This window comes from Rhinatrema bivittatum, chromosome 12 (assembly GCF_901001135.1).
Source record: "Rhinatrema bivittatum chromosome 12, aRhiBiv1.1, whole genome shotgun sequence".
Lineage (NCBI taxonomy): Eukaryota > Metazoa > Chordata > Amphibia > Gymnophiona > Rhinatrematidae > Rhinatrema > Rhinatrema bivittatum.
Genome location: NC_042626.1, coordinates 70100754 through 70166654, shown reverse-complemented (window position 1 = coordinate 70166654; position 65901 = coordinate 70100754). Strand labels below are relative to the sequence as shown.

Sequence of the window (65901 nt, the reverse complement as noted above, 5' to 3'; positions counted from 1 at the left end):
AAACAATCTACAAGAGATCAAAAAAGAATTTAATCGTTTCCTGTGGCAGGGAAAAAAAGCCAGGCTCCTCTTGCATATTTTACAATCACCCCGGGCTAAGGGCGGTCTCACTTGTCCAAATCTCCGCCATTACAATCTTGCTTGCATGCTCTACATCATCAAAGACTGGATACATGGCTCTTCCCTATTCTCTCCTTATAATCTCTCTCTTACAATGCCCAGCGAAAGTCATTCCTTCTTTCCCAGCTTCGTTTTTCATTCTTTCATCTTGTCGAAAAGTCTAGGCCCTCTTCTGCAAGAAGGTAAGACTCAATTCTACTATTACGGCCCTTATAGAGAGATTTGTGACAAATCCAATTTTCCTCCAGGCTTATCACTGGGGGCATTTCAACACTGGCACAGAAATGGTCTTACACAATTGTATCAACTTTTTTTGGCCAAATCGAATACATTAGTCAGTTTTCTAGAGCTACAAAAAACATTTCAACTCCCTCGTTAAGATTTTTATGCATCCTTACAACAAATTTGCCATTATATTAACTCGCTCTTGGTTGCTAACCCCAATCTAGGACAATACGACAGCTTAGAGACATTCTTCCACTTCACCAAGAATCAGAAACCCTCTTGCGCCTCATTCACCAAGCATCTGAGAGAGTTACATGCTGGTCTAGATGGCCTGAAACACTTCTTACTTTACCAGATTTACAAAACTACTTATCTTACATCCCAAAAATTTCCAAAAATATGATATTTATTTATTTATTTGTTGATATACCGTCGTTCGGTTTCGCCATCAGATATTGCGTGAGTTGCAATATCGATTCATGTGGCAGATACATACCTCACAAGTCCTAGCACAAGTGCTGTTCCTCTCCAATCTGTGAGAAATGCAAGGAATCAATTAATGACTATTTTCATAGTTTTTGGGCTTGTCCACTCACCCATCCTTTTTTGGGACACAATAAGGCAGTTGTGCTGTAATATCCTTCTCAATTTACATTTTTGGTTATTTGGGCGCTGTACTCCTGCTTCCCAACCCTTGACTAAAAGTTTCAAGCTATTCTTAGACAGAGCCAGCCTCGCTGTGAAACAAACAATTCTGACCAGTTGGATTGGTCCATCCTCTCCTTCCCAGTCAGTTTGGGAAATGAAGATAATCAAGCTACTTACACTCAGGCCAATACAGAATGGTGCTCTTGGATGAGCGCACTGTTAACCCCCGTTTGGCCACGTGTTTTCGACAAGCTATTTTTACCCCTTATACAGTAAGGGGTAATAGCGCGTGGAAAATACGCAGCCAAACCCCCCTCCCCCCCGAAACTAATAGCGCTCATCACATGCAAATGCATGTTGATGAGCCTATTAGGTAGTCACCCGCAATACAGAAAGCTAATGTAACCCCAGTATTTAAAAACGGCTCCAAGGGCGATCTGGGAAACTACAGACCGGTTAGCCTGACCTCAGTGCCAGGAAAAATAGTGGAAAGTGTTCTAAATATCAAAATCACAGAACATATAGAAAGACATGGTTTAATGGAACAAAGTCAGCATGGCTTTACCCAAGGCAAGTCTTGCCTCACAAATCTGCTTCACTTTTTTGAAGGAGTTAATAAACGTGGATAAAGGTGAACCGGTAGATGTAGTGTACTTGGATTTTCAGAAGGTGTTTGACAAAGTTCCTCATGAGAGGCTTCTAGGAAAAGTAAAATAAGTCATGGGATAGGTGGCGATGTCCTTTCGTGGATTACAAACTGGCTAAAAGACAGGAAACAGAGAGTAGGATTAAATGGACAATTTTCTCAGAGGAAGGGAGTGGGCAGTGGAGTTCCTCAGGAATCTGTATTGAGACCCTTACTTTTCAATGTATTTATAAATGATCTGGAAAGAAATACGAGTAAGGTAATCAAATTTGCAGATGTTACAAAATTGTTCAGAGTAGTTAAATCACAAGCAGATTGTGATAAATTGCAGGAAGACCTTGTGAGACTGGAAAATTGGGCATCGAAATGGCAGATGAAATTTAATGTGGATAAGTGCAAGGTGATGCATATAGGGAAAAATAACCCATGCTATAATTACACAATGTTAGGTTCCATATTAGGTGCTACCACCCAAGAAAGAGATCTAGGCGTCATAGTGGATAACACATTGAAATCGGTTCAGTGTGCTGCGGCAGTCAAAAAAGCAAACAGAACTATTAGAAAGGGAATGGTGAATAAAACGGAAAATGTCATAATGCCTCTGTATCGCTCCATGGTGAGACCTCACCTTGAGCGCTGTGTACAGTTCTGGTCGCCGCATCTCAATAAAGATATAGTTGCGATGGAGAAGGTATAGAGAAGGGCAACCAAAATGATAAAGGGGAATGGAACAGCTCCCCTATGAGGAAAGACTAAAGAGGTTAGGACTTTTCAGCTTGGAGAAGAGACAGCTGAGGGGGGATATGATAGAGGTGTTTAAAATCATGAGAGGTCTAAAACGGGTAGATGTGAATCGGTTATTTACTCTTTCAGATAATAGAAAAACTAGGGGGCACTCCATGAAGTTAGCATGGGGCACATTTAAAACTAATCGGAGAAAGTTCTTTTTCACTCAACGCACAATTAAACTCTGGAATTTGTTGCCAGAGGATGTGGTTAGTGCAGTTAGTGTAGCTGGGTTTAAAAAAGGATTGGATAAGTTCTTGGAGGAGAAGTCCATTACCTGCTATTAATTAAGTTGGCTTAGAAAATAGTCCCTGCTATTACTAGCAACAATAGCATGGGACAGACTTAGTGTTTGGGCACTTGCCAGGTTCTTATGGCCTGGATTGGCCACTGTTGGAAACAGGATGCTGGGCTTGATGGACCCTTGGTCTGACCCAGTATGGCATGTTCTTATGTTCTTATTATCTCCCTCCAGAGACCAAAACAATTCTACTTCTATTCTAATTGTTTAACTCTACCCTTCAACCTATAACAGCTAGGAAATTGCTCTTCTACAACACCTAGTTTTGAAATGCCTCATCGTACGAGAATCTCTTAGACCCTAAAGCAATATAGGCATCATCCACAAGATTATCTTTCTCTCCATTCTTTTTTCTCTCTTGCTTTTCTTCCAGTCCCTAATAATATGTCTCATTACGCTTCCAGTACCTATTATCTACCTTCATTTAAACCAGCTCCGCACTTAGTGTTACACAAAGGGGGGTGAGAGGGTGGGATTAGTTTGGATTAGTTATGAGTTAGTTATGAACAGTTACGAAGAGCTAGGTAATTAGTCACTTCCTGTATACATGTTTATGCCCTGAATTGTTGCTTCTATGGTTCTACATTGTTTTATATGATAAAAAAAAATCTCAATAAAAATGACAAAACAAAAAAAAAGAAATTTCAGACCTATTTCAGTTAATTTGTAACCTATCATTCAAATCATTCATTGTACCTGAAGACTGGAAGATGACTGAAGCAACCCCGATATTGAAAAAGAGCTCCAGGGGTGATCTGGGATATTATAAGTTGGTGAGCCTGAGTTCAGTGCTGGGAAAAATCATGGAAACTGTTATAAAGAATAAAATTACAAAACATTTAGATAGACTTGGTTTAATGGGACACAGTCAGCATGGATTTACCCAAGGGAAGTCTTGACTCACAAAGCTACTTTTTTTTTTGAAGGGGTAAACATACATGTGGACAAAAGTGAATCGATAGATGTAGTGTATTTGGATTGCCAGAAGGCGTTCGACAAAGTTCCTCATAAGAGGCTTCTAAGGAAACTAAAAAGTCATGGGATAGAAGGCGATGTCCTTTTGTGGATTGCAGAGAGTAGGATTAAAGGGTCAGTTTTCACAGTGGAAAAATGTAAACAGTGGAGAGCCTCAGGGATCTGTCCTTGGACCGGTGCTTTTTAATATATTTATAAATGATCTGAAAAGGGGTATGACTAGTGAGGAGATCAAATTTGTGGATGACACAAAATTATGAGGAGTAGTTAAATCTCAAGCGGATTGTGATAAATTGCAGGAGGAAGATTGCGAGACTGGAAGATTGGTCATCCAAATGGCAGATGAAATTTAATGTGGACAAGTGCAAAGTGACACATATAGGGAAAAATAACCCATGCTGTAGTTACACAATGTTAAATTCTATCTTAGGAGTTACAACCCAGGAAAGAGATCTAGGTGTCATAGTGGATAATACTTTAAAATCGTCAGCTCAGTGTGCTGCGGCAGTCAAAAAAGCAAACAGAATGTTAGGAATTATTAAGAAGGGAATGGTTAATAAAATGATGGATGTCATAATGCCTCTGTATCTACATGGTGAGACCGCACCTTGAATACTGTGTACAGTTCTGGTCACCGCATCTTAAAAAGGATAGAGCTGCACTGGAAAAAGTGCAGAGAAGGGAACTAAAATTATAAGGGGCGTGGAACGGCTCCCCTATGAGGAAAGGCTAAATAAGTTAGGGCTGATCAGTTTGTAGAAGAGACGTCTGAGGGGGGAATATGTAGAGGTCTGCAAAATTATGAAATGACTTGAACAAGTTAATGTAAATCAGTTATTTACTCTCTCATATAAATTCTTTTTCACTCGGCGCATAGTTAAGTTCTGGAATTCATTGCCAGAGGATGTGGTTACAGCAGTTAGCGTAGCTGGGTTTTAAAAAGGTTTGGATAAGCTCATAAAGGAAAAATCCATAAACTGCTATTAATTATTAAGCAATAGTAACTTGAGAGTTATTTAATTTTGGGTACTTGCCAGGTTCTTATGGCCTGGATTGGTCACTGTTGGAAACAGGATGCTGGGCTTGCTGGACCCTTGGTCTGACCCAGCATGGCATGCTCTTATATTCTAAGATTAGACTAGGGTGTCTAACAGCCTTGCACCGGTCCTGCAGGTGTCTATTTCAAAATGATGCCAGCAGCCCCTCAGGACAGCGCCATTTTGTTGTATGGAGTCACCTCTGGGAGGGGGCGGGGATGCGTCGGCATTGGTACTGTCAAGCTGTGGCATCTGCTGCCAGAGGACGTGGTCAAGGCAAGGAGGAGAGCGGGGTATAAAGGAGGTTTGGACAGGTTCCTGGAGGAAGAGTCCTTAACACATTATTAGGCAGGGAGACTTGGGAAAGCCAATTCTATCCCTGGAGTAACAGGGATTAGATCTGCTTTATGGGACTTGCCGGGTTCTTGCAACCTGCACTGAACACTGTCGGAGATGCTGGGCTTCGTGCACCTTGGTCTGTTTATTTATTTAGATCAATGTTCATATGTAAAGCTCCCTGCTGAAATTGAAGCTGATTGCCAGTGTTAGGAGTTTCCATACATACTCCCTCTGTCTCCCATGCAGTCTCCTTCAAAATGTGCCCTCCCAGCTCTCCTCAGAATCCACATCAAATTAGGGCCTGGGATAACAAACCCATTGCTGGCCTGGCCCTGCATTAATCCCCCCCCCCTCCCCCGGGCCCTTCTCTGCGCTCAAGGACCTTATTTTCTTCAGCCTGCCGGATGTCTCTGCTTTATTTTCTCCTGGGGTGGGGAGCATGCCCAAGGTTTGCGTCAGTCCCAAAGCGGAATTAAGTGCCCCTGCCCGCACTAGTTTTATAATTAGAATGAGAGAGGGCCCCTTGTTTGCCTCCTCTGATTGCTAATGAAGATTATAATTGGTTTCTGATAAGGGGGGGGGGGGGGGGGGAAGCAAGGCCCTTTGAAGGCAAACAATAGCAGGTCTTAGCAGGGGCAAACAAAAAGGTCGCTTAACCCCCTCGGAAATTCTGCATTCTTGTATATTTAACAACACTTGGGAGCCCAGGCAATATCGCATGGTGCTTGAATTTGCTTTCATCTCCCGGGGAAAGGAAGCACTTTCATCGCTTCATCTTTGGGTCTGTAATTGTAAAAGCTGAGATGCCTAGCATGCAAAGATGCTCTACTGCTTCCCCTGAGCCACTTCTCCTGTTTATTTGCCTCTCAGGCTGTGGTGATCAAGGCCAGGAGAAGTTGGGAGGGTGGATCAGATACTGCCCCTAGAACCCCCTCTACCAGCAGAGCTGCCACCTGGCCTGGTTGCTGGAGGGAGATCTCAGGCCGGTCCTGCCTTTTTGACACCCACCCTATCTTCCTATTGCATTCTGATACCTGTAGTGCTGATGCTAAGCAGCTAAACAAACAAACAAAAAAAGCAGGAACTACACAACCCATCATGCACTAGGAGGGAAGTTTAAAGACCAGGACTGGACTGAAATCTCCCTCCAGGAACTGGGTTTTCCATGGTCTTCTCGCAGTGATGCCACTTCCTTTCTGCACAAATCCCCTTTGCCAGTCTGGCAGCACAACCAAAACCAGGTTCATTTCTTGTTAAAAGAACAGTCTGACGGTTTTTCCTTTTCAAAGTCTGCTCTTTTAAATCTAGGACAGGCTGTAAATGTAACTGGTACCTCACTTTTCTGGTACTTATACTGAAGCAGCCTTCAATAGCTTTGCTGGCACAAGCTGGGATTTGCTTTGACTTATTGGTTTCATTATCCTACCATTTGTAAAAAAAAAAACATAAAAGCAAGTGGGTCAATAATGGCAGGTGGGAAACAGTGTGAAGAACGGTGGCCCACTGGCCATTCTGGGCCAACTGGATCCAGTGATGGCAGGCTTAGGGCCTGGCACCATCCCATGTGTGGTTGGGACTCGCAAGGCAACTATGGAAAGATCCTGGGTAGGGAAGGATGCTGTAGGTTTTGTACCACGAATGAGAGTGGGCAGAGACTGGATGGGCCTCTCTCAGGTTGGAAGTCCCCGCAGTACAAATCATGCAGGGACTGGTGCCTTAATTAGAGAAGGCAGTAACATTCCCTGACTTACGATGCGCTGCACGTACAAATAAATCAGGGAACACTCAGGGTCCAGGTGCGTTTCCCTCAACTTCTACTTACAGACATAACAGAGAGCTTCCAGCTTACACACCATTAATATGCACAGGGAGAAGAACTCATGGTCCGTCCTCCAGGATCCCCTGATATCTAAAGGCCAGGAACACCTTCCACATGCCCCAGCATTCCTTTTGAATCCCCCCCCCTGACCAATTCAGATCCTCAGGGGCGGGGCCATACACCAGACTATCTGGCTTCCTCAGAGCCATTTTTTTTGTCCAAATTATATGAAGGCAATTCCAATTTAAAGCTCATCATGGGAATGGGAGACTCCTGCGAGAGTGAGGTGGAACGAGCAGGGCATCTGTACGAAGGATTAAAGTCAGCTGGAGCCTGCTCTGGGAATGGTTGCCTGTCCACAAGCACTGAGTTAGGTAACCATTCTCCTGGGCCTGCCAGCGCCCTTCTAATTTGTCCTACAATTAACAAGGAATCAAAACGCTGCTGTCCAATATCTTATGTCCATGGACATAGGTACAGGAACCTGGCGCAAAGGAGGGTTAGAGGGAGGCACCTCAAGGACAAAGGCTCACCCCAGTGAGCAAACCTTTCTTTTAAAATCTCTCCTCACCTCCACCCCCACATTCTGCCCTGCTAAGGTGCCGTGTCCACATCCTGCAGGAAGCTGAAGAGAAGTCTTCAGCAAGAAGGGTTGCACGTAATGCTGATCTGGGGCAGTGGGTTTTGATGGTGTTGTCACATATCCATCATGTAGGTCTCAGTGCTAGCATAGCAGAGGATGCAGCAGGGCAGGACTGAGGTGCATTGACAGAGCTGTGTGTGAGGGTCTCAGTACTGGAATAGCAGGGGTGCTGCAGGGCAGGAGTGAGGTGCATTGGAAGAGCTGTGTGTGAGGGTCTCAGTACTGGAATAGCAGGGAGTGTAGCAGGACAGGAGTGAGGTGCATTGGCAGAGCTGTGTGTGGGGGTCTCAGTACTGGAATAGCAGGGGTGCAGCAGGGCAGGAGTGAGGTGCATTGGCAGAGCTGTGAGTGAGGGTCTCAGTACTGGAATAGCAGGGAGTGTAGCAGGGCAGGAGTGAGGTGCATTGGCAGGGCTGTGTGTGGGGGGTCTCAGAATTGGAATAGCAGGGGGTGCAGCAGGGCAGGAGTGAGGTGCATTGGCAGAGCTGTAGGTGAGGGTCTCAGTACTGGAATAGCAGGGGTGCAGCAGGGCAGGAGTGAGGTGCATTGGCAGAGCTGTGAGTGAGGGTCTCAGTACTGGAATAGCAGGGAGTGTAGCAGGGCAGGAGTGAGGTGCATTGGCAGGGCTGTGTGTGGGGGTCTCAGAATTGGAATAGCAGGGGGTGCAGCAGGGCAGGAGTGAGGTGCATTGGCAGAGCTGTAGGTGAGGGTCTCAGTACTGGAATAGCAGGGGTGCAGCAGGGCAGGAGTGAGGTGCATTGGCAGAGCTGTGAGTGAGGGTCTCAGTACTGGAATAGCAGGGAGTGTAGCAGGGCAGGAGTGAGGTGCATTGGCAGAGCTGTGTGTGAGGGTCTCAATACTGGAATAGCAGGGGTGCAGCAGGGCAGGAGTGAGGTGCATTGGCAGGGCTGTATGTGGGGGTCTCAGTACTGGAATAGCAGAGGCAGCATTCCCGGGCACACAGGCCACATAGCTCATCAAAATTTTCCTGACATGAAATTATTTGATGGACATGGCATTTTTTTGAATCCTAATCTGCTGACAGTTGGTAACTTGCTGCAAACATCACAAATCGATGATGCTTTATCATTTACTATTCAGGGCAAATTTTCAGACTGTAAGTGAATCCGGTGGCTTTGTATGAAACTGCATATCTGGATCCCAGCTGTGTCCCGTGTGATTGGTTCAGGGTCCCAGCACCAGCACCATTCTCAGCTCTTCTGTGAGAAGCAGATTCTCATTAAGCCTGGTATGTCCAGGGACAATAACAACCTGCAACCAGGGCCCACATATCCTTAGCATTCAGGATGAGGCTTGGGCTTGGCCTTAGTCAACCAAAGCAGAAAATGTTCTCTTTTGTATAAGTGTACTCTGGCTTTTTAATTAAAGCTGCAATCTCTTTGACATTACAGAGCAAAGGCTGGGGCAGAGAACCTGCAGATTTGAGGATGTTTGTGATATCACAAGTATAGCATCTAATGCTCTTACAGACATATTCCTCCATCCCTTTAATGATGTCCTCTTCTGAGTCTCCTATATATTATATAGGATGTTTCCATGAGCCTCTGAGCAAATGCCAGTCGGAAAAGAGACGTAACAGAGCGAGACTGGGGCAGAGGTTAGACAGGCAGGTGCGGTGCCACATATTAGGTGAACTAGGCGGTTGCCTATGGCGCCAACCATTGGGGGGGGGGGGGGGCACCAAAGAGCAGCCGTGTGGGGCCGTGAACAGAGCCTATCCTGCTTGTGGCAAAGAGGAGCAGAGATCGGGAGGACTGCGAGTGGCGCACAGCCCAGAGAAGCACACGCTCAGCGGGCGCAAATGATGTAAGAGTCAGGGCTGAGACCAGGGGGCAGGGGGGGGGCGCACAAGGCATAAGGTTCGCCTAGGGCACCTAATACCCTCCCAGCGGCCCTGGAGACAGGGGCAGAGAGACGGACAAGCTGAGGGGGGGGGGGGGGGATAGACTGAGAAAGGCAGGGCCAGGCAGAGGGCGCGACATGGACAGAGAGATCACACTGCCCTGCCGCTGGATGCTGGGTTTTGTTGCCCTTCCTCCACACAAAATCTCCAGCCTAATTCTATAAGTCCTCAGAGGGTAGAAAAGAGGACGGGAAGAGAGAGTGTGGAAGATATTGTGGAGACCTTGTAAAGTGTGAAAACGAGGAGCCGCGCTGCCATTGCAGGACCTCCCTGTCTGAAGGCATCAGCCTGCCGGGAGCTGACGTGAGGCCTACGGGAAAGCTTCTGTGAGCCTCGCACTTCAGATGCACCTTAATGTCTATTTCATGATTGATTCACAGAGGCCCCTTCTACGACTGCTATAAAAGATTGTCATTTAAAAAGGTCAAAGAGAAATTAAACACAGCTTTCCGGCTTGTTTGTTTCTGATTTTTGGCAGGAAGGAAGGAAGAGCCTTCCACTGGATGGATGGATTGGTAGCTGGGTGAGTACATCTTGGTCAATCATGTGTAAAGCACTGAAAACCCACGTCATAGCTTTATCCGGAGTGCTGGGTTGTAGGTTTATTGTTACTCTAGTACTTATCAACAAGGGTGCTTCATCCACTGGAAGGTTCTAGGGCAAGGCTTCCCAGACCTGCCCCGGGGATCCCATAGTCAGACGGGGTTTCAGGATATTCGCAATAAGAACATAAAAATGTCCAAGCTGGGTCAGAACGAGGATCCATCAAGCCCAGCCTCCTGTTTCCAACAGTGGCCAATCTAGGTCACAAGTACCTGGCAGCAGGATCCCAAACAGGAAATAGATCCCAAATATGCACAAGATAAATCTGCATACGTTGGAGCTCCAGCACATGCAAATTTATCTCAATCATATTCATTGTGGCTGTTGGGCCCCTATGGCGGTTACTTTTGGAGTCGAAACCTTGGCCTGTCTATTCAATATTTTAATATCTATTCAATATTCTTACAAGGAGGGAGGGAGGAAATCTTCTTAAATTTGCCGTTTGTCTATGTGGGATGATTTTCATCAGAGCCCCATGCAGGCGTCACACTGATGCACATAAAGCTGGAATACAGCACAAACAGCTTAAGAGCAGATCTTCATCAGAGCCCCATGCAGGCGTCACACTGATGCACATACAGCAGGAATACAGCACAGACAGCTGAAGAGCAGATTTTCATCAAAACCTCATGCAGGCGTCACACCTATGCACATACAGCAGGAATACAGCACAGACAGCTGAAGAGCAGATTTTCATCAAAACCCCATGCAGGTGTCACACCTATGCACATACAGCAGGAATACAGCACAGACAGCTGAAGAGCAGATTTTCATCAGAACCCCATGCAGATGTCACACTGATGCACACACAGCAGGAATACAGCACAGACAGCTGAAGAGCACATTTTCATCAAAACCCCATGCAGGTGTCACACTGATGCACATACAGCAGGAATACAGCACAGACAGCTGAAGAGCAGATTTTCATCAGAACCCCATGCAGATGTCACACTGATGCACATACAGCAGGAATACAGCACAGACAGCTGAAGAGCAGATTTTCATCAAAACCCCATGCAGGTGTCACACCTATGCACATACAGCAGGAATACAGCACAGACAGCTGAAGAGCAGATTTTCATCAGAACCCCATGCAGGTGTCACACTGATGCACACACAGCAGGAATACAGCACAGACAGCTGAAGAGCAGATTTTCATCAGAACCCCATGCAGGTGTCACACCTATGCACATACAGCAGGAATACAGCACAGACAGCTGAAGAGCAGATTTTCATCAGAACCCCATGCAGATGTCACACTGATGCACACACAGCAGGAATACAGCACAGACAGCTGAAGAGCAGATTTTCATCAAAACCCCATGCAGGTGTCACACTGATGCACATACAGCAGGAATACAGCACAGACAGCTGAAGAGCAGATTTTCATCAGAACCCCATGCAGATGTCACACTGATGCACATACAGCAGGAATACAGCACAGACAGCTGAAGAGCAGATTTTCATCAAAACCCCATGCAGGTGTCACACCTATACACATACAGCAGGAATACAGCACAGACAGCTGAAGAGCAGATTTTCATCAGAACCCCATGCAGGTGTCACACTGATGCACACACAGCAGGAATACAGCACAGACAGCTGAAGAGCAGATTTTCATCAGAACCTCATGCAGGTGTCACACTGATGCACACACAGCAGGAATACAGCACAGACAGCTGAAGAGCAGATCTTCATCAGAACCTCATGCAGGTGTCACACTGATGCACACACAGCAGGAATACAGCACAGACAGCTGAAGAGCAGATCTTCATCAGAACCTCATGCAGGTGTCACACTGATGCACACACAGCAGGAATACAGCACAGACAGCTGAAGAGCAGATCTTCATCAGAACCTCATGCAGGTGTCACACTGATGCACACACAGCAGGAATACAGCACAGACAGCTGAAGAGCGAATTAGTCCTTGCACTGGTTCTTTTCAACATTTTCGTGAGTGACATATATCGGAAGGATTGTCGGGGTTGCTTTTTTGCCGATGATACAAAAATCTGCAACAGAATAGTCAGCAAGGAAAGTGTGGAAAACATGAGGAGGGATCTATTGAAGTTTGAGGAAGATCTAGGGTCTGTATAGAAGGTGAAATACTTTGAAGCATGATAGAAGAGTGGGATTGGGGTGGAGGAGGATTGTATCTGATGACCTTAAGGTGGTCAAACAAGTGGAGAAGGCAATGGTAAAAGCCAGAAAGATGTTTGGGTGCACAGGGAGAGGAATGGTCAGCAGAAAATGGGAGGTGATATTGCCCCTGTATAGGTCCCTGGTGAGACCTCACTTGGAATATTGTGTACAATTCTGGAGACCCCACCTTCAAAAGGATAGAAACAGGATGGAGTGGGTCCAGAGGGAGGCTGCTAAAATGGTCAGTGGTCTTCCTTCTAAAGCATAGGGGATAGACTTAAAGATCCTAGAGGCAGGGCCAGTGCCTCCCAATAGGCGAACTAGGCAGTCACCTAAAGCACCAGCCATTAGGGGGCGGCAAAGAGCAACCATGTGGGGCCGCAATGGAGCCCATCCCACTCACAGCCAAGAAGAGAAGAGACTCGCAGGCCGCGAACAGCACCCATCCTGCTCACGACCGAGAAATGCAGAGTCTGTCTTGGTGCACCACGAGCGGCCCCTTGTTTGTGTGTGTGTGTGTGTGTGTGTGTGTGTGAGAGAGAGAGAGAGTGAGAGGGATTGTGTACGTATGAGAGAGCAATAGTGTTAGTAAGAGAGAGGGAGGGTGCATGTGTGAATGAAAGATGGAACCTGTGTGTTTGTGTAAGAGGGGGGGGGGCCTGACTGAGTGAATGAGGTCAGGGCCGGGGATTAGACCGGGGGAGGGGGCGCAAAGCAAAAGGTTCGCCTAATAGCCTTGGACCGGCCCTGCCTAGAGGAAAGGCGAGATAGGGGAGATCTGATAGAGACATTCAAATATCTCAAAGGTTTCCGTGCATGGGAGGTGAGCCTCTTTCAGTGGAAAAGAAGCTCTAGATTGAGGATTTAGGGGAATGAGGAAGAAAGGGGCAGACTCCATGGACAAATTTTGGATTTTTCTGCCCCCGGGCACTCTTGGTGCTTTTACCTCCCACCTTTTGTAAGGCTCTGTTACAGGTAGCAGGGGGCTGTTATCTGCTGACAGATTCAGCAGAGCCGGGAAGCAGCAACTCTCAGCCATCCTGCTGCCCCTAAATGTTTGGCACCCTAGGCACAGACATAATGGCTGCCTATTGACAAATCCAGGGCTGGTGGACTCGGGAGTAATCTTAGGAAATATTTCTTTACAGAGAGAACTCTGGGAACCTTTTTTTAAAAAAAAAAAAAACCCATAGAAAATAATTTTTTTTATCAGTGGAAAAATTACTTTATCTATTTTTCTCCTGTTTGTTTTAAAGTTTTTTATCCACTTTTTTTGTTATAAGATTTAAATTGCCAGGAAAAATAAAATACAAATTGAAAACGAAGGTCCCTAAAAATTAAGAATAAAGGAAAGGAGAAATAGGGAGTCTCACTTTTAAAATCAACTTACAGGATTGCTGAACATTGCTCTCTAAATCTGATAGAGGCACATCTGTAACTAGCTCTGCATGCCCACTACTCTTATAGAACGCATTTATAGAAGGTCTAATAGTTTGCATTTACCAATACATGTAAAGATCCATCTCTGCATTACACACACTCATCCAGCTCAAGCCACACACCTATACTTATAAACTAGAAAGAACTGTGTGTGTGTGTGTGTGTGTGTGTGTGTGTATGTGTGTCTGAGTGTGTATGTGTGTGTGTTCTGAGTGTGTGTGTGTGTTTGTGAGAGTGTGTGTGTTCTGCGTGTGTGTGTATGTGAGCACGCGTCTTGCTATTTGTAGACACATGTATACTTGCATATAAAATTACTGATGCACAGATTTATAAACAGATGTCTGTTTAGCAGGTGAACCCTGCAGTAAACAGCTCCTATTAGATAAATTTGAGACAAGTGAAATAATGGCAGAAGGGATTGCCAACTTTTTTTTTTTTTTTTTGCTTCACTCACTCACTCTCCCTGAATCTGGGGCTCCCACTGGCCCATGCGTTCCTGGCACATCAGCCTTCAGGAGCCTCTGCTTTCACGTTTGTGACATCTAGGAGATGCAGACTTTGTTTTCTGCCTTTTAAATCACTTTTCTGTACATCTGGCTGCCATCAGTCTCTGCCTGCCCTGCTGTTGATGTGAGTAGTGGTGGTTGTTTGGTGGAGGGGGGGGGGTTAGTTATTAGATTCTCTCCCCTGGAAAATCTGGCTCAAACCATTTTTGGGGTTCAAGTGAAAAAGAGTTGGGTCTCAGCCTCTGAACCCCCTGCAGCCTGACAGGTCAACCAAAAGCATCTCCAGGCGGGAAGCTGGTGTGAGCGTTCAGCTGGTCCCCTCTTCCGACTTGAGAGGGAGGGGCTCTCTAGGTGGAGCTTGGCAAGCTGTCTCAGGGGCTATAAAGCCCAGGAGCTAGGAGCCATCCCACACTGCCTGCACCCTCCTTCCTCAGCGGCTGGCATCCCCGACCTCCTGCAGGTAAGAGGTTTCTCTGAGATGGTTGCAGGCTGAGGCTCTCACTCTCATCTTTTCTATCCAGAAATACACAATTTTTATTTTCTTTCCTGTATTACTTCTACAATTCTGACCTCTTCCTTCTCTGGAATAAGAAAAGTATGTAAATATTCGCCTTTGCAACTATTTTATTCTCTACTCTCATTATTCCATTTGCTGGCAAGAAAGGGGAAAGTGCAACACATCAATATACACTTTTTTTCTTTTTTTCTTTTTTTTGGGGGGGGGGTGTTAAGTAGACATTTGAATGTAGTTAGTTACTTAGTTACAAATGAGAGCTGTGCGCAATCGGGATGCTGCCCGCTTCTTCCTCCTCTGCTGACTTTTTATTTGCAAGCTTTGGTTACTGTGCTGTGAACCTGGATGAGGAAGCTTGGGCTGTGTTCTTTCTTGGAAGAGACGTCACTAGCGTCAGCTCCGGGAGGACACAGCACCCGCACACAACATAGACTGTATTTTGTTAAAACACATTAAGGGGATACCAACAAAAAGTTCCTTTCTCACAGCAGGCTGAAGAAGAGAGATTTAAACATCTTTGCACTTTGCAAGTTAAAAATTCCTCTTTCATTGCAGTTTCCTGCTTTTTGAAGTTGCAGTGGTCAAAATAAGGACTTAGCTGTTGGTTAGCTCTCATATGTCCTCTTTTAGTTTGCTCCCTTCCTGGTATATATTTGTTTTAAAACTAGGTTCACACTTGCTTGGAAGCAAACACACTCTTTCCAGACGCTGTGATTCTGCTCTGCAGCTGTCAGTGCTGTCTTCCTGCTTTATATGTATGAGTGTGACATATGATGAAGATCGGTGTTGTGGTTATGCTTAATGTGTAGCAGAATCTAATAATTCGGGGGGTGACCCACCTGTTCATTTATACTTCCAGCACAATGAGAAGCAGGGCTGGAGCCTGGTTGCAGGAGCCTTTGCTCGCAGCTACTCAGGGATTTTGTCCTGGCATTACAGGACCGCAGGGTACAGCAATGCCACTGAACCACCAGGCTGCTCCTAGTGCCCGGACCTTGTAACGGAGCTCTCTCTCCTTGCAGGCATGACCAGGACCGTGTGGCTCGGCTTCTTGATTGCCCTGTTAGCCGGGGCCGGGCTCTCCAGGCCCATGGGAGGGGTTCACAAGCCGGACACTGCCTCAGCACAAAGCCAGGCCAGCAGAAGTTTGTCATCCGAGCCAGCACGGCGAGACCTTCTAGGCTCACTGTCTCAGGACCAGATGCTCTTCATGTCCAGATTCCTGCCAGAGATCTATGCAGGTAGGCAGCCGATTCCCTCCCATGTACTGCCACGCTAATAGGATGGGCAAATGGTTTAGCTTACCGTCCCTGCTTACGGTCAGATAACTAATACTCTGATTAACTAGAAAGAGAAAACCCGGCAGCAAGCTGCAGAACTGTGCTTTCATTGCCTTGAAAGTTTGTATCCTAAAATATTCATTACCTTATCCAAGTACTGCAGGAGCCCCTGCACACACACACCTAACACCACCCCACCAGAGAACAGGTACAGCACGGACAGCTGCAGTGCAAGCTACACACACCCTCACCAGAAAACAGGTACAGCACAGGCAGCTGCAGTGCAAGCTACACACACACACTGTCCCACTAGAAAAGAGGCAGAGACTGAGCGGCAGTGGTACAGGCTACACATACATACACATACACACACACACACACACATATGTACACAGCCCCATCACAGAACAAGTACAACACAGGCAGCAGCAATGCAAGCTACACACACACACTGTCCCACTAGAGAAGAGGCAGAGACTGAGCAGCAGTAGTACAGGCTACACACACACATGCACAGAACACAGCCCCATCTCAGAACAGGTCGAACACACCAGTAGTGCTAGCTCTACACACACACACACACACCACAGGTACAGCACAGGCAGCAGCAATGCAAGCTACACACACACTGCACCACTAGAGAAGAGGCAGAGACTGAGCAGCAGTAGTACAGGCTACACTCACACTGTCCCAGCACAGAACAGGTACAACACAGCAACAGTGCTAGCTACACACACCACAGTACAGGTACAACAGAGGCAGCAGCAGTGAAAGCTACCTACACACACTCACCACAGAACAGGTACAACACAGGCAGCAGCAATGCAAGCTACACACACTCACCACAGAACCAGTACAACACAGGCAGCAACAGTGCAAGCTACACACACACACACACACCACACACACACTGCCTGAGCAGCAGTAGTACAGGCTGCACACACACACACAGACACTCACCACAGAACCAGTACAGCACAGGCAGCAGCAATGCAAGCTACACACACACACACACTGCACCACTAGAGAAGAGGCAGAGACTGAGCAGCAGTAGTACAGACTACACACTCACTGTCCCAGCACAGAACAGGTACAACACAGGCAGCAGCAATGCAAGCTACACACACTCACCACAGAACCAGTACAACACAGGCAGCAACAGTGCAAGCTACACACACACACACACACTGTCCTACTAGAGAAGAGGCAGAGACTGAGCAGCAGTAGTACAGGCTACACACACACATGCACAGAACACAGCCCCATCACAGAACAGGTCGAACACACCAGCAGTGCTAGCTACACACACACACACACACCACAGGTACAGCACAGGCAGCAGCAATGCAAGCTACACACACACACATACACACACTGCACCACTAGAGAAGAGGCAGAGACTGAGCAGTAGTAGTACAGGCTACACTCACACTGTCCCAGCACAGGAGCGAGACAGGAGGGGCAGGAACATTACAAGCTTCTCTTGTAGGTTGGATGAAATTCTCACAGCTTTGCTTCTTATTTTCCTCTCCCGCTCCCTGTTTCTAGAACTGTCTAATAAAGATGGGTATTGGCACGAGAACGGCGTCCACCCCATGCACGACCGGGACTATGCTGGCTGGATGGACTTTGGGCGCAGGAGCGTGGAGGACACAGCCTCGGACGCCTGAGGTCGCAGCTCATTTCTACCACTCGCCAGGTGCAAGTTAACCAAAGCTGTCCTGAAGAGAGGCCCTAGCCTCTTGGCATAAGCCCCACCTGGCTTTGCAAACAATTTACATAGAAAAAGTTTTTAACGTTACTGCATATTCCTGCAAATGAAAAAGAACCCTCATTTTTAAAGAGACCATCTCTTTTATTTTTCTTCTACTGTTTTAAAATAAATTATTATAATACTGCTGTGTCTGTTTCATGCCTGCTTTATTTATTTAAAATTATTTATTAATCACTTTCCAGATCAAACTTCCAAAGCAATTTACAACAAAATGAAAACAATCACAGATAAATAATAAATAATGTAAAAACAATAATACAATCAATAGCTCCTTAATTACCAGCTGCCATTATCTTGAGCTATGTAATCATTCCATTAGGACTTCAAAATTACAGAGAAGGCAAAATTCCTACTAACAGTATATGGACTGGAATCGCTAAAACCACAGTCTGATCCGAGTTTTCAGATTCTTACAGAACCTCAGAATATCCCTTTCTTCCTTTAAACTCAGAGGAAGGGAATTCCATAAAACTGGAATCCCTGCTGAGAATGACCTTTGTTTTGTAATTGTTTCTTACAAAACGTTTTGATGTTTGGTAACTCAAGGGAGTACTTTTTTTTGTCAAGCACAAATTCCTCCTTGCCTCCTACCATTTTTTTAAATTTTCCTTTTAAATGATGGGCACATGGGCCATTCGAGGACTCGAATGTAAGCATTAGGATTTTACATTTGCGTGGCCTGTGCGCCAGGAGTCAATGTGGGCCCAATAGTAACGGCCTAGCTGAAGATCTTCTAGGGCATCTGGGGCAAAATACACATGAAGGGAGATTGAATTAGCACAAACAGCTTGAAACCCATGTGAGCCAAAAAAGAAACTGTGACCATCACTGGTGGTGAATCAGCTGCAAGAGCCACCAGCAGGGACAGCCAGGCGTGAGGATTCTCCCCTTCTCCTCCCCCCTGTCCCAGGTCCTCAGCCAGCCGGGCCTGAATCCCCGCCCCCCAGCATCCCAGGTTACTGCCCCCAGCCAGCCAAAGGGGCCGACCTAATATGTCTTGCTTTAAAGCCGCGTGCTGAAATTCAGGGCAGTTTCTTAGCGCAGGCGCTAAAATATAAAAATTAAACTCCTGATGCAGTAAGGAAATGGTACACTAATGCAACGGGAGTTAAAAACGTGCCTACAAACCTGAGTTAAAATGCATGCTCAGCACAGGCTGATCGCACATTGTAACTCAGGTGACAGGGACAGGATTTGTGTGTATGAAAATGCTTTTGGCGCAGAAAACATTTTTCGTGTGCATTAATCTCGACTGCAGGTCCCGGCGCCAAACTCCAGCTTCTGCCTAGAGACTGACACAAACGCCAGAAACTTTACTCCACCTCAGCCCAGGAGTAACATCTCCAGCACTAAGAAACAGAAGGTTACCCAGTGTGGCTCTCTGCACTGTGAGATAATAGCCAAAGCCATCCTCATTAGCATGGGATTTCCATACAAGGGCACTAAACACTAAAAACACTCCTTGGTGCATCGAAAGCACAGTTTATGGCAAAAACTGTGCCCACGACTGTAGGTCCAGCTGTGCGCTTTGCTGAGCACAACATTACAGGGGTAAGGGGGAAGTGGATTCAAACAGCAACTAAGGAGGGTCCTGACTTTTATGGCCTGGGAAACAGAGAAGCATGGGAGTAACCTACACATAAGAACATAAGAAATTGCCATGCTGGGACAGACCAAGGGTCTATCAAGCCCGGCATCCTGTTTCCAACAGAGGCCAAAAACCAGGCCACAAGAACCTGGCAATTACCCAAACACTAAGAAGAACCCATGCTACTGATGCAATTAATAGCAGTGGCTATTCCCTAAGTATAATTGATTAATAGCCATTGATGGACTTCTCCTCCAAGAACTTATCCAAACCTTTTTTGAACCCAGCTACACTAACTGCACTAACCACATCCTCTGGCAACAAATTCCAGAGCTTTATTGTGCGTTGAGTGAAAAAGAATTTTCTCCGATTAGTCTTAAATGTGTTACTTGCTAACTTCATGGAATGCCCCCTAGTCCTTCTATTATTCGAAAGTGTAAATAACAGAGTCACATCTACTCGTTCAAGACCTCTCATGATCTTAAAGACCTCTATCATATCCCCCCTCAGCCGTCTCTTCTCCAAGCTGAACAGCCCTAACCTCTTCAGCCTTTCCTTATAGGGGAGCTGTTCCATCCCCTTTATCATTTTGGTCGCCCTTCTCTGTACCTTCTCCATCGCAACTATATCTTTTTTGAGATGCGGCGACCAGAATTGTACACAGTATTCAAGGTGCGGTCTCACCATGGAGCGATACAGAGGCATTATGACATTTTCCGTTCTATTAACCATTCCCTTCCTAATAATTCCTAACATTCTATTTGCTTTTTTGACTGCTGCAGCACACTTAGCCGACGATTTTAAAGTATTATCCACTATGATGCCTAGATCTTTTTCCTGGGTGGTAGCTCCTATCATGGAACCTAACATCGTGTAACTACAGCAAGGGTTATTTTTCTCTATGTGCATCACCTTGCACTTGTCCACATTAAATTTCATCTGCCATTTGGATGCCCAATCTTCCAGTCTTGCAAGGTCCTCCTGTAATGTATCACAGTCTGCCTGTGATTTAACTACTCTGAATAATTTTGTATCATCCGCAAATTTGATAACCTCACTCATCGTATTGCTTTCCAGATCATTTATATATATATTGAAAAGCACCGGTCCCAATACAGATCCCTGAGGCACTCCACTGTTTACCCTTTTCCACTGAGAATATTGACCATTTAATCCTACTCTCTGTTTCCTGTCTTTTAACCAGTTTGTAATCCACGAAAGGACATCGCCTCCTATCCCATGACTTTTTAGTTTTCGTAGAAGCCTCTCATGAGGGACTTTGTCAAACGCCTTCTGAAAATCCAAATACACTACATCTACCGGTTCACCTTTATCCACATGTTTATTAACCCCTTCAAAAAAATGAAGCAGACTTGTTAGGCAAGACTTCCCTTGGGTAAATCCATGTTGACTGTGTCCCATTAAATCATGTCTTTCTATATGCTCTACAATTTTGATCTTGAGAATAGTTTCCACTATTTTTCCTGGCACTGAAGTCAGGCACAGCACAAACTACCATAAGCTTACTGGGCAGACTGGATGGACCATTTGGTTCTTTTCTGCCATGATTTCTATGTTTCTATTACATCAGCCACAGAGTTACTGGAAATGGCACCGCACCCCCATTTTGGACTTCTTCCTGCACAAGGAATCTGTCGCACCTTCGTGGCTTAGAATGACTGCATGCCCCCCGTTGAGTCCCTGTTTCAAGACTGCAGCACACACATTGTACACCCAGGCAGCTGGCGTCTTCCATTCCCCCTGGCTTGCTCAGTTGCAAAGAAACAACCAAGCACCAGCTACCTCCTGCCTGCCCGGCCCTCATTCCCAAATTCTGTGATGTGTCACTCTGGCTGACCTGGCAACTCATGGCTCGTTAAAGACCTAGCCAGTATTTCAGTAGACAATGCAGGCTCCGCCCACACCTTTATTTATTTATTTATAACTTTAACATTACATAGCCAAGAATGACAATGGAAAGGCATTTTCTACATAGAAATACTACGTAGAAGAAAAAAAAGAAGAAAAACCAAAAGAAAATAAAGTAATATAACAAGTTCCTTAGTCCACAATATTGGGGGGGGGAGAGATATTAACTACTAAGGGAGTAAAAAAAAAAGAAAAGGCTTAACTTGCGAAAAGCGTCGATGATCCTTTTATTATTGAACGCCAGTTCTTAAGGAGCTAAAGTTAGAGACTTCTTTTGATCAAGGAAAAAATGAAGTTGTTCAGGAAGAAAAGAAATACCAGAAAAGGTTATAATACATTCGCATGGGTATCTAAGAAGAAAAGTTGCAACCAATGACAAAACTTCCAGATGCATAACAAGAAATAAGAACATGCCTATACTGGGTCAGACCAAGGGTCCATCAAGCCCAGCATCCTGTTTCCAACAGTGGCCAAAAACTAAGTCTATTCCATGTAACCATTGCTAATGGCAGTGGCTATTCTCTAAGGGGCAGATTTTTTAAAAATACGCGGGCACGAACAAAAGTACGCTGGATTTTATAAGATATGCGCGTAGCCGCGCGTATCTTATAAAATCCGGGGTCGGCGCGCGCACAGAGCCCAGCGCGAGCTGCATGTTCCCTCCGAGGCCGCTCCGATTTCGGAGCGGCCTCGGAGGGAACTTTTCTTCGCCCTCCCCCCCAACCTAACCCATCCCCCCGGCCCTATCTAAAACCCCCCCCCCCCCTTACCTTTGCTGGCAAAGTTACGCCTGCTGAAAGCAAGCGTAACTTTGCGTGCATCGCCGGCAGCCCCGCTCCGTCCTCCGGTCCCGGGGGGCTGGTCTGGAGGCCTTGACCATGCCCCGGGCCGGCGCCACGCCCCCGAAAAGCCGCGTCATTTCAGGAACACCCCCGAACACGCCCCCTCCCTCCCCTTTTCGAAAGCCCCGGGACTTACACGCGTCCCGGGGCTTTACGCGCACCGGCGGCCTAGGCAAAATAGGCGTGCCGGCGCATGAGAGCCCTGCGCGCATAAATCCGGAAGGATTTACGCGCGCGAGCCTTTTAAAATCCGCCCCTAAGTCTACTTAATTAATAGCAGGTAATGGACTTCTCCTCCAATAACTTATCCAATCCTTTTTTAAATCCAGCTACACTAACTGCACTAACCACATCCTCTGGCAACAAATTCCAGAGTTTAATTGTGCGCTGAGTGAAAAAGAACTTTCTCCGATTAGTTTTAAATGTGCCACATGCTAACTTCATGGAGTTCCCCCTAGTCCTTCTATTATCCGAAAGTGTAAATAACCGATTCGCATCTACCCGTTCAAGACCTCTCATGACTTTAAACATCTCTATCATATCCCCCCTCAGTCGTCTCTTCTCCAAGCTGAACAGTCCTAACCGCTTTAGTCTTTCCTCATAGGGGAGCTGTTCCATCCCCTTTATCATTTTGGTTGCCCTTCTCTGTACCTTCTCCATCGCAGTTATTTCTTTTTTGAGATGCCGCAATCAGAATTGTATTCAAGGTGCGGTCTCACCATGGAGCGATACAGCAGCATTATGACATTTTCCGTTTTATTCACCATTCCCTTTCTAATAATTCCCAACATTCTGTTTGCTTTTTTGACTGCTGCAGCACACTGAGCCGACGATTTAAATGTGTTATCCACTATGACGCCTAGATCTCTTTCTTGGGTGGTAGCTCTTAATATGGAACCTAACATCATGTAACTATAGCATGGGTTATTTTTCCCTATATGCATCGCCTTGCACTTATCCACATTAAATTTCATCTACCATTTGGATCCCAATTTTCTAGTCTCACAACGTCCTCCTGCAATTTATCACAATCTACTTGTGATTTAATTACTCTGAATAATTTTGTTTTATCTGCAAATTTGATTTCCTCACTCGTCATATTCCTTTCCCGATCATTTATAAATATATTGAAAAGCATGGGTCCCAGTACAGATCCCTGAGGCACTCCACTGCCCACTCCCTTCCACTGAGAGAATTGTCCATTTAATCCTACTCTCTGTTTCCTGTCTTTTAGCCAGTTTGTAATCCACGAAAGGGCACCGCCTCCTAACCCATGACTTTTTAGTTTTCCTAGAAGCCTCTCATGAGGAACTTTGTCAAACGCCTTCTGAAAATCCAAATACACTACATCTACCGGTTCACCTTGATCTACATGTTTATTAACCCCTTCAAAAAGTTGAAACAAATTTGTGAGGCAAGACTTGCCCTGGGTAAAGCCATGCTGACTTTGTTCCATTAAACTATGTCTTTCTATATGTTCTGTGATTTTGATCTTTAGAACACTTTCCACTATTTTTCCTGGCACTGAAGTCAGGCTAACCAGTCTGTAGTTTCCTGGGTCACCCATGGAGCCCTTTTTAAATATTGGGGTTACATTAGCCACCCTCCATTCTTCAGGTACAATGGATGATTTTAATGATGGTTTACAAAATTTAACTATTAGATCTGAAATTTCATATTTTTTAGTTCCTTTGGAACCCTGGGGTGTGTACCATCTGTTCTAAGTGATTTACTACTCTTCAGTTTGTCAATCAGGCCTACCACATCTTCTAGGTTCACCATGATTTGGTTCAGTCTATCTGAATCATTACCCATGAAAACCTTCTCCAGAACGGGTATCTCCCCTACATCCTCTTCAGTAAACACCAAAGCAAAGAAATCGTTTAATCTTTCTGCGATGGACTTATCTTCTCTAAGTGCCCCTTTAACCCCTCCATCATCTAATGGTCCAGCTGACTCCCTCACACAGGTTTTCTGCTTTGGATATATTTAAAAATGTTTTTACTGTGAGTTTTTGCCTCTATGGCCAACTTCTTTTTAAATTATCTCAGCCTGTCTTATCAACATCTTACATTTAACTTGCCAACGCTTATGCTTTATCCTAATTTCTTCTGCTGGATCCTTCTTCCAATTTTTGAATGAAGATCTTTTGGCTAAAATAAGCTCTTTCGCCTCACCTTTTAACCATGACAGTAATCATTTTGCCTTCCTTCCACCTTTCCTTCTTTCTTATGTAGATTTAGAAACTTCCGGATAAATCCAAATACATTGCCCAAAAAAAGGGTGAGCTTTATATAAGTAAAATTTCAAAATCATATTTAAATTCTGTTCAAAAACAAATGAAACACAAACAATATACCCGTGTTCACAATTAAATAATTCAATTTTTTTTTAAATTCATACCACACTCATTCATTCATCTAGACATTCTACAATGTTAAAATTTCACTAGACAAATCAGTTACATTTTAACTTACAACATACACAAATATTGCTAAATGAATTAAAGGATTGGATTAATTCAAGAGATGTCAATTTACAGTTTGAGTTCAAAGAGGATAAATATAGCGTATCTTTTTTGGACATGAAAGTCTACAAAGAAATGGAGAGATTATATACCACAATTTATAGAAAACAGACGGACAGGAATACGACCTTAGAATTTTCAAGCTTCCATCCTAAACAATTAAAAGAAAACATACCTATAGGGCAATTTTTGCGATTGAGACGCCTTTGCACAACAGTGGATGAGTATAGAGAAAGATCCCAGGAGATGACAGCAAGGTTTCTAGAACAGGGGTATACCAAAAAGGTTACCAAGAGAGCGTTTAAAAGAGCGTTATACGCCAATAGAGACAACTTACTGGTAACAAAAATAAAAGAGCCTTTAACTAGAGTGGTGTGTACACTCCCTTTTTCTCATTTGGGTTTTAATATCAAGTCCATTGTGAATCAATGTTGGTCAGTACTGCAGGACGAAGGGGTGTTTCGAGAATTACCAATCTTTGCATTTCGCAAGAATAGGTCTTTGAGAGATATATTAACCTCTTCGGCATTGCAAAGTCAGTGTGATGTTCAAGAGAATAGAGGACAGTTTGTATGTGAAGGATGTTTGGCGTGTCCATATGTACAACAGGTACAACATGTATATGTTCCATCTATTGGTGAAACATATTATTTACCTAGACATTTTAATTGTAAGTCAGCTCAGGTAATATATATGATCACTTGCCCTTGTGGGTTATTCTATATTGGGCAGACGAAAAGAGTAATTAAAGTTAGAATTTTGGAGCATATTAGTAACATCAGGATTAAAAAAGAAAAAGCGCCGTTGGTTAATCATTGGCTCAAGAAAGGACATAAGGTGGAAGATTTGAGATTTTGTGTTCTTTATCAATTGACATTGCAAAGAGGAGGAAATGTATCAAGGATTTTAACCCAAAAAGAACAGCGCTTTATATATAGATGGGGGACAGTAGAACCAGGGGGGTTGAACCATGAAATAGAATGGAGTATTTTTCTGTAAATGTGGAGAGATAGCGTTGAAAATGTTATCGGTGGAAAACGTTTTGACGATTTAATGACATGGGGATGTTACATGAAAAGTAGCTGTATCATGCTATTTGTAGTGGGGAGTGGTTAGATGATGTAATCACGCAGAGAGGTTTAAAAATGAATGAGGGCAGGAAGGGATTTGTGCGCAGTCGCGGCGTTGTTTCGCTAAGAGGAGATGTTTGAATTATGGCGGTTTCTGTGAAATGAAGTAAGTAGTACTTGTTCTGTGATGGGTGAAAAGGCATATAAGAATGTTTGTTTAAAGAATTGTGGTGTTTTAATTTCGTCATGTCTTTACAGAGAGAGGCTCGGTTAAAAAGAAAAAACTGTGGATATGAGTAGTGGTTGGATAAGAGCAGCTTGTGAATGTAGAACAGAACAATAAAGTTTTTCAGGTTGGTAAAATCGATGGGATAGTGTATTAGACAGAGTATTGTTGTGCAGCATGTTAATATTGTTTTTGTATTTGGATTTTATATAGAGGAAAAAGCTGGCATTAGTGGAATATACAGCCATTTAAGGGACGATGGAAACAGAGAAAGTTGAGTAAGGTATTGGAATGTAGGTGAGTGGGGTGATGATGGTAACAATGACTAGGGTGAATTTGGTGTAAGTTATTTAAATTTCATTAACAAATTTATATCTATTTGTGTAATAAGTGTGTGGTATGTGTTTTAATTTAAGGTCTCCTAAATACATTGTGAATGGGAAATGAATTTGAAGTGGGAGTTTTGAATTCAAGAAGATGTTATATGAAAATCGTTGGATGTGAGTTTGAGAACAAATCCCCTGAAGAAACCAACGGGTGAAACAGGAGCTTCCTCTCGGGATAATAAAATGTAATAAGAACTATCAATTTAAAAGCAGTTTAAAGAGAAGTATTAACTACATCTAAAAAGGCTTATTTAACTTATAGGGAATTGCTGTTAAATGAGGTGGAATAAGAACATTCACTAAATGAAAAGAAGGTTTATATTGTAATTAGGGATTGTTGCAATATTGGTGGAATGTTTACATTGTAATTAGGGATTAGGGATTGTTGCAATATTTGTGTATGTTGTAAGTTAAAATGTAACTGATTTGTCTAGTGAAATTTTAACATTGTAGAATGTCTAGATGAATGAATGAGTGTGGTATGAATGGTTTTGATGCAATAGGTATGGTTTATGTATTTTAAAAAAAGTGTTAAGAAATAAAAATTGAATTATTTAATTGTGAACACGGGTATATTGTTTGTGTATCGCTAGTGATAATACCTGTGGTAGACCCAGGATAGCCTAATAATATATACAAAAACAAATGAAACCAAGAGTCTCTCTTTCTTCAATCACTTCTTCAGAACTCTCCAAAATGGTAGCAGAAGAGAACAGGAAGGCTCATCTGCATACTGCTCCCTGCATCCCCCGGGAGAGGGCTCCAGAGATCACAGCGAGTGATACAGGGTTTGAACTCCACAGCCCCAGCTTTCAGAGACCCCTCACCCTTTGCAGTAGGCACGCAAATCTCAAACCCATCAAATCTTTGAGTGAAGATCAATTTAATGGTGGTTAAAGAGGATTGGCAAGTATGGCTTTGGGAAATCTTTGGACTTAAAAAGGTTTGGAGAATGGTGAAATAGTTGGATATATTCTTTAGAGTTTGTGTGTGTCTGAGATAATAAGCAAGCCAGAGGTAGTTAATTCTAGTGTCTGTCTTTTCCACCCACTCAACCCTTGATTTTTAGGCAGGACAAACTTGCTCATTAAAATTCAATCAGGCTCTTATCTAAATCCTACTATTGTACCAGTCCTTATTGAAAGTTTAATCATCCCCTTGTAGGACACTAGCTGATTAATTAGTAAATCCACCTGTAAATTTAAAGTACTCTAATTCCAACTCCCTTAGTATCCTAAACTTAACTAGGAACTCAACAAAATTAAGATGAAGGCAGCAGTCCAGCAGCAAGAGAGGGGCTTTCCAGTCTTTTGCACTGAGTGCCACATGTATGATTTGTTTATCCGCTGGTGAGAGATTGTATGTGTGCACCCAGTGCAAAGAGCTCCTAGCTCTCAGGGAACGAGTCTGATCTCTGGAGGCTACAGTGGCAAATTTAGAGGAGCTGAGGCAGACAGAAAGGTACATTGATGAGACCTTCAGGGACATAGTAGCCAAGTCCTAAATCCAGTCTGCAGCCCCAGTGCTGCCTTGGATCAGAAAGGTCTCCCAGTTGGAGAGCATCACTCTGGTGTAGCAGGAAGTGATCCTGTAGCAAGAACCTGCTCTCCAGATGATGTATTGTCCTCTCGCACTGAGGACAAGTCTCCCAGGTCTCCCAGGAGGGAAGGGTTAGGCCAGCCATCATAATTGGTGATTCAATTATTAGAAATGTAGATAGCTGGGTGGCTGGTGGACGTGAGGACTGACTGGTAACTTGCCTGCCTGGTACGAAGGTGGCTGACCTCACGCATCACCTAGATAGGATTATAGACGGTGCTGGGGAGGAGCTGGCTGTCGTACATGTGGGCACCAATGACACAAAAAAATGAGAGAGAGGCTCTGGAAGCCAAATTTAGGATTTTAGGTAGAAAGCTGAAATGTAGAACCTCCAGGGTGGCATTCTCTGAAATGCTTCCTGTTACACGTGCAGGTCCCCAGAGGCAGGCAGAGCTCCGTAGTCTCAATGCATGGAGGAGACGATCGTGTAGGGAAGAGGGATTCAGTTTTGAAAGAAAATGGGGAAACTTTTGGGGAAGGGGGAGACTTTTCTGAAAGGATGGGCTCAACCTTAACCAGAGTGGAACCAGGCTGCTGGCACTAACTTTTAAAAAGGAGATAGAGCAGATTTTAAAATAGAACAAAGGGGGGAAGCCAACATTCACTCAGCAGTGCAAGGTTCGGAGGAATGTATCCTTGAAGGATACTAATGAAACAGGAGAGTTAGGGCATCCTAACAGAGAGGTTCCAATAAAAGCAAACATAGTCCATGTGCCTATATGTAAAATATCGCCTGAACTAAAGATTTCCAAATTATCCCTATCAACTGAAAATCAGGTTGTTAATACAAACAAAAAACACACTTTGAAATGTCTGTATGCCAATGCCAGATGTCTAAGAAGTAAAATGGGAGAGTTAGAGTGTATAGCAGTTAATGAGATTGACATAATTGGCATCACAGAGACCTGGTGGAAGGAAGATAACCAATGGGACAGTGCTATATCAGGGTACAAATTATATCGCAATGGTAGGGAGGATCAAGTTGCTGGGGGTGTGGCACTTTATGTCCGGGAGGGTATAGAGTCCAACAGGATAAAGATCATACAAGAGACTATGCTCAGTAGAATCTATATGGGTAGAAATCCCATGTGTGTTGGGTAAGAGTATAGTGATAGGAGTATACTACCATCCATCTGGACAAAATGGTCAGACAGATGATGAAATGCTAAGAGAAATCAGGGAAGCTAACCAATTTGGCAGTGCAGTAATAATGGGAGATTTCAATTACCCCAATTGTTGCGATCCCCCCTGCTGCTGCGCTACAGGAGGTCTCTTACCTTCCTCCGGAGGCCGCTCTGAAGCCTGGGCCTCGCCTGTGTTCCATCCGGGACTTGCTCCAGGGCCTGAGAGGCCTAGCTGTGCCTGTGGCTTGCTTGCCAGCGTTTGGACTTCCTGTTTGGCGACGCCCTTCTCCTAGGGGCTGGCCCGCAGCTCTCCACCTGACTTATAGGACCAGCGGTGGGCGGTCCTGGCAAGCTCCTCCCAGGGAGTTGCCTTCTACCTCCAGTATTTAAGGACTTTCTGTTCACTTGCAAAGGGCCTCAGGATCGGGCTCTACAGTCGTCTGTAACTTTGCTGATCCAGGTCCCCCGGTTTCGCCTATGCCTTGATGGGTTCCTGTCCTGTGTCTCTGCCTAGGTGTTTGTTCCTGTGCCTGCCAGCCGTAAGGACTTTGGATGTGAGTATCCCAGCATCGGAGTTCCTGTTCGCCTGGAGTTTCCCTGCACCCTCCTTCTCAGTGTGGTCCGCGACCAGCCTTCCTGTCTGGGACAGGGTGGTCCGCGACTCAGTCCCACGGGTGGGCTGAGTAGGGCGCCCTGATGGACAGTGCCATGTTTCCGTCCAGCCTTGTCTACAGTGTCTGCTTCAGCCCTTGCCCGGATGTCTTCCTGTCTCTGCCTTGACCTTCGTCCTCATCTGGTTCCTGAGCCTTCTGTCCTGTTGGGCCCTGGAGTGGCCAACAGGAGGGATTCGTCCCACGGGCTCTTGAGCTTCTGCCAGCCGAGGGGGCTTCGGATGTGAGTATCCCAGCATCGGAGTTCCTGCTCGCCTGGACCTTTCCTGTGTCTCGCTTCAGCCCTTGTCCTGATGTCTCCGTCTTGCTTCAGCCTGCTTCTGCCCCGTCTGATGTCTTCTGTTTAAGGACTCTGTCTGCCCTCGCCTCTGTCCGGCCTGCTGCCCATTGCCGTTCCCTGCGGCAGGTCCGAAAGGGCCGGGAACAGTCGGAGGACCGTTCATTAGTCAACTTCCCCGTGTTGGCTACCATGGGCATGCAGTTCCGGCTGAGGGTCGGACTCCCTGCTTCTGTTCCTGCCTGCCTGGCTCACCATGCCTGCTCAGCTCACCTCCCACGGTGTGGCTTTGGGCTCCTCCCGGAGTCCTGCCGTGGCCCAAGGGCTCACCACCACCCGCTTATGATGACCGTGCCCGCGCGCACTCGTAACACCAATACTGACTGAGTAAATGTAACATCAGGACTTGCTAGAGAATTAAAGTTCCTGGATGTAATAAATGACTGCTTCATGGAGCAATTGGTTCAGGAACCAACAAGAGAGGGAGCTATTTTAGATTTAATTCTTAGTGGAATGCAGGATTTGGTGACAGAGGTAACAGTGGTGGAGCCACTTGGCAATAGTGATCATAACATGATCAAATTTAAACTAATAACTGGAAGGGGGACAATAAGTAAATCTGCAGCTCCAACACCAACCATGGAGAACACATATCACCCATCCTCCGTAATTTACACTGGCTCCCAGTGAATTACAGAATCCTTCATAAATCACTCACCTTAATTCACAAATCCATCTACAACCACTTGCATCTGGACCTGGAATTCCCTCTCAATCTACATACTTCTAACAGACCGACTAGAAAAATTCACAAAGGAACTCTACAGGCCCCACCTACAAAAGCCACACACCTTACCTCGACCAAAGATCGAGCCTTCTTGATAGCAGGCCCAGCTATCTGGAATAACATCACTTCTGACCTTAGACTGGAACCCAGCCTCCTAACATTTAGGAAAAAACTTAAAACCTGGCTTTTCCGCCAAGCCTTCTCAGATCACCTGGATACACATTAGACGACCGAACATCCTTCTTGAACAATGGATCTCCATAGTCCTTAACAAGATCCTCTCCCATCTCACCAATAGTTTATTCTTTTGTTTACAGCGTTCCTAGACCTTTATTTCTCCAGCAGTCTATGCTTCCAAGTTTTCTATCCTTGATGTATGTAACTTTGTTCTTCCGGTTAAATCTACTGTTTTTGTTATTGTTTCCCAATTCGATGTAAACCGATCTGATATGGTCTTTAACTATGAAGGTCGGTATAGAAAAGTGTAAAATAAATAAATAAATAAACAAACAAACTTTCAAAAGGGAAACTTTGATAAAATGAGGAAAATAGAAAAAAACTGAAAGGTGTAGCTGCAAAGGTTAAAAGTGTTGAACAGGCATGGACATTGTTTAAAAATACAATCCTAGACGTGCAGTCCAGGTGTATTCCACACATTAAGAAAGGTGGAAGGAAGGCAAAACAATTACCGGCATGGTTAAAAGGTGAGGTGAAAGAGGCTATTTTAGCCAAAAAAAATCCTTCAAAAATTGGAAAAAGGATCCATCTGAAGAAAATAGGATAAAGCATAAGCATTGTCAAGTTAAGTGTAAAACATTGATAAGACAGGCGAAGAGAGAATTTGAAATGAAGTTGGCTGTAGAGGCAAAAACTCATAATAAAAACTTTTTAAAATATATTCGAAGCAAGAAACCTGTGAGGGAGTCGGTTGGACCGTTAGATGACGGAGGGGTTAAAGGGGCTCTTAGGGAAGATAAGGCCATTGCAGAAAGACTAAATGAATTCTTTGCTTCTGCGCTTACTAATAAGAATGTTGGGGAGATACCAGTTCCGGAGATAGTTTTCAACTGTGACGAGGCAGACGAACTGAACCAAACCACTGTGAACCTGTAAGATGTAGTAGGCCAGATTGACAAACTAAAGAGTAGCAAATCACCTGGACTGGATGGAAGGCATCCTAGGGTACTGAAGGAACTAAAAAATGAAATTTCTAATATATTAGTTAAAATTTGTAACCTGTCATTAAAATCATCTATTGTACCTGAAGACTGGAGAGTTACCAATGTAACCCCAATATTTAAAAAGGGCTCCAGGGGCGATCCTGGAAACTATAGACCAGTGAGCCTGACTTCGGTGCCAGGAAAAATAGTGGAAACTATTCTAAAGATCAAAATTGTAGAGCATATAGAAAGACATGGTTTAATGGAACACAGACAACATGGATTTACTCAAGGGAAGTCTTGCCTAACAAATCTGCTTCATTTTTTTGAAGGGGTTAATAAAAATGTGGATAAAAATGTGTGAAAATCCAAATACACTACATCTACCAGTAGATGTAGTGTATTTGGATTTTCAGAAGGTGTTTGACAAAGTCTCTCATGAAAGGCTTCTAAGAAAACTAAAAATTCATGGGATAGGAGGCAATGTCCTTTTGTGGATTACAAACTGGCTAAAAGACAGGAAACAGAGAGTAGGATTAAATGGACAATTTTCTCAGTGGAAGGGAGAGGGCAGTGGAGTGTCTCAGGTATCTGTCTTGGGACCCTTTTCAATAGGACTTCAGAACTGTCCTCCAATCAACACTGTCCTCCAAAACGGACTATTGTAACACTCTCCTCTTAGGACTCCCGATCTCTGCCACCGAACCTCTACAGATGCTCCAGAACTCAGCAGCCAGAATCTTAACCAACACCAACCGGAGAACTCATATCACCCCTATACTTAGAAACCTACACTGGCTACCTATTAAATACAGAATCTTGCACAAAGCACTCACCATAATCCACAAATCCATCCACAATCAACTACCACTAGACCTTCAATTCCCTTTCAAACTATACACATCTGCAAGACCCATCAGAGAGGCACACAAAGGAACCCTTCAAGTCCCCCCAACTAAATCCACTCGCCTAACCTCTACCAAAGAACGAGCATTCTCCTCAGCGGGCCCCACCATCTGGAACAACCTGCCAACTGATCTAAGACTGGAACCCTGCCTGTTTACCTTCCGAAAAAAACTCAAGACTTGGCTTTTCCTCCAAGCCTACCCTTAAGTTCTAATACCTCAACAGTACCCTCGCTCAGTCCCAAACCAATCGGCTAAAATGCCCGGTCCAGCCACAACATAGACATACTTTCTCAGCCCCTAGTTTTTACTGTCCTTTATTTCCAGGCTACTCTAGCCCCCAAGTTCTTTGTAACTGCGCCTCGGCCTTCCTGTTATATGGTTATGTTCTTAGTTAATCCCTAAGTTCCATGTAAACCGGTCTGATATGAAGCTTGTCATGAAGTTCGGTATAGAAAAATGTTAAATAAATAAATAAAATAAATAAAATAAATATTTATAAATGATCTGGAAAGAAATACGACAAGTTAGGTAATCAAATTTGCAGATGATACAAAATTGTTCAGAGTAGTTAAATCACAAGCAGATTGTGATAAATTGCAGGAAGACCTTGTGAGACTGGAAAATTGGGCATCCAAATGGCAGATGAAATTTAATGTGGATAAGTGCAAGGTGATGCATATAGGGAAAAATAACCCATGCTATAATTACACAATGTTAGGTTCCATATTAGGAGAAAGAGATCCAGGCATCATAGTGGAGAACACATTGAAATCGTCGGCTCAGTATGCTGAGGCAGTCAAAAAAGCAAACAGTATGTCGGGAATTATTAGAAAGGAAATGGTGAATAAAACGGAAAATGTCATAATGCCTCTGTATCGCTCCATGGTGAGACCACACCATGAATACTGTGTACAATTCTGGTCGCCGCATCTCAAAAAAGATATAATTGTGATGGAGAAGGTACAGAGAAGGGCGACCAAAATGATAAAGGGAATGGAACAGCTCCCCTATGAGGAAAGACTAAAGAGGTTAGGACTTTTCAGCTTGGAGAAGAGAAGGCTGAGGGGGGATATGATAGAGGTGTTTAAAATCATGAAAGGTCTAGAATGGGTTAATGTGAATCAGTTATTTACTCTTTCAGATAATAGAAAGACTAGGGGGCACTCCATGAAGTTAGCATGGGGCACATTTAAAACTAATCGGAGAAAGTTCTTTTTCACTCAACGCAAAATTAAACTCTGGAATTTGTTGCCAGAGGATGTGGTTAGTGCAGTTAGTGTAGTTGTGTTTAAAAATGGATTGGATAAGTTCTTGGAGAAGTCCATTACCTGCTATTAATTAAGTTGACTTAGAAAATAGCCACTGCTATTACTAGCAACAGTAACATGGGATAGACTTAGTTTTTGGGTACTTGCCAGGTACTTATATGGCCTGGATTGGCCACTGTTGGCCCAAACCCACCCCAACCTTTCAAATTCAATTAACTACAACCCCCTCAAAACTTGCCGAAAATCCCTGGTGGTCCAGCGGGGGTCCCGGGAGCAATCTCCCCCTCTCGGGCCATCGGCTGCCACTAATCAAAATGGCGCCGTGGCCCATTGCCCTTACCATGTGACAGGGGCTATCGGTGCCATTGGCCGTCCTCTGTCACATGGTAGGAGCAATGTACGGCAGACACCATCTTAAAAAATGGCACAAGTCCATCCCAGGAAAGGTGGATAGTGGAGTGCCCCAGGCATCTGTTTTGGGACCACTGCTTTTTAATATATTTATAAATGACCTGGAAATGGGAACAACAAATGAGGTGATCAAATTTGCTGATGACCCACAATTATTGAAAGCTGTTAAATCACAAGAGGATTGGGAGAAATTGCAAGAGGACATTGCAAAACTGGGAGCCTGGACATGCAAATGGCAAGTGAAATTTAATGTAGACAAGTGCAAAGTGATGCACATAGGGAAGAGTAACTCAAATTATAGCTACAAAATGCAAGGTTTCACATTAGGAGTCACCTCTCAGAAAAAGGATCTAAGCGTCATCATTGATAATACATTGAAATCTTCTGCTCAGTGTGCAGCAGCAGCCAAGAAAGAAAATAGAATGTTAGGGATTATTAGGAAAGGAATGGAGAATAAAACAGAGAATATCATAACGCCTCTGTATCATTCAATGGTGCGACCTCATCTTGAGTATCGTATGCAGTTCTGGTCACCACTTCTCCAGAAAGATACAGCAGAATTAGAAAAGGTAGAGAAGGGTGACCAGAATGAAAAAGGGGATGGAACAATTCTCCCATGAAGAAAGGCTAAAGAGGTTAGGACTCTTCAGCTTGGAGAAGAGACGGCTGAGGGGGGATATGATAGAGGTCTATAAAATAATGAGTGAAATGGAACGAGTAAACAACCAGTTGTTTACTCTTTCAAATAATACAAAAACCAGGGGACACACAATGAAGATACTAAGTGATATATTTATAAGAGAATTTTGTTTTTATTCAACGCATAATTAAACTCTACAATTCATTGCTAGAGGATGTGGTGAAAACTATTAGGGCAGCTGCATTTAAAAAAGGTTTGGACAAGTTCCTGGAGGAAAAGTCCAAAAACCATAAAGGTAGCGTTGCAGAAATGCACTGCTTATCCCTGGGATAAGCAGCAGGGAATCTGTCTACCCCTTGGGATCCTGCCAGGTACTTGTGACTTGGATTGGTCACAGCTGGAAACAGGATACTGGGCTTGATGGACCTTTGATCTGACCCAGTATGACAAGTCACATATCTTTTTATTATTTTGTAATTTCCACAGACTTTGCAGCAAATGCTGCTTCCACTTAAAACACATCTAGCTACATTTACACAATTTAAAAAAATACCTTAATAACCAGAAGGAAAAATGCATGGCTCCAACCCCCCCCCCCCCCCCCCAACACACCCACACAAACAAATACACACAGGGGATTTCCACATGTTGGGGGGTGTCTGAAAATGCAGATCTGGCTTGCTAACACATCCCCCTAACCACACTTTCCACAGGAATGATATATGAAGTTGTGTCACAGCTAAACTTATGCTGGCAGACTCTGCCTTTCACAGCTGTGCACATCTGCCTTGCACGGGAACTGCATTGTCTCCAATGTCATTCTGTATCCCCTAAGAATTGCTGGCATCACTGCTCCATGTAAAAACCAGAGACTCAGAGGGTGAGGGCAGCCAGGGGTTTCCTTGGTCTAATATGGACATGTAAATCGCCCTTGCGGCTCTTGTTGCTATTTGTGATTACCTAGGTTCTGTACTGGTCATGACAGGAATGAATCTCACTTCTAAAGCCAGTATCTGTCTGTCACATTTACGTCTAATGCTCACCTCACTACTTGCATTGTACCTCCTTCTGAAGCTCATAGGATGCAATACCTACAGGGGGCTGACATGGTATCTAGGTCCCTTGTACTTCTAAAAAACAGAAGTATGAAAGACAATAACCTCTGCATCCCAAACATGACTTGTGCTGCCTTTACTATTATTATTTTTTCTTTCTTTCACAGACCACATGTAGCTGTTAGATTGGGAAGATAGCCAATGCTTTAAAAGATATGTGTTGGTGAATTCTAACCTGGCAAAGCTCACAGAGCTGGGGTCTTAATCAGCCCCAGACTCCAGATTTAAAAAATGAGTTTTTCACCTTTTAAACTCTGTTACAGACATATGCCTACTGCAAGCAGTATTTACATATCTAGTCATCAGGAATTTAAATGCTAAATGTTTATGAGATTATAACATTTCTTTACTTATGCATTAAAGCTAGAAATATGTAATCAGGTGCTCTTCTGTTAATAAAATAGATTAATGCTTCTAATTCTAATTATATATTTAATTAGTTGAATAATGGTAAAAGCAAAACAAAACACTCAGTTAGCTTGACTAAGCATATATGATGCAAACTATTATATCTGAGGTCAATGAATTTGTATAGCCAAATTCTCCTGGCATGTAATCTGACTTATAAACACTGAATATTGGAAAATATGTGATTTTTAGTAAGAAAAATACATGAGGCCATGTGTCTCTGAGATAATACGACTTGACCTATATTGAAATAAAATCAGTACTTAAATCTTTGTACCATAAGTTTGTTACGGTACATTAATTTTGTAAACTGTTGTGATGGCGAAACCAAATGACAGTATATAAAACTTGATACACAAATAAATAAATAAGTCCATGAATTGTCAACAAGAAAACAAGTATATATACAGTGAAATGTAAGAGCTTGAGGCTGCTATACTATCCAAAGTATGGTGTGCCCAAGATACTGGAGACTTAACTCTATGGTAAGAAATCATCTTTTATTTTTTAATTATTTCTGTATCTATGATATTTTATTTATTTATTTAGAACTTTTTTATACCGACTTTCCAGTAACAGAATTGATAAATTAAATACTTTCCCCATATAAAATAAAATCATATTCTTTTTTAAAAATATATCTCTGACTGAGTTATTGAGTGGTTCTGATCTCATAAATAATTAACTGAGTTCAATGTGATGAATCAACTCTAAGAAGCGCTGATGTGTTAAAACTTATGTGACATGGTATTCTAAGGTAAAGAGGATAACCTTTAAGGGAACTTCTTATTATCGTTTCTCTTACTTAGAACTACCTATAAGAGCAGAAATGAGACAGGGCACTGGGGAATTCTTGCTAAGTGTCCCTTTATAGGCTGCACAGTGTCTGGAGGGTAGATTCCAAATCACCTGCATGCTTGTCCCTCTGCTCGGGTGCATGATGTCCGTCAGATATTGCTCAAATAAGTCTGCATTATCTCAATCAAAGGGACCATGGGATCGTGGCGTATTGTATAAAAAAAAAGATGCATAATAATCATTTGCTCTTGCTGTTACTCAGTGCAAGTTGTGTGTTTATTTACAGGATAGAGAGAACAGAAGGGGTGGTCAAGTCTAGTGGTAACAGCATTGGGTTATGACTGACTCCAAGTGACCCTGGCCTGGTCTGTCTGCCTCCAAGCCAAGGCATTCCTCTTACTCAGCTTTAAAATACATTTACACATATTGATGTATTTCATTCCTTAAGGAATATACATTGGTTATTAGCTGTATAACACCCAAGCAGTTCCCACTGAGTTGTTTAAATTCACTGTGAGAAATGTCATCTAAATATTCACTCCCCAGGAGACTGGTAAATGGAGCACTGGAGAGCACCTCACGCTCTCCACTTGAGAGCGTGAGGTGATGTCACAACCATCCTGATACAGTATGGACTGCGCTTGGAGGCGCAGCCACCTTACACTCTCTGGCCAAGTCAGAGCAGGGGATTCTGAGGCCCATCTCATGGTAATCCTCATTTTGGCATGTCCCCAGCCTGAGGACAGAACACCCTTCAAGCTGGGAACCTTCCTGAAGAAGCACTCTGGAGTCTCGAGAAGACATTCATAGAAAGTGGAAGCCATGTGATGGGAATGTGAATTAGCTGCCAAGTACAAATCCCCAGTACAAGCCTTGAGAGGAGAGGAGTTGTCACATGGAAGGGAGATTTGTTATCTTTCCAAGCAGGGAATATACAGTCGGGCCATACAAAAATGTGTATAACCTCTGGTGCTATGCACAGAAGATTTATTAAACAATATTTTACATCGTATCAAGATGAAAGTGCATCCTTAAAAAAAAGGTGAATTAATAAAAGTCCTGCAGATTTCAAGTATTGAGAAGAGAGGACCAAGCAGATACCATTACAACATGCTACTATCATATCCACTAGAAAGGAACACGAGATGTGTGGATGGGCAGACTAGATAGGCCACATGCCTTTATTTGCGATCATATTTCTATGTTGCTATGAGATACAGTAAAGACAGGAAGGTCTCCCGTGTGAAGTTTTGCACCCACGAAAGCTCCCTGAATCCATGGCCTGCGGAGGGTCTGACCTATCTTTTTAAACAGAGGGAGATCGTAATGCTGCTATTATTGGCAGAGCCTGATTCCAGTTTCATGCACCCATAGGCAATTTGGATGGGGTGGGCATGATCCCCCGCTCTCTGCCAATCGTCCCTACCAAAATCCCTCTTCTCTCAGGGTGTCCACCTCACCTTCAAGTCACGGCACCTGCTCCATGACAGCAGCAACTGGAGCTTTAAAAAATTCAGCACGAGGCCTTCTATACCCAGGACGGTACTTAGGCATAGGTAACATAGATAACTGTCTCCGATACCTGTCCTCTTCTGCTAGGACCGCAGCAGTTGTAGTAGTGAAACCTAGGCCAAGGCTTTGAGCCATGTCAAAAGCCTCCCCTTCACTGCATGGTTTTCCTGTTACTTCAGAAACCCATGTGTGGGGTGGGGTTTCCACAGGGCCTCCGATGCCTGCTTCAGCTCAAAGACCCAGCACAATGTTTTGCTGAAGTTGTTACTGCTGTGTTCTTGGCCAAAGAGGACATGCAGCAGGCTCCCATTTGATCTCCAGAGATGAGATGAGTCTCCCTTCATTTCCGGGGAGTCCTCCCCGCCCCCACCAAGTGCCTATGGGTGTCTGACTTTTCAATCCAGCCCGGCCTGTTGTTCTCGCCCCTTGTACGGGTTTCCAAGGTAACAGGAAGTCTATGTGGGAGGAAGAGGCAAGGTGCTTCAGGGCCTGTCAGCACACGAGGGCTGCAGGAGGCCCCATGCAGAATTTTATAAAACTTCTGCAGTTGTAGCTACCACAAAAGCAGCAGGCCCAAATGAGTCCATGGCACGGGAGTAATGTTCGTGCCTATAAAAATTTGGAGCCAGAGGCAGGTGACTATGCCTAAATCCAGGCCTACTGTCCTGCACTGCAGACCTACCCTCAATGAGGCAAACATTCAATCCCATCCACACAGAGGGAGCTATTTTGTTTCCTAGTGATGTCATCACCACACTTCTCTTTTATTCCAGTCTCCCCTCAGTGTAAGTCCCCATTGGTTACATCATTGGTCTTGGATATTACAATGAGTTTGTCTGTCTCTTCCAACCCTCTTTTTAAACAGGGACATTGCTACAAAATCAATTCAGTAACGCAGCCGAGGGGGGGGGGGGAGGGGAGGGAAAATCATTCTGTACCATTAAATCTATCATATTCTTCTGAATTCAGCAAACACCTTTAATTTCACCTTTCCCCTTTAATTTCAAAACCCTGTAGGATGCTTGCAGGTCATACCTGCAGGCCAGTGGGGACATATTTACAGGTACAATGTACATGTGACAAAGTATATGCAGGGATTTCAAAATGGAACCCCTGTGTGCTTCCCCTCCCTGCCCTGTAGCTCAAAATACAGGTATTCTTTTACCCACAGGGCAGCTTTCAGCCCAGACAATTTGTCCAGGTAACTGCTTAGTCACCTGGACAAAGGAAAATTGGTTCTCACCTGCTAATTTTCGTTGCTGTAATACCCCAGATCAATCCAGACAAGTGGGTTTCTGCCTCCCTACCAGCAGATGGAGGCAGAGAACAAAACTTTGAGGCACTGTTACATATCCGAGAGAGCCACCTGCAGTCCTTCAGTACTGACCTGTACCCAAGCCAGAAATTAAACCCTAAAAAGCCTTTACAGGGCGAACATGCAACCTAGGATTGCAACCCCCTGAACTGCAGCCCCTTGTACTTCCAGAAACACACAAAAAAACCAAAGCATATGTACAAGCTATCAAGGTTTCCTTGAAAAATGGATCCACCAAGTAGGGAAATTCAGTCTTTCGGTAGCGATGGGGTGGGTCCCTGGACTGATCTGTGGTATTACAGGAACGAAAATGAGCAAGTAAGAACCAATTTTCCTTTCCTGTTTATACCCAGATCAGTCCAGACAAGTGGGATGTACCCAAGCACCCCTAAACTGTGCAGGAACCTGAAAGGCCCACATGAAGAACACTCTCACCAAAAGCTGCTTCCTCCTGCGCCCTCATATCCAAATGGTAGTGTCTGGTGAAAGTGTGAATAGAAGACCACACCGCAGCCCTACAAATCTCCTGGGGAGACAGTAACTGACACTCTGCCCAGGAGGCCGCCTCCGCTCTTGTAGAATGAGTGTTTAGCCCCACCGGAATTGCGCGACCCATACAAATATAACCCGCAGAAATGGCATCCTTCAGCCAATGTGAAATCATAGCCTTCGAGGCTTTGTCTCCATTCCTTATACCACCACACAGCACTAAAAAGGTGATCTGAGTGCTGAAAACTGTTGGTAACCTCCAAATACCGCAGCAATGTCCGGACATCCAAAAGGTGCGGCTCCCTAGCTTGAGGGGAATCCCTCGACCACTCTGGAAAGACTGGAAGCTCCACCAAATGATTTACATGAAAGCAGGAGACCACCTTCGACAAGAAAGACAGAACCGTACGTAACATTGACACCAACATTAGAAATCCACAAAAAATGGATCCCTGCAAGACAGAGCTTGTAATTCCAAAATCCTTCTTGCCGAACATATGACCATTAGAAACACTGCCTTCAAAGTCAGGTCCTTCACAGTTGCTCTCCTCAAAGGCTCAAATGGAGCATTGCACAGTACGTGCAGCATTAAATTGAGGTTCCAATCCAGGCACAACTTTCAAACCGAAGGGCGCAGATGCTTCACTCCCTTCAGAAAATACACCACATCTGGGTGAGAGGCCAAAGACCTGCCCCGCAAATTACCCCCCTAAGGGAACCCAAAGTGGAAACCTGCACACGCAGTGAACTATAGGCCAGGGCTTGCGATAACCCCTGCTGCAAAAAGGCTAAACATGTAGAATGTCCGCCAGCAGAGGATCTAAACCCTGTTGCCTACACCACGACTCAAAAATCCTCCAAACCCTGACATATGCCAGAAACGCAAAGGGCTTCCGAGCCCAAGCAGTTTGTAAATAACCTGTTCCGAATAGCCTTTCAGACAACTGCCGCCTCTCAAAAACCAAACTGCAAGACAGAAGCAATCCTCCTGATCTGAAAATATGGGACCCTGACGAAGCAACCCTAGAAAGTGCGCTACCCTGAGGGGTCCATCTACCACGAGATGAACTAAATTTGCAAACCACGGACGCCACGGCCACTCCAGCACCACCAGCACCACTGATTCGAGATGCACCTCTATGTGACGCAGAACTCAACAGATGAGAGGCGATGGCGAAAACACATACATCAGGATCCCCAGCCACGGACCGACCAGAGCATCCAGCCCCTCTGCTCAGACTTCTCTTCTGCAACTGAAAAACCTCATTTTTGAGTTGGCCCACATTGCCATGAGATCCAACTGGGGAACTCTCCATCTGGAACAGATGTGATCCCAGCCCTCCGGGGACAACTCCCATTCCCCCGGATCCAGTTGCAGACTGTTGAGGAAATCCGCTTGCACGTTGTCTACTCCAGTGACATGAGAAGTTGCTATTCCTTCAATGTGGAGTTCCGCCAAGGCAAACAACTGACAATGCTTCAGGGCCACCGCGTAACTCTTCGTACCTCCTTGATGACTGACGTCGTCGCATTGTCGGAGAACACACAAACCACCCGATTCTTAACCTAAGGCAGGAAGGCTTCCAGAGCCCGATGAACTATCTCTAAACAGTTGATAGACCAAGACATCTCTACCTCTGACCAAAGACTTTCAGCTGACCGACACAGTTACAAGGGTTGGCACACCGCCTCCCAACCCTTGTAACTGGCGTCCATGGTGACTACCACCCAGTCTGGAGTCTCCAGATCCATTCCCTTTTCCAGGTTGTGACGCAACAGCCGCCACAAAAGTGGATCTGGATTCTCCTGGAAGAGGCAAAGGCAGATACTCCTCCGACACCGGATTCCGACTGAACAAGAGAGCCCTCTTTAACAGACGCATGTGAGCGAAGGCCCACGGAACTAAATCCAATGTGGAGGCCATGGAGCCCAGACCTGTAAATAATCCCGGACCATTGGGACTGGTAGGTGCAGTAGACGCAACACCTACCCCTGCAGCTTCGACACCGTGTCCAAGATGAGAAACACCCTGCCCTTCTGCGTATTGAACAGGGCTTCCAGATACTCCAGGGACTGGGTCATAATCAGATGACTCTTCAACACACTGATAACCCAACCTAGCAACCTCAAGGTGTCCATCACTTGCTGCAGGGACCGCACGCACTCGTCCTTTGTATTTGCCGAATAAGCCAATCGTCCAAATACAGATAAACCAAAATTCCTTCTTGTCGCAATGCTGCTGCCACCACCACCATCATTTCGTTAAGGTTTGGGGTGCTGTGGCGAGGCTAAAGGGGAGAGCCCAGAACTGGAAATGTTGCCCCAAAACCATGAAGCAGAGAAACCTCTGATGGTCCCTCTGAATGGGAATATGGAGGTACGCTTCCATCAGATCCAGTGACACCAGGAACTTGCCTCTGCGTACTGCCGCGAACACCGCGCGCAACATCTCCATCCTAAAATGTGGCATCCTAAAACGTGGCACCCTTAATGCCCTGTTCACCTTCTGCAAGTTGAGAATTGGACGAAACATACCTTCCTTCTTGGGAAATACAAAGTAAATGGAGTATCTTCCTTGGCCCTGCTCTTCTAGCGGTACTGGAACTATCGCGTCTAGGTCTAGCAACCTCTAAAGAGTCTTCCGCACTGCCTCTCACTTGACTTGGGACACAATGTGGGACATTAGAAAGGCCTTCCTTACAGGGCAAGAACATTCTAAGGCATAGCCAATTCTCAAGAGCTCTAAGACCCAACGGTCCGAGGTAATCTTGACCAACTCCTCGTAAAAGCTGGACAATCTGCCTCTTATAGTTTCTATAGAGGAATGGGCGCCCCTGACTTCATTGTGCTGATTTAACACCCCCAGTTCCCTGACCGGAAGCATCTCTGGAGGACCTACAGGAACCCCAAAAGGACTGCTGCCTACCTGAAGACTGCTTAGTTCTGGATCCAGAAGAAGCCTTGCCTGAGTGAAACTTTGAGTTCCAAAAACATGTTCAGGGAGAAAACACCTTATTACTCTTTTTATCCTCAGGCAGCCTATTTCCTTTGGATTCCACCAAAGACTTCATCACCTGATTCAAATCTTCACCAAACAGCAGTTTTCCTTTAAAAGGGAGATTACACAGCTGAGACATGGACCAAGTATCCACCGACCAATTGCACAATCACCAAAGTCTGCTCACCGCCACTGCCGCGACCATGCTTCTAGCAGACATATGCACCAAATCATACAGCACATCCCCTACATAGGCCACCCCAGCCTCCAAGCGCCGACTGCGGAAGAGTATTCCATTCGCCGTCTGTTCTTGCGCCTTCTGAACCCAACACAAACAGGTGCGCTGCATCAAACTGCCGCACACCGTGGCCCGGAGACTCAGGGCTGACACTTCAAACATGCACTTCAACTGAATCTCCAACTTATGGTCCTGCACATTCTTCAGGGCAGCGGAACCCACAATTGGAATAGTGGTCTTCTTGGTCACGGCGGGCACAGCTGCATTCACCTTAGGAACTCTCAGACATTCCAGGTTCTCCTCCAGCAAAAGATAAAGCTTCGCCATTGCTCTCCCGACTTTCAAACCAGTTTCCGGAAAGTCCCACTCCAGCTAATGAGTTTCTGAATCTTCTTAGGACCCGGGAAAGAACTAGGAGGACCTCACAAACCATCCAGGACCAGGTTCACCCCCTCATTATCCGACTCCTCATTTGTAACTTTGACTCCTAGCTCCTCTAACATCTGAGGAATAAGTGGATTTAATTCCTCCATTTTAAATAGGCGCACGACCCGAGGATCATCCCCCTCAGTCACCGGTACCTCATCCAGATCAAGCTCATCCTTGGATGGATCTGGATCTGCATTCAGGCTCTCATCCGGATCCGCCCCCTGTGGAAATGCAGCATTCTCCTGCATACTGTCCAACTCTTCCAAATCTCCGGGCTCCCCGGCTCCCACACGAGGCAATCCCAGACGTCTCGAATATCCCCCAAACCCCTCGGGGGAACCTTCCTAGGTCTCTCAAGAGGCCCTCCAGACTGTCCACCCCCGGCTTCCTTCCTTGCTAGGAAGGCCCTATGCAACAGGAGAACAAATTCTGGGGAGAACAAATTCTGGGGTAAACTCCTCCGGGTCATCAGCCCCGAGGGAGAAATTCATCATCTGAACCTCCTTCCCCCTCCTGGATCTCCTCCGCACCCTGTCCAACAGTGGAGAGAGGAGGCAGGGAATCTCTAGGCTCTCTGAGCCCCACAGAACCTTGGGCATGATCGCACGGCAGCCACACTGGAACCCCTCCGGGCCAGCAGCTGCTACCTCCAACGACCTGGAGGCCCTCTTCTCCAACACTGCTCCCACAGAGGTCCCCTCTTCCCCTAATGCACAGGAGGTGCAGAGGGAACGCGAGTTTAACCGAGCTGACCAGAGCCCACAGGCCCTGCAAGCCGCCATGCGTGTTTTCGGTGCCATTCCTGATACGGCAGCAACACGCACGCCGAGTGTGCCCAAATTAGCAACAGGCCACACATGCGGCAGAGGCCTAAGCCACACAGTCGCGTCAGCTGAGTGGTGAGCGGCAAGACTGCCTCAACAGCAAAGTTTCCCTACCGGGGTAAATAAACCGGCTCGCTCCTCTTCTTCTACCTCCTATCAACCACGGCAGTTTCCGCTGCTGACTACCGAAGCACTGAATCTCCTTCAACTACAAATTTTTTTTTAACTTAATTTAAAACTCATAAACAAACAACAAAAAGAATGCTTGCAGGAGGAGACCTCAGAGGCAGAGAGGGAGCCGGTCCCCTGGCTATGAAAGCCTCTGGAAGAGGCAGACAATCACAGCCAGAAGTTACCAACCCGTTGGACGCCTGGCTCGACCTAAGGGATGGGCCACAAAGATACCTAGCACCTCGGAGAGCCCACACTCCACTTTTAGAAATCTTTCTTAATCTTTGTCTCTTTTCACTTGACAAACTGCAGGTCTGCACCTCTACCATCTGCTGGAGACAGAGAAATACTGAGGGACTGCAGGAGCCACTCTCGGTTATCTAGCAGTGCCTCAGAGTTTTTGTTCTCTGACTCCATCTGCTGGTAGGAATACAAAACCCACTTGTCTGGACTGATTGGGTAGGAACAGGAAAATCCTTTGAATACCACCCTTCCAAATGTACAGGACAAAGATCAAATCGGGTGATAAAGCAGCAGATGGGGTCCTTCCCCAGATGCACCATACAGTACAAAAGAAAAAAAAACTAATGCTGTTGCTGGGAGCTGGTTATTCAATGCAGCCAGGATTCAGCAGGCCGCAGCGAGCCGAGGGAAAGGGCAGCCCATGTTGGGGGAGGGGGGTGGGGGGGGGGGAGAAGGGAATTTACAGTGTGAAGACCGTGCCCTGACTTCACTCCAGCTCTGGAGGACAGGTGAGGCCTAAAGGCTCCTTAGCCTGAAATAACGTTTTACCCCCATTCTGCCATAAGATATCTCCATCCTTACAGGTATCGAGGGGTTAAAGGGCTAATTCTGCTGTGTTCTGCTCCCAAGTCCTTTCAGATGCTACTTAATAAAAAGTATCGGACATCCTCTAAGACTAGCCCTGGCCAGCCCAAACTACCTGAGGACCAGTGGCCAATGGCTACTACACAGATGATCACTCGCATATAAAACTAAGAGAGAGTCATCGTTTTGAGGCTATGGGGATCTGCCAGTATGACAACGGGCGTGCAGTACAGGGCTCCTTTAGTCACCCTCTCTTAAGGGCCGAGCTGGCCTTTCTCATGTCCACCGGGGACACTGAGGTCAGGCAGGCTTTTTGCAACCAAGTAACGAATCGCATGCTCTATGGAGGAGGCCCGGCGGCTGGGGCGTTGGCTACAGGATATTTAAATTCCGCCGTTCTCTGGAAGGAGACCGCTCCCCACTCCACCACCTTGTCAAGTTTGAGTCTCTTCAACTTCTCCACCAAGTTAAAACTGAAAATGTTGGGTTGGGTCTGGTACCTGCCACTGGGCTCAGGCCCTCTCCTGGACTCCAGCAAGGACCTGGCAAATCCCAGGCCTGAGAAAGTTCTGTTGGAGAAGTTGCCCCATCCGAGCTGGAAGGGATACGACAAGGAGCTCTCAGGTGTCTCCTCTGACTGGGTGGCCCTCGAGACCACGCCAACCTCTCCGGGAACATGGACAGTGGCCGAGATCCCATGCTCCTTCAGGAGAGTGACCAGTCCGAGAGGGGCGCTCTGTCCGCAGGTGGAATCCTGAAGCGGCTGCACGGGCTGGGCCTCCGGGCCAATCGAGCTGAGGCTCTCGAGGCTTCCGCAAGAAAGACGAACCGTATTGTGAAGACTGTAGGGAAGGGAGAGGGAGAAAAAGAGAACATCCAGGTCAGAGGGAAAACACAGAGGGAGAATCTCCTGCCTGACACCTGGACATCACCAAGGCATAGCAAAGAAATCAGACCATGAGGCCGAAGCGTCAGAGAGGCTGAGGTCCAGGGATGATGGAGGCTCTCTTCACATTCCCAATGCAAACCCATTAAGGGTCCCATAACAGCTGGTTCACTCCATGGACTCGTTCACTTCAGTGGGGGCACGCGCCCACCCTCCCCCTTGCTAGCAGCAAAACTCTCTCGCCATGCACTGCTGGGGGCAACTTTCCTAACACACAGACCAGTGCCCTGAATCACAGACAGAAACCAGGAGTCCCTCAGCCCCTTGCAACATCCAATCTCCATCCTCCACAGCATCAAAGCAGAGAGAAGCCCTGAACCCATGAACACCTCCTGTAACTCTCTCACATCTACAGCAGACCCCACCCCCCACCCCGTTCCCCCATCACTTCCTCCTGCTCCCCAGGGATTCCTTCACAATTCTGACAGGGAAAGCGACAGTGGGGGGGGGGGGGAGAGTGGGGCTTCAGCCACCTGCAGAGATTAGCAGAGAAGGCAAAACCCCCCAAACTGGTCTCTTTTATTGGTTGGTTTTGACATTTATCTCTAAAGGAAGGCAAATGGACAAGCAGGAAAGGCTTAAACTGCTATGCCGAAGGGAGTCTTAAAGTATCCCCTGCTCACTTCACCTGGGCCCCAAAGGTCCAATCAGATGGACACTAGCACATGAAAGGAAGAGCCAGAGCCAGGCCCAGCACGGTTGGATTCGGCAGCAGAGGAGAGAGAATGGAAAATGTTAGGAAGGTGCCGGAGGGTGACGTGGTTAGTGATCGGGGCACGGAGGGTGGTGCGTGGCTGTCCAGTGCGCTACAGATCACAGGCCGGACTCTTCCCAGGCGCCAGCAGGATGTGCCCCCCCCCCCCCCCCCGCCTTCTTCCCACCCAGTCCTTCGCTGGCTCACCTGTTCTCATTCTGTGCCATGAGCTTAGCCACTGGCACAGCCAAGTCCACCCTCTGTGTTGCAGCGCTGCAGTAACCCTCCATATACTCAGCCAAGAAAGGAGGCTGCCACCCCAGGACACTCTCCTGGGGCTAGAATAAGAGATTTCAAAGTAGAAAGAGCGAGAAGACAGCCAAGTGCAGGAGGTAGCAATCTGCTCCTGCCCCGGCCAGTATAGGAGGCAGAAGAGACTCAGGAACTTCTGGAATTAACCAGGCAGAACAGGGAGGAGGAGGAGGCTGTCAGAGTCTGCTCTGCAAAATGTTTTTACCAAAAGCATTATCTGTCTTTCGGGATGAGAAAAAGAATTTTGGAGCCTCTTTCTCGTGCTGGTTTGAGCCTAAGCATGGCCAGTTTAAAGGGAACAAGCTCATCTCCATCATATCCGGGGGAAGCGGATACAGATATTAAAAAGCAAGGAACATTTTGTAGCTCCAGTCCGGTGCCGCCGAGTGCAGAGTAAAACCTGGACTGACTCAAGTTGAATTTTTTTTTTTTTCTTTTTTTTAAATGCTGGAGCAACATTCAGACTCCTAGGAGGAGGGGGAATTTAGACAGAACTGACTGCGGGGGGGGAGGGGGGGCGGGACTGAGCTACCAGGGGTTCCCCCTCTTTGTATTCCTGGATAAATCAGGACCCAGGGATCCTGGGATCTCAGCTCCCAGGCAGTGCGTATGGGGTTACTGCAGCCTGCTCCAGCAAGGAGATACGGCAACTCTTACACTGGCACCAGACCCCTGATCAGGGTCTCACGGGCCACAGCAGGCATCGGTCCCATGAGCGTTGGCTACCTGGAGTCAGGATGCAAGGAGAGGGGGGGAAAAATACACCAGGTGTGAAAGGAAATCAAAAGCCACAATCATAGTGATCATCGCAAAGGAAGGACATCCCACAGGAGGGTCTTACCTGGGCGTAACCATGGTGATCTCATTGGCTGGGCGCAGGATGTGACAGGTAGTGACGGTGTTTGTAGACGGAGTCTGAGGGAGATTGTTCATGGAGCAAGATGCTGAAACGGACAGGAAACAGGAAGTTAAACACACAGGGTGGGAAGGGGCTTAGCCACAGCGAAACACAGATCGGCTGGCTAGGGAAAGGGTAGGCATACAGTGAGCATGGACCAGTCTTTAGAAAAAACAAAAATATGAATAACCATCCTACGTAAACAGCCCCGCTCCCCCGGCCTCAAATACTATGAATAACCATCCTATATAAACAGCCCCCCAGCCTCAAATACTATGAATAACCATCCTACGTAAACAGCCCCACTCCCCCAGCCTCAAATACTATGAATAACCATCCTATATAAACAGCCCCCAGCCTCAAATACTATGAACAACCATCCTACGTAAACAGCCCCACTCCCCCAGCCTCAAATACTATGAATAACCATCCTATATAAACAGCCCCCCAGCCTCAAATACTATGAACAACCATCCTACGTAAACAGCCCCACTCCCCCAGCCTCAAATACTATGAACAACCATCCTACGTAAACAGCCCCGCTCCCCCAGCCTCAAATACTATGAACAACCATCCTACGTAAACAGCCCCGCTCCCCCAGCCTCAAATACTATGAATAACCACCCTACGTAAACAGGCCCGCTCCCCCAGCCTCAAATACTATGAATAACCACCCTACGTAAACAGGCCCGCTCCCCCAGCCTCAAATACTATGAATAACCATCCTACGTAAACAGCCCCGCTCCCCCAGCCTCAAATACTATGAACAACCATCCTACGTAAACAGGCCCGCTCCCCCAGCCTCAAATACTATGAATAACCACCCTACCTAAACAGCCCCGCTCCCCCAGCCTCAAATACTATGAATAACCATCCTACGTAAACAGCCCCGCTCCCCCAGCCTCAAATACTATGAACAACCATCCTACGTAAACAGCCCCGCTCCCCCAGCCTCAAATACTATGAATAACCACCCTACGTAAACAGGCCTGCTCCCCCAGCCTCAAATACTATGAATAACCATCCTACGTAAACAGGCCTGCTCCCCCAGCCTCAAATACTATGAATAACCATCCCATGTAAACAGCCCCACTCCCCCAGCCTCAAATACTATGAATAACCATCCTACGTAAACAGCCCCGCTCCCCCAGCCTCAAATACTATGAACAACCACCCTACGTAAACAGCCCCGCTCCCCCAGCCTCAAATACTATGAATAACCATCCTACGTAAACAGCCCCGCTCCCCCAGCCTCAAATACTATGAACAACCACCCTACGTAAACAGCCCCACTCCCCCAGCCTCAAATACTATGAATAACCATCCTACGTAAACAGCCCCGCTCCCCCAGCCTCAAATACTATGAATAACCATCCTACGTAAACAGCCCCGCTCCCCCAGCCTCAAATACTATGAACAACCATCCTACGTAAACAGCCCCACTCCCCCAGCCTCAAATACTATGAACAACCATCCTACGTAAACAGCCCCGCTCCCCCAGCCTCAAATACTATGAATAACCACCCTACGTAAACAGCCCCGCTCCCCCAGCCTCAAATACTATGAATAACCATCCTACGTAAACAGCCCCGCTCCCCCAGCCTCAAATACTATGACTAACGATCCCATGTAAACAGCCCCACTCCCCCAGCCTCAAATACTAGCCCCCGCCTATGAAACAAATGATTGCCACAGAACAGTTCTTAGCAAACTCTGGAGGGAACATGCCCCCCCCCCCCCGCCAGTGGTGCGCTTCTGCCTAGGGGTGCTCTGCTGCTCAAAAGAGCCCCTCTTGTGATGGCAACCTAAGTGGTACAGGCACAGGAGGGCGGCATCCAGACTAGAAAGAAGATTCTAGGAAAAAAACATCGCCAATCGGCTGAAGTTCCATCAGCCAAACTGATCCATCTGAGGTGGATGAGAAAACATCATCTTAAACCTTTCACCATGTGGTGAAATGAATCTAAGAGAAGCCCAGCTGGTCACCATCTTTGTCCTGGACTAGCCTCATTTTGGACCTGTCCTCTCCCCTCCTCCTTCTCATACTGTCTTAGCCTTTGCTTGGATGGGGTCAACTCACCATTGTTCTCCTTGACTTTAGAAGGGCTAGAGGTGGCCACAGTCTGGAAGGAGATTGGGTCCAAATCATCCTCCTCCAGGTCGTTCAGGTTATAGACCTTGCCGTCATCCGCGTCCAGTTTCCGGAAGTCTTTGGTGAGGACCCCAGGCCGGAGATCCAGGATCCCGCCCAGGTTGGGTTTGGCCAACTGTTGCCAGTGATGGAGGGTCACCGAACCTGAAAGGAATCCATGGCATAGGGTCCTCTTTATACAGCTCGTACCTCTATCCAGTGCATGCTGGGACCCTGTCATCCTCATGGCCACCCCAATGCATGCTGGGATTTAAAACCAGAACTACAAGAGCCAGAATGCAGTGCAGGACAAGACCAAAGGTAGTGAAGGTGGAGCACCACTGGGTCGTTTGGGGACTGCACCACTGGGTCGTTTGGGGACTGCAGCACAACTCTCTCAAGCCATCAAATTATTATTTTTTAAACAGCCCAGAATAAAATGGAAAGGACATGTAAAATTATAGCAGTAAAAGATGAATAAGATAAACATGGAGCACCACTGGGTCGTTTGGGGACTGCAGCACAACTCTCTCAAGCCATCAAATTATTATTTTTTAAACAGCCCAGAATAAAATGGAAAGGACATGTAAAATTATAGCAGTAAAAGATGAATAAGATAAACATGGATCTGAGACATGGCTGACAATTCTGAGGGAGCTTTGGATGATGCAAAAAAAAAAAAAAAAATTGGAACTCTGTGGGTAGAGTTGAGAGTCTGGGGCAAGGTTGTAGTGTGGCTGAATATCCACCAGGGGGGGGGGGGGTGCTGAGCAAAGGTAATTCCTATCCACTGGATTAATCAAGTTGACTTAGAGAATGGCCTCTGCTATTAATGGCATCAGTAGCATGGGATGTTCTTGGTGTTTGGGTACTTGCCAGGTACTTGTGGCCTGGTTTGGCCTCTGTTGAAAACAGGATGCTGGGCTTGATGGACCCTTGGTCTGACCCAGTATGGCTCCCGCTCCCAACTTATGTTACTCCCAGTCGAATCCCTTCTACTAATTTATCTAGTTTTTGCTTTGTTACTGCGTTTTATTGTTCTCTGTTCCTTGTAAAGGCAATGCCTATATATACCTTGGTTATTAAGTTACATGTAAACCAACACGATGTGCAAACGGTTGTCGATATATAAAACTGTTTAAATAAATAAAAATAAATAAATAAATGTTCTTATGCACAGCTCTGAGCTCGTTACGTCACTGACCAGACACCCACCAACCCTCCCCCCACCAGCTCAGCGCCATTCCTTCCCCCCCCCCCCCCACAACATTTTCAAAAGCACATGTGCTATTTCTGCCCCCTCTCAGGGGGAATCAAATCTTGGGGTTTTCCAGTGGCCCACCAAAGCAGAGTCCGCCGCGAGGAGCAGGAGACCCAGGACCGACTCACATCTGCATTTCCCCAGGGCCACTCACCCTCCAGGGGTTTGATGATCTGCAGCTTATCCGGCAGGTAGGAGCGTGAGCCACAGGAGAAGCTCGAGCCGCCGGTGAGGCCTGAACTTCCTGAGTAGTTGGTTCCCGTGGACAGGATGCTCTCGTTGGGCGTCAGGAAGCCGCTGGAGCCATCCGCATCCTTCCTCACCTTCCGCTCCCGCTCCTCCTCCAATGAGGAGCCCTCCGGGAAGCTGGCATCCTGCCGGGCGGAGAGCTGCTGCAGGGCAGCCACCAGGTCCTGACTGCCGGGGGTACCCGGCGTCCCCAGTTTCTGTTCCTGGCAGCCGGCTCTGAAAAAAAAAAAAAAAAAAATAGAGGTCACGACAAGCCCATTACAAGGACCAGGGCCTCGTGTGAACCCAGGCAGCGCGACGCGACAGAGGGGAGGATGGCGGGGGAGGTAGGAGAGGGACCCAGAGAGAGGCATGCCCACAGGTTTAACACGTAAGTCTCACATCGTCTCTACGCCGAATCACGTGCCGACATATATTGGATGCTGTCAAGAATTCAGAGCTGCGAGCGCGGCTCAAATTCCCCTGACCAAATGCGCATTGCCCCTTTTGGACTTTCTTAAGGAGCAAAGGAGATAACAGATTCATACAGCAGCTAGAAAGTGCTCCAGGGGAGGCCTAAAGGAGGTCACAAGAGTCAGGAATCTGCATCTTTATGCTTCTCTCTTCACAATTAAACGAACATTAATCATTAAAAATACTACTACTATTCTGGAACTCTGCCTCCAAACTTCAGAGCATCGCTAAGGGTCCCCTGAGGAGTCAGGTACATGTGGCCCCTGAACACAGGGAATATTTTATTCTGAAAACATCAGGGAGTTTCCAAAAACATGCTGACACTTGGATATTTTTAAGTCACCCGTGACAGGGATAGGACCATTCTGCCCTCACCACAGCAGTCACCCTCCCCCCCCCCCTCCATGGACTGGCACACTCTCCCCTCACTCACTGCACACTCTCCAGCCCAGGCTCCCCACCAGCACTCTCCAACCCGTGGCAGCTGGTCTGGGGGGTACTTGGACGGCTGGACACGGCTGAGGGCACCTCCGATGACCGCCTGGAGCTGGGTAGGGTCTGCGGTGATGGGCAGCGGGATCTCCGATTTGACGCTTGATTTATGACCTTCACCGTCTCAAACACTCTCCTATAGCTCCTGGTGAAGGAAGTGAAGTCATTAGCTCATAACAGTTTTCTCGGTAGTGCACAGGGTTAATGGAGGAAGGATGAGGCAAGTTGAACCATTTACTTCCTCTTTCTGCTTTCCTTAATCCTTGAGAACTTCCAAAGTCCATCACTGGCCTCACAAATCTGGTAAGAAGTCCCCTTCTCGCAGTAATTCCACATAGCACGCTAGCACAGGCCACGCGCAACACACTCCCAGAGTGCCCCCGACGGATGGATGGACTGGGGGTGACTCACCTGTACTCCGAGGAGGCCGAGCTGTCAATGCCTTTCCTCAAGGTTCCCTGGATCTCGGCAGCTAGGGAATCCTACATGAAATGAGAGCACACACGGGTAAGTACGCACACAGCGACCCGCCAGAAACCACCCCCTCCTCCTCCTCCTCGTGGGACTGCATCAGAAGGCAGGGCCGAAGAGGACGGCCCCTGTTCTCCCAACCAGCGCCGATAGCCCTCGCCTGGCTGACCAGGAGCAGTGGTTGGAGTTTTAGGGAGCTGCTCACCAGAGGGATGATGTTGAACGAGCTGTAGCAGTTCACACTGCTATTGGGGACGCTGCGGTTCCTCAGGGTTTTCACTTCGTCACGTGCTTCATTTAACATGTCGTCACACTCCGCGTATTTCTCCCGCAGGTCCTGCAGCTGTGGGGGGGGGGGGAGGCGAGAGCGAAAAACACGTGCAGGCATGACTTCCCATCTACTGAGACGATTTAAAAGCGCTACGAACGAAACCAGATAGAAAGGACGTGCAATGATTACTGCCCTATCCGTTGAGTAAAACCACAAGCCTCCAGATCTCACTGCAGCTTTCCTAGGAATGGAGGGAAAATGTTCAGAGATCACCGTCCAGTGTCCACCCAATGGACAAAACTACAGTGCTCAATGCAGCTGTCCCAGAACCTTCCCTCCCCTTTCTCAGAGAAATGCCACCCGAATGTGATCCAGGTGACCCCCAGTTTACTTACCTCAATTCGGAGCTGCCACTGGATTTCTTTTGCGGCTGACAAGTGCTGCTGCAGCTCCTCATTCTCTGCGGTACACTAGGAATACAAGAGAAGGCCTGTGCCAGTCTGTACTTTCAATCCAGCCTGTGCCGCTCACACGCCCAGCGTTTGCTGGAAATCGCGGCAATGACAAGCCCTTCCCTTACCACTCATGGCCGTCTAAAGACAGGACAGATGCTGGGGGCACTACATTCAGAGCCAGGGAGGGAGGGGGCGGAAGGTTTATAGGGTAAGAGTACGAGAGGAGGGGCGAGACACCGCGCTCACAGCTCGAGGAGGAGCGGGTCAGGCACTGTATTAACAGCCAGGGAGTAAGGGAGCGTCAGACACCGCATCTGCACATACAATTTCCGGTGCACAGGACTCACAGTGCGGCACTTCTGCTGCAGGTCCACGATGTGGGCTAACAGCTGGCTGATCTCCTCCTGCTGCCGGGCCATGTCCTCTGCTTTCCGCACCAGCTCCTCTGACAGCAGCGCGACCTGTCTGCTGGCATCCGCTGAGCCGCAAGAAGTCAAGAACAAGAACCATGAGCCCGTTGATAGGTTAGATGCACACACACACACACACACACACACACAACTTGTGCTCCAGGATGGCTACTACCCCAGAGTATAGTAGCCTTTGAAGGACACACACCACTCTAGATCAAAGCACCACACAAAATTAATGGAACATCACCAGTAAAGGTTAAGCAAAGGTCACAGACTTCTTGGCTGCTATCAGAGATGAGATGAAATGAATGACTGCCTATACCATGAGACAACCCTCAGGCACTTACTGCGGCTTTAGCTGGCGGTTCCAAGAACGGAAGGGGGAATAGGATACCTTTTACTGCCTAGAAGTGGTTCTCCCATGTAGGGTTAAAGCACATGGGCAGAGCAACCTAGGGGGAAGTTTGCTCTTTGGGTGGTCCTTGTTGGCCTACTCTGGCGTGAAAAGCACTTACAGAACTGCTCCACGCAATCCATCATCAGCTCCTCCTCCTGATCTTCATACTGGCTGGTCTCATGCACTATGCTCGAGACCTAAGAGGCAAGAAGAACATGGAAGAGGAGATCTAAGAAGGTTATACCAACAAAGTCTGTGGAGAACAATGACGTGGTTAGGAGATGGAAGCCACTCAAGTCTACGGAGGTAAGGGATGTGGCTGGGAGGGGAATCCACTGGAATTATGCAGGGAAGAGAGATCTTGCCTACGCCTGTTAGTCTCCTTGTCCTCACCTTACTCCTCAGCTTCTGGTTCTCCTCCTCCAGCTCTTTCAGCTTCTGCTGGAGCCCATCCAGGTGGAAGTTGTACTGTAAGGAGAAGGAGGACTGACGGCGCCTCCGCCTGGCAAGAGAAAACAAGAGGAGGAAGAGAGAGCCCTCATCGTTCTCTTCCCACCCCAAGGGCAGCAGCAGCACATGGCTCCTTCTCCCAGGAGCTTTACTGCCACACCTTCCAGCCTGACCACTGCCCAACACCTCCCGGGAAGGGAGGAGGGTGAACCCGTTCCTGTCGTCTGCCCTGGGCTGAGGGGGTACTCACGGTGGGGGGACAGTGGCGGCCGGCTCGCTCTCCTCCGTGGTGCTCGTGAACACGTGCAGAAGGTCATCACGCATGGACACCTCATGGTGCAGCTGAGCAGTCTGCAAGGGCAAAGGGGAGATGGGGAGGTGAGGCAAGGGGCAGGAACGAACCCACGGGAGACGAAGAGAATTTAAGGCTGAACGCAAGCTCTCGCTCATTCCGTGTGGTTTAAAAGTGCTGAGGAGTTAAACAGCCAACGGGAGGGCCCCCAGGCACTCACCCGTGGCTGCAAACTGCGGATCAAGGCCGGGGGAGAAAGCTGGGGGAGACTAGGCCTCAGGACACAGAACACACTGTGGGCAGCTCGAGCACAGCGGATTCTTCTTCTGAGCCCTCACCAGAATCACTTGGTGGAAGCTTTTGACCCTCCAGGGAACATCATGGCGCACAATGCTGCCTGGCTCCTGGACAGAGCGTTTTGGCCTTTCCTGGGGAATTATTTTTATATTAACTTCCAGTCCAATGATTTGTAATTTCTGCACCATCTGAAATCAGCATCGTGAGGGATGCAAAAGTAAAATAACCAGGACTGGCCTGACGATGTCTTCCCCCAGGAGTCAGGAGCAGCGACTGGCACCCTATGCTCCTTTGTAGCGCCAGCTCAATCAGAACAAGGGTGGGGATCTGGCACCATAAGCCTTCGTTTGCATTAAAACTGAAGAACATATGGCGAGGTCTGCGTTGCACACAAAAATGGCAAATCCAAGTGATTTGCAATAGCGCCACTATGTGCCGTTTCGATGCACACAGCAGACTTTGCAAAATTTTCTGCTAGTTTTGCACTAGCAAAATTTTAATAGTTAATGACTGACTTTGAAGCAAACTTATGCAAAGTAGTTAATTAACTTTTAGTACATATGCTTCACAATATAGTTTTTTTTGCAAAATTTTCCATGGCAATACTATATGCACTACTTTTTCCCCCCAGCTTATTTGCATTTAAATCCCAGTAGAAAAACAGTGTGCACTATTTCTCAAACAGTGCGCTAAATTTTGCACGGCTTAGCACAGCAGCCTCCTGCGTTGGAAGCCACAGTGACAGTTCAGGGCTGGGATCAGTGCAATCACGGGCTTCGAACCCGGCCACCAGGCGTCAGCACTGAGCAATTACGACTTTCTCCCCGCCAGTCCTGACCACCCCAGGGAGCAGAAAACCTCATCCAGGAATGAAACCCAAGTCCTCTGCATGGCGGCACGTAGCCACCCAGCTACCGGACCGGCCGGATTTTCTTCAGTTCTTTTTATTAAAAAAAAGCGACTGTGTGTGGGGCAATGTCAGACCGAGGTGGCACCTCCCTGCCAGCCTCGCATGCCGAAGCCAAGCCCAAAAGAGAAACCAAAGCCAGCCCTGCCCCCTTCTGCAGCCCATTGGGGATTTCTGCGAGGGACGGGGAGAACTTTACCTCCTCTTTGGCCACCTCCAGCTGCTCCTCCAGGAATTCGTTCCTCTCCGTCAGGGCCTGGTTCTGCTGCAGCAGCGACTGTCCGATGCGGGCCGCCAGCTCCAGGTCGCGCTCTTTCTGCAGAAACAGCAACGACATCACTCCTGCCACCTGGGGGGGGGAAGGGGGCTGCCAAGGACCCTGCCCCTCCACCACCCACACCCCAAGTGCAGCCACAGCTTCAACAGGATTCACAAGGAAACCCGTGGGGCTACCCACTTGAGAATCTGCCACGTGAGGAGCGACGCTACCCTGTTAATATCTTGGGAGTTTGCAAAGGTGGATAAACCTGATAACGTGGGAGGACCTCCAAGGCAGTGCTTCTCAACCCAGCCCTCAGAGCACACCTAGCCAGTCAGGTTCAGGATATCCGCAATGAATATGCATGAGATAGGATTTGCATACGACGGAGGCAGTGCATGCCAGTCTATTTCATGCACATTCACTGTGAATATCTTGAAACCTGACTGGCTAGCTGTACGCTGAGGACTGGGTTGAGAAGCACTGCTCCAACAGTACCTATGTTCAGAGTAGTTCTTCCTTCTCGCCACCAGGGGGGGCTCAGATTAAGTGGGAATAAAGGGGGTCAATGTGGGACGGAGACCCAGATGTGTGTGTGTTGGGGGAAGGGACAGTAATAGAATTCCTTTAATTCATGAATTGTGATGAGATGCTGGAGGCCCCTGCCGCTGTTCACTGTCAGATGTCCTAGGATGCTGTGGGTGGCTGATCTGGGGCAGGGTTGGAGGGCTGGCATGGTATTTGAGCAGTGCAAGGCACCCCCCCATGTCCAGAGCGCAGTACAAACCTCCTCCAGCAGGCTGGTCACCGCATCAATGTCGTGGTAGGTTTTTGTAATTCGGCCAACCCTCTCTGAACACAGTACTAGAGAGAAAAGGAGGAGAGAGCCACATCAGCTTCTGCACATGAATCCCTAACACCCAGAGATTGATTGATTTATGTACCAGGTTTTCTAGACCGTCGTTTAGTAAAAACTTTCACAACGGTTTACATAATTAAGAATATAAATACATCCCTTGAATATAAAATAAATTTAACAATACAATAAAATAGAAATAACATATAGTTAAAATCAAAATAAAATATAGACACAAACAGTATAAGAGAATAAGATTAGAAATATGCCTCAGCCAGCAGTGCTATAAGCTCTCTTAAATAACCAGGTTTTCAAATTTCTTTTAAAAGCTTTAAAATCCGATTGCATTCTTAATTCAGGTGGCAACTCATTCCAATGCTTTGGGCCTGCTAATGAAATTGCTCTCTCTCGCACTAAAGTTAATCTCGCCCAGGTAATAGATGGTGCCGTCAGAAGGCCTTTATTTGAGGATCTGAGGTTTCTCTGAGGGGTGTGTAATCGTATTGTAGCTTTCAGCCAGTCTTTTTTTTTTTTAATTTATAATTTTATTATTTTCATGTGAACATACAAGGGAGCCATGAACATATCATAACAACGTAACATATCTAACACGCACCAGAACATATCCCGCGTCTCCCAGTTGCCCCCCATCCCACCCCCTCCCTCCTATCCATGAGCTCATTCAAACTATGTCTAACTCATTACCTTGAGTTCATTTATAAGAATGGAGCATAATGCAGTAGGTGACCTACGTGTAGTGAGATGGTGCTGGGGTATCTGGAGAAGCACCTCAACTGTTTGTTGTGTTCAGCCAGTCACTTTGATAGTGGAATCGGGAAGAAGGGAACCTTTCTTTGGCTGAATGTGCCTTGCACATAGGGGTCATCGCTACTGCCACATCGCAGCTGCTCTGGCTGTGAAGTACGAGTTAGAAAACCAGAACTCCCTGCTGACCTGCCACACCGCAGAGCGCAGGCAGACAAGGTAAAGAGCCACAAGAGTGCGGGGCATGGGCCTATCACGTGTTGAAAGTGCAACGGTTCCTGTTCTTATTAAGGAAGCCACATTGGTTCTCTAAGCAGGAGGTCTCCCATACTTCCAGAAGGGCCTTCAAGAGCATCCCAGCAAAGCAGCATGTGCAAGAATACCTTGCATCTGACCCTTCCTGACCCACAGCATGGCTGAGGAGAAAGCTCTCGCACAGGAGCCTGATGAGACACACCCTATTTTCACAACTGCACGGGTGCGGTTAAAAGTGTTTACCAGCACTTGCTCAGGTGTGGTTCATAAATGCTCCTCGCTCAACCCTGCCAATATTTAAAGGGAATTTTGTAGCTTCACAGCATTTCAATTACAGATATGACCTCCTCAAGCCATCATCTCTCCTAAGGAAGCTCCCATGAGCCAGCCACGGGGTATTATGAGAAGCCAGAGCTGGCCAAGACAAGAGGAACTTTAATATCTGGTTCGGTATCCATATCCGGTTTCTGCTGACCCAGCAACCCAAATGATAATGAAACCAGGTCACAACCAAGTCATCAGTGACTCACGCTCCATGGGTTCACTCTGGTATTAAGAAGGGTGCCACCAGCAGGAAGGAGTCCCATGATGAGGTGCGTTGCAGGGAAAGGCCCAGGAAAAAAAGAGAGAGGGAAACTAGTCTGTAGCCAAGAAAAGTCTGAAGGAAGAATGGGCAGCTAAATCCGTAAAGCAATAATCGAGCACTGGGACCAGATGTCCTCCTCAGCCTGATAGTCACGAGACATAACAACATAAGATACGCCATACTGGTCAGACCAAGGGTCCATCAAGCCCAGCATCCTGTTTCCAACAGAGGCCAAAAACCAGGCCACAAGAACCTGGCAAGTACCCAAACACTAAGAAGATCCCATGCTACTAATCCTTATTGATTAATAGCAGCTTATGGACTTCTGCTCTAGGAGCTTATCCAAAACTGTTTTAAACCCAGCTACACTAACTGCTGTAACCACATCCTCTGGCAATGAATTCCAGAGCTTAACTATGCGGTGAGTGAAAAAGAATTTTCTCCAATTAGTCTTAAATGTGCTACTTGCTAACTTCATGGAGTGCCCCCTGGTTCTCTATTATCTGTGAGAGTAAATATGTAATTTATAATAACTTGTTCAAGTCCTTTCATGACTTTGTAGACTCTATCATATCCCCCCTCCGTCATCTCTTTTCTACAAACTGCCCTAACTTCTTTAGCCTTTCCTCATAGGGCAGCCGTTCCAAGCCCCTTATTTTGGTTCTCCCTTCTCTGTACTTTCTCCCAGTGCAGCTATATCCTTTTTCAGATGTGGTGAGAAGAATTGTGCACAGTTCATTCAAGGTGTGGTCTCTCACCATGGAGCGATTAAGAGGCATTATGACATTTCCGTTTTATTCACCATTCCCTTTCTAATAATTCCAACATTCTGTTTGCTTTTTGACTGCAGCAGCACACGAGCCGACGATTTCAATGTATTATCCCACTATGACGCCTAGATCTCTTTCTTGGGTGGTAGCACCTAATATGGAACCTAACATCGTGTAACTACAGCAAGGAGTATTTTGCCCTATATGCAACACCTTGCACTTGTCCACATTAAATTTCATCTGCCATTTGGGCACCCAATCTTCCAGTCTCACAAGGTCCTCCTGCAATTCATCCCAATCGCCTGTTACAGAGAGGGCTGATCTGTGAGCTCTGGAAGTTCCTGCATGGTCAGCTTCACTACCAGACCACTAGCCTGGCTCTACTAGAGCTGAGGTTAACAATTTTCCGAGACAGACACATGGTGAACCTCAAAGGGCCGCTGGCCATCAGTCATTCCTCTTCCTCAGGCTATTAAAATCAGGATATTTGCATGAAATGAAGGCTGGCCCTAAAAAATTCAGGCCCTCTACCTGTGACATCAAGCTAATTGTCAAGGCAACAGACGGTCAGGTCTACATTCTCGGTTTATGACAACTGTAAAAAAAGAAAAAATAAATCCCCAAACTCTAACAAAAGGCTTAAAATGGGAATTATTGGGTGGTACAACTGCACACTTCATCCTCCAAGGTTGGGTTTTCTACTGGGAAGGCCAAAGACTACCAAATCCATTTCTGTTTGTGCTGATGCACGAATCGCCACTTTCTTGCAATATCGTGTGCCACTTACCTACCCTTCACAGCCTGTACACTGTCTGAGCCTCAGGGAACCATCCGGTTCCTATGAGCTGAATAAAGAGTGATTTGCCCAGGTTTAACCCTGCCCTCCTCTTCCCAGCTTTCCATAAGGGGTGTATGGATAGGTGGGGTGCATGGAGCTGCTCCCGGGACTGCGATTAGGTCAGGAAGCAAAACATTTGAAAAGTTAACTCGTGTATGCTCGGCCGCCCTCACCAACGCAGGGAATGTCACGTTTTTGGCTGCTTTTAGCACCTGGGCTCCGTGGAGGCTAATTTCGAAAGAGAAACAAAGGTGAGTGCCTTCCCTTTCAAAGCCGACCGCAAACACCGCGGGCTAAAACGCAACGTCCACGTACACTGCAAACGACGTGGGCTGATCAAGAACTGCCCCCCCCCCCGATTCACAAAAATGCTCCACCGAGAGGCACCGGGGAAAGTGTGCGCCATCGACAGCAAGAATAATCTGGAACGTCTGACACCCGACGGCGCAGACGGACAGACCCAGAACTCACTGCCCCCATCTCGCTGCAGCGTCAGGAGCTCGCCCCCGCCCTTACTGGGCTCCCGACATGTCAGACCGCACGTCTGCAGTGTTTTACTGTGCCAGATGGCTCCCCATGCTCGGCGGGGGGGGGGGGAAGGGGGTGGCAGCAGTGGGATTACCATCAGACTCCCTGACCCTAATTGGAAATAATTAGAGCGCGACACAACACCCTCATTCCCCGACCCCTGCGCTTCTCCCCCCCCCACCCTCGCCTATACCCGGCAGCACCATGTCCCAGCCTAAACGGATCGAGAGTCAGACAGACACCGGCACGGGCCGTCTGGGACTCCAGGAAAGAACCAAATCCTAGGCACCTGACTCTGGAAGTGCTGATGTAGCTCGTATTGGACCAGACAAAAGAAATATTATATCTGTCTATCTGGTCCGTTAAAACCTGTCACTGATCCCAGAGAATCTCCGCTTTCCTGGGGCCAAGCCAAATACGTTTTACAGGGAATTCAACAGAACGAGAGTGGCACCAGTTCTCGTGGTTCTGCAACATTTGCCAGATTTCAGCAAAGTGAAAACGAGGGGGGGGGGGATCATCTGTCAACAACCGATCCCCACCCTGAAATATCCAGAGGGTTTCGTGAGAAGGGAAACCCACGAATCGCAGCGCAGCTCTGCAGATCCGTGCTGGCCGGGAGAGTCCTGCCACTACCTGCGCTCTGCTCGCACCTTCGCCACTAATTTGAGATCGAAGAACCGTAACCCCCCCCCCCCCTAAAAAAAAATAAAAATCCCTGATCAGTCCCAGGAAATTCCTGCAGGATTCCCTTCCCCCTGCCCCCACCTCCGTCCGTCTTCTGCCAGTGAACATGTGGGCACCTCTGGGGGCTGCAACAACCGCCGTCCCCCCACTTATTCTGTCCCCGATCGCCGTCACAGCAGATGGGTGGGTGGGAGAAGGGGGGGTCCCGCGATTCATCCCAGCCACAGCCTCCGGCGGCAGCCCCGGGGTGGGAATGGGATGACCCCGCACTCCTGGGACTGTCCTCAGACCCCCCACCCCCCACCCCCAGAGGATACTAAATCCATAATCAGGAGGGACGTAAGGACCTAAATATGCACCCAGAGAGGAAAGGGGCACGAGAGCGATGTTCAACTACCTGAAAGGGTTAAATTAAGCGCACGCAACAAAGCTTTATCAGAGAACAAGAGGGCAGGGTACCAGGCTCCGGGGGGGGGGGGGGGGTGGTGGTGGTGAAGGCAAAGCAGGAACAGGAGGACCTTGGCCATGAAGAAGGGCAGAGAAAGTCAGTGATGAGCTGGGGGGCTGTGGCAGTGCCCCAGGAAGTAAACTGGGCAGAGACTGGACAGGCCTTACAGTCCTTACCTGCCATCAGCGTCTCGATTTCTCTGCTTCAGTCTACGCCTTACAATCGCAGCGATGCTGGAGCAGTGCTCCTAGTTACACAACGCACACAAACACACACAAACAGAGAAGTACAAACACACACACACACCCCCCTACCCTTCCCACAAATAATTCCCACGCTGCTGAGTTACAGATATTCCCTGTCAGGCCCAGAGGCGCGCGTCTCAGGAGCCCGCCAGCGCCTCGTCTGCCGTGCTACCATTAAACTTTAATTCTGGTAACCGACTGCAAAGAACCAGTGCCAGCAGCGTCCCTGCCCCAAAGAGCCTGCGACATTCCAAGCTCACCCCAGGTAGATACAGGAGGACTGTGCGACATCCGGCTCTCATCAGGTGCTCGCGCACTGTTCCCTTGTCCTCAAGCTCCTTACCTGCCTCCAGATCCCGGCTCATCTGGTCAGAGTTACTGTCCATGCTAAAGATTTCCATGGCCAAGGGGCCCAGCCTCAGAGGTCACAGAGCAGGGGGGTGTGTGGGCTGCACATCCAGAGAAGACCCTGGGTGTCCGGCCCTCCCTCCACCTGTCACACGTCTGCACCGCACAAGGAAGCCACAGCGGCCCCAGGGAGGAAGGAGCGACTGAGCAGCCCTTGCAAAGTCGGAGTGAGAAGAGCTGGGATTGCCCCTCCCCTCAGTCCTCTCTGGAGGATGGAACATTCCTGGTGGCAGGGTGGAGCCAGCACCTGCTTGTGTGCGCCTGGGCTGGGCGGAGCGTTCTGCTCGTGCTGCCAGTCAGCACACTGCCGCCTGGGGGTCAGCACAGCGGCCGGGCCCCTCTCTGCTTCTGCCTACACACTCCATTAGTCTTACTCCCTTTTCTTTTTTGTCATAATGGATTTGAGGCCTGATTCAAGAGGGAAAACAGGAACAACTGTAGAGTAAATCTGGCCCTTTAAGTCTCACGTGTTCCTGACAGGATGAGAGCTTTCTTTCATGCTTTGTGCATACAGCGCACAAGTGAATTTCCAGCAAGCCTTTTCCTCAGCTCTTTTTGTCAGGGAGGGAGCTTTTTTCTCCACTCTTGAAGGATTACCCAGGCCCAGCAGGTCCTCCTGCTGGTTAGAGCCCAGACGGGCCTCAACCCTTCACGGGACCAGGTTCAGCTAGCCTTCATCTTCCACAGGCACCTTTCACTAATGCGCTGCCTAAAGGGGAGGACACTGGCAGTGAAGAGAGGGCACACCAGCTGCACTGCAGAATTAACACCATGGAATCAGGGGGCTTTGACCGCAGTTATCTGGCTGGGGGACACTAAGTCTGCAGTGAGGGTGGAAATGCTGCGGTTTGTCTAATTCTTGCATCACCAGCACCCTTGTTCCCCTCTCAGTGAGAGCACAAGGTAAAATCAGCCCTGAGCTTGCAGGTCAGATGTCCTCACTGACCTTATTGTGAGGGGCCAGGTCAGTGCAATCAGACAGCTGTCATCTGAAGAAGCCCAACACACTCACCAGGCCAGGAGTCTCCGTGCAATGGTGGCCAAAGTCAGAGGCTGGAAGGGATAAACCAAAAAAACAGACGGACTGACAGACAGATGAATGCATGGGCAGACTGACAGACAGACCAACATTCAGAGAAAAAGGAGAAGAGTGGCCTCTAGAACCTTACACAGTCGGGATCTCCAGGTTCCAATCCCCGGCTCGGTCACTGACTGTGACCTCAGGGTAAGTCACTAAATCTCACTATACCTGAGTTCTAATCCCCAGCTCTATCACTCACTGTGTGTAACCTCAGAGTAAGTCACTAAATTGGGCATCAAAATGGCAGATGAAATTTAGTGTGGATAAGTGCAAGGTGATGCATATAGGGAAAAATAACCCATGCTATAGTCACACAATGTTAGGTTCCATATTAGGTGCTACAACCCAAGAAAGAGATCTAGGTGTCATAGTGGATAACACATTGAAATCGTCGGTTCAGTGTGCTGCGGCAGTCAAAAAAGCAAACAGAATGTTGGGAATTATTAGAAAGGGAATGGTGAATAAAACGGAAAATGTCATAATGCCTCAATATCACTCCATGGTGAGACCGCACCTTGAATACT

General features: G+C 46.9%; 2 protein-coding genes across 3 annotated transcripts; one reads left to right on the top strand and one right to left on the bottom strand.

Annotated features, from left to right (window-relative positions):
- Positions 1-9915: 9915 nt before the first annotated feature.
- On the top strand, positions 9916-17815 carry LOC115073700 (gastrin/cholecystokinin-like peptide). The gene is made up of 3 exons (XM_029572332.1): positions 9916-9986; positions 15693-15911; positions 17499-17815. The coding sequence occupies exons 2-3, from the start codon at positions 15695-15697 to the stop codon at positions 17618-17620; spliced, it is 339 nt and encodes a 112-aa protein (XP_029428192.1). The 5' UTR covers positions 9916-9986; positions 15693-15694; the 3' UTR covers positions 17621-17815.
- A 17915-nt stretch (positions 17816-35730) lies between these two features.
- On the bottom strand, positions 35731-64374 carry HAP1 (huntingtin associated protein 1). Of its 2 annotated transcripts, XR_003852107.1 has the most exons (16): positions 64232-64374; positions 58698-58774; positions 57851-57967; positions 56406-56506; positions 56099-56207; positions 55824-55902; positions 55243-55373; positions 54836-54910; positions 54375-54512; positions 54110-54180; positions 53640-53843; positions 52659-52969; positions 51193-51408; positions 49056-49158; positions 48872-48940; positions 46973-47104 (listed from the first exon to the last, which is right to left on the bottom strand). XR_003852107.1 is itself a non-coding variant. In XM_029572645.1 (15 exons), exons 1-15 carry the CDS (start codon positions 64287-64289, stop codon positions 46603-46605), a joined length of 2292 nt encoding a protein of 763 aa, XP_029428505.1. In that variant the 5' UTR covers positions 64290-64374; the 3' UTR covers positions 35731-46602. The 2 variants fall into 2 exon arrangements, 1 of the variants encoding a protein (XP_029428505.1); XM_029572645.1 differs by lacking the exon at positions 48872-48940 and having other exon boundaries at positions 35731-47104.
- Between the last annotated feature and the right edge of the window lie 1527 nt (positions 64375-65901).

Bases quoted from the DNA above. Each gene is read 5' to 3' on its own strand.
- LOC115073700 (XM_029572332.1), top strand. From the start codon at position 15,695: ATGACCAGGACCGTGTGGCTCGGCTTCTTGATTGCCCTGTTAGCCGGG. The intron at 15,912-17,498 runs GTAGGCAGCCGA...CCCTGTTTCTAG, and splicing joins CCTGCCAGAGATCTATGCAG to AACTGTCTAATAAAGATGGG.
- HAP1 (XM_029572645.1), bottom strand. From the start codon at position 64,289: ATGGAAATCTTTAGCATGGACAGTAACTCTGACCAGATGAGCCGGGAT. The intron at 57,968-58,697 runs GTTTGTACTGCG...CTGTTTCTGCAG, and splicing joins TGACCAGCCTGCTGGAGGAG to AAAGAGCGCGACCTGGAGCT. The intron at 56,208-56,405 runs GTGAGTACCCCC...TTCTCTTGCCAG, and splicing joins GCCGCCACTGTCCCCCCACC to GCGGAGGCGCCGTCAGTCCT.